The sequence below is a fragment of the Pleurodeles waltl genome, chromosome 1_2 (assembly GCF_031143425.1).
Source record: "Pleurodeles waltl isolate 20211129_DDA chromosome 1_2, aPleWal1.hap1.20221129, whole genome shotgun sequence".
Lineage (NCBI taxonomy): Eukaryota > Metazoa > Chordata > Amphibia > Caudata > Salamandridae > Pleurodeles > Pleurodeles waltl.
The window spans coordinates 551645919-551718007 of NC_090437.1; positions in this window are offsets into that span (position 1 = coordinate 551645919).

A 72089-nucleotide genomic window follows, 5' to 3' on the forward strand; every position below is an offset into this window, starting at 1 on the left:
GAAACACTCATGCCAAATCACAGATCTGAGTTTAATCCATTGTTCTTTTGTTCACCATGCCATCCTAGTTTGGACCCAACCATATTCAAATCAGTCTTGACCCTGTTCCTCATGGGAACAGTCCAACCCGAACTGCCAGGCCAGGTCCTTCCTGGACCGGAAACAAGCAACCTGGGACCAGTTTCAGGGTACCATCCATCATCAGCCAGGCTAGCTTGAATCCAGTGGCACTGTGAGCACAGGACCCACTTCGGAGTTACCATTGTGAAGCTGGACATAGGTCTTGACCTATGTCCAGTGCATGCATAACATGTAGTCCCCGCACTCAGAAAGTCTGCTAAAATGGTCATGGACGACATGGGGGCACCTCTGCTAGTGCAGGGGTGCCCTCACACATAGGTACTGTGCACCTAGCCTTCAGGGTGGAAGGCCTGACACATAGGTGACTTATACGTGACCTGGTGCAGTTTAAATGGCAGTGAAAGGGTGCATGCACCATTTCACAAAGGCTGCAATGGCCATCCTGTAGAAGCCTTTGCATGGGTTCCTTATGAGTAGCAAAAGTAATGCTGTAGCCCATAGGGATCCCCTGGAACCCCAATGCCCTGTGTACCTGGGTGCCATATACTGGGAACTTACAAGGGGGCACCAGTATGTCAATTATGAGTGGAATACCGTGTTAGCAGTATCCAACAACCAAATTTAAAGGGAGAGAGCAGAAGCACTGAGGTCCTAGTTAGCAGGATCCCAGTGACACAGTCAAACACACTGACAAACATGCCAAAAAATAACCATGCTAGAAAAAGTCTACTTTTTCACAGGCAGAGTGCAGTGTATGTTAAAAGTGGGATTTGTACTGCTGTGTGTTACATGACCTAACAGTGAAGCACTGCTAAATTCAGTCTTCATTGTTGCAAGGCCTGTCTCTCTCATAGGTTAACATGGGGGCCGCCTTCAAATAACTTTAAAGTGCAGATTCCTCTTGAGAGCTGATAGAAATATGGGGTTTTGGGTCTCTGAACTCACAGTTTAGAAATACATCTTTTAGTGAAGTTGGTTTTTAGATTGTTAGTTTGAAAATGCCACTTTTAGAAAACAGGCATTTTCTTGCTTAAACCATTCTGTGACTCTGCATGTTAGTGGATTGCCTGTCTCGGTCAGTTTGACAGTTGTGTTGTTTGGGAATCCCCTCTAGACAGTGAGACAAAGGGAGCTGGGGTGTGGCCTTCATATCCTGATAAGACATCTGTGCTAGAGTGGAGACAGGAGTGATCACTTACAACTGAATGGGCTGTGCCTGCCCTCTCACAATGCAGTTTCCAACATCTGGTGTGTGTGTGGGGCCTGGCCTTGGCAAGACAAGATCTTGTGAAATTCAGAGACTTTCCTTTGAAGTAGGACTACTTTATAGACAGAAAAGGGTATAAATATTGGACCCAAAACCCCTGAAAATCAGATCACTTTTGGAACCAAGAGGGGCCTCTGCCAAGGAGAAGAGCTGAAGAGCTGAGGCGAAGTGCTGCCCCTGCCTGTGCTTTGTTGAGCTATTCTGCAGTTGCTGCTTCTGCCTGTGAAAGGGAACAAAGACTGGACTTTGTTGTGCATTCCTGCTGAATCTCCAAGGGCTTGAGTTGCGCTTGCTCCTGATTTGAAGTCTCAGGGCCATCAAAGACCTCTGCTAACATCTGGACTCTCTGCTGAGACTCCTGCCCTGCCAAGTAGTGTCCTATCTAGTCCATGGGCATTTGAAAGGTGAAGTTGGCAGATAAGAGCTGAAAATCCACGCACAGAATGCTGTGCGGAGAAATGTTCGACGCACCATCTGCAACATGGCTGAAATCGATGATCCACCTGCATCGCGGCTGGAGAAACGATGTGCAACACCCACTTGCGGATGCTGATAATGATGCAAATCCCACACAGTGCGGTTTTCTAATACCGTGTAACAGGATTTTCCAGGTTTGTCCTTGGGCATCAAGGTCAACCCGACGCTACGCAGATCTAAGGTGCCACATCCGGAAATCGACAAATCGCTCTCTTGCAAGGGAGAAAAATGGCACATCACCGGCCCGACCAGAGAAGAAACGACTAATGGCCTCCCTTTCAAGGAAGGAATCGAAGCATTGCTGGCTTTTCCTACGCATGCTCGCTCCTGCGGCTTTATTTTTGATGCTAACCAGGTACTTTGTGCAAAATCATCGTTTCCATTGTTTTCTATGGAGTAAGACATAGTGTAAGTTGGATTTTTGTCGTTTGATTTAGGTAAATATTACCTATTTTTCTAAACTTGTGTGGTGTCCATTTTGTAGTGTTTTCAGTGTGTTACTGTGTGTGTTGGTACAAATACCTAACACATTGCTTCTGAGATAAGCCAGACTGTGCCAAGCTACCAAAGGGGTAAGCAGGGGTTATCTAAGTATGTTTCTCCATTTCCCTGACTAGAGTGACAGGTCTTGCTTGGAGAGGGGTGACCTGACTGCCAGCCAAAGACCCCATTTCTAACATTGGTGATTAGCGGTTAGGATAAGAATTGTATTTGTACTTGACATATAGTGATCAAGTGTACACTTCTGTTTTCAGTGCAGACCATTTTTTATTCTACCTCCATATTTGTGATGATCAGTTTATTGACTCTTAAACTTCTCATTAGGAAGTCTTTTCTGCCTTGGATTGTTACACCTTTGATTTGCCATCATGTCTCAATCTGGAGATTCACCAGCTGGAGCTGTTTTCGAATTAGTGAAACTGGAAAGTTACACAGTTGTTCAATTGAAACAGGTCTGTAAGAATATTGCCTGTCCCATTAAGGGCTTCACCAAGAAGGAGGAGCTGCAAAAGGCATTGAGGGTCTGAGTGATTGCCAAGGAGGTTGGGGGGCACACAGAGGATGAGGATGAGGAGGTGCACAGTGTACACAATGGGGTAGTGGGTGGACCTGTTATGCCAGGGGGAGGGTCTCCAGGGTAGGTGGCAGTGTCATCCAAGGGTCTGACTCCTGAGGAGCAGCAGGACAGATAGGCAGAAAGGGCTTACCAGTTGGATTTGGAGAAGATGAGGATGGCCATAGAAGTGAAGAAGATTCTACTGGCTCATGAGCTCAGCTTGAGGAAGCTGGATCAGAGGAGCCAGCCCAGTAGGGATAGTGGCAGCAATATCACAGTGCAGCCTGAGAGAAAGGTACAAATTCCAATTTAGTGAAGGGATATAAAAGGGAGTCTGACATATACTTGTGGTTTGAGTGGAATGAGTCTGCTCTCCAAATGAACCTGGTCCCTGAGGCAAATTAGGGTGTGGGTCTGTGGAAGCACTTTGAGGTAGAGAGGAGGGACACTCTGAAATCCTTAGGGGAGCCTCAGAGACTCACCTACACCGTAACGAATGATGTCCTACTCACAAGATATGGTCAGACGTCTGAGCAGTATGAGGACAAGTTTAGGTCCCACAAAAATAAAGAGTCCCAAACTTGGCTTAAGTGTGTAGATTCCTTTTGTAGGTCACTGGATGGTTGGATAAAGGGCAGTAAGGTAACAACATATGAGGGGCTTCACAATTTAATTGCATAGGAGCACTTGTAGAGTCTTTGTTTTCCAGAGCTGCACCAGCAACTAATTGACAGCCAGCTGACTGACCCCAGGAACCTTGCACAGGAAGAGCACCAGGTTCCAAAAGAGGTATGGAGGACACCACGCCAAGGGTGGGTAGGGTTCCTCCCGGAAGACAAGGGGGTAAGGCTAAACACAGGGAGTTCTCTAAAGAGCCCCAACCAGGTCCCAGGGCAAGGGTTCCCAGCCCCCCAGTGAAAAGAAACAATGGTTCTCCAAAGGGAAACCTGCAGAGGGGGGTCCCCGCAAGTGCTTTTCATGTGACCAAGTGGGTCAAGTGAGGGGGACCCCAAATGTTCCAAGGGTACGCCAGCACCCACTAGTGCTCAGTCACAGGGTTTGGCCAGTGTAGTGCTCGGGAAGGAGTTGGTTCTAGGTTAGTGTGAGCCAGATGAGATTACCCTTGTCTCGCTAGGGGACAGTGAGATGGTCCATAGAACCCTAGTGCCTGAGAACACTAAGAAGTACAGGCAGTAGGTGACCATCAATAGACAGAGGGTGGAGGCTCTGAGAGACACAGGAGCCAGTGTGACTACAGTGAGGAGTCACCTGGTGTCTGAAGAGTAGCTAGATCCCTGTGTATTTCACCAAGTAGTTGCAGTGGACGACTCAGAGCACCTGTGAAGAGTGGTGCAGGTTCCCTATGAATGGGGAGGGTCTCAGGTTCCTTGAAAGTAGCTGTGAGTTGAACCATGCCTGTGGAGTGTTTGCTTGGCAATGACCTGGAGGATTTCCCTTCAAGGGGGAGACACAGGTCACACTTGGAGATGTTGGGTCTGCCTCAGTGGGTATGCATATCTACCCAGTCAATGGCAGCTGGTGGTGGTGGTCAGAAGCCCCTGGAGCCTGAAACAGTTGCCCGGGGTCAGCCAGTAAGAGGAAGGGCAATTGGTCTGGGAAACCTGGCCCAGACGTTCCCATTGTCAGGGAGGAGGCTGAACCTGAGGGTGACCCCTGGAGCCTACAGGGGAACAGGTGGCTGAGCTGGGGGAAGTTCCTGAGGTGTCACAGTGACAACAGAAAAGGGGGCCCACCAGGGAGGCATTCTGTGAGGCACAGAGAGTATGCCCTACTTTGGAGGCTCTGTGGAAGCAGGCTGCAGACCAGATCTAATATATTGGAAGGATGGCCTACTATATAGTGAGCCTAAGGCTGCTGAGCCTGGGTCAGCCCATGTGCTGGTGGTAAAAGCCTTCTTACTGGGTCTGGCTCATGATGTGCCTTTAACTGGACATTTGGGGTGGAACAAGACTTTTGAATGGTTTGTCATCCACCTTCACTGGCACATGATGTGCAGACACCCAGATGTCCATTGTATGTCTTGCCAGACTTTTGTGGCAAGTGGGGGGAAGTACAACGTTCCCCTCCAACCTTTACCAGTGGTTAGTATCGCCTTTGAAAGGATTGGTATTGACATTGTGGGGTCTCTGGATCCCAAGACAGCCATGTGCAACAAGTTTATCCTGGTCTTGATGGCCCATGCCACCCGGAACCCAGACCACTTCCCCTGTAGTGGGACGTGCATTGATGGGGGTTTTACCCACTTGGGGTTCCCTAAGGAAGTGGTATCTGATAGGGGTACCAACTTCATATCCACTTATATGAAGTCTCTGTGGCAGAAGTGTGGAGTAATGTATAAGTTCACCACTCCTTACCACCTTCAAAGCAATGGTCTGGTTGAAAAGTTCAACCTCACCTTGAAGGGCATGATTATGGGCCTATCAGAGCACTTGAGGTGTAAGTGGGACGTCCTCTTACTATGCCCTCTGTTCACCTATGGGGAGGTGCCTCAAAAAGGGCTTGGGTGTAGTCCTTTGAGCTCATCTATGGCCACCCTGTGAGGGGACCTTTGAGTCTGGTGAAGAAGGGCTTAGAGAAAGTCCCCAATAAACCCTCCCAGGATGTATTCAGTTACATGCTGGCTTTTAGAAACCAGACTGCCCACTTCAGAGCTCTCTCACAAGAGAACCTAGAAGTAAGCCAGGAAGACATAAAATGATGGTATGACCAGAATGCCACTTAGGTCGAGCTTCAACCTGGACAAAAAGTATGGGTGATGGCACTAGCAGAGCCTAGGGCACTCCACGACAAGTCGACTGGGCCATTTGAGGTAGTGGAGTGCAAGACCAAAGTCACCTACCTGATAAACTTGCGCACTCCCAGGAACCCCTTGAGGGTCCTGCATGTGAATCGCCTCAAGCGACATTTTGAGCGGACTGAATTTCTATGCTCCTAGCAACAGATGATGAGGTGAAGAAAGAGAGTGAGTCTCTTCTTGACCTCCTGCCTGCTGGAAAGAAGGATGGGTCTGCATAGGGAATGAACCTCTCCCCCTCCCTGACCTCAGAACAACAGAGGGACTGTTGCCAGGTGTTGGGTCAGTTTGCCTCCCTTTTCTCCCTGGCCCCAGGGGTCAGACACTTATGTACACATGATGTGGGCACTGGGGACATTACAGCTGTTAAGCAGAAGGTTTAAAGGGTGACTGGCAAGCTCAGGCCTAGCATCAAAGAGGACTTTTCCAAGATGTTAACCCTAGGGATAAATGTGTTTTCTAGAGTCTTTGGGACAGCCCTGTGGTCTTGGTCCTGAAGGCTGCTGCTCCTGGTGCCATACCAGAACTCCGTTCTGTGTGGACTACTGGGGTCTCAATGTGGTCACTAAGACTGACACGCACCCCATCCCCCAGAGTTGATGAGCTCTTCGATCGGTTAGGAGCTGCCAAATACCTGAGCACCTTTAACTTGACGCCTGGGTATTGGCAGATTGCCTTGACTGAGGGGGCCAAGGAGAGGTCAGCATTTTCTACCAAAGATGGGCACTTCCAGTTTAAAGTAATGCCATTTAGGATGAAAAATGCCACTGCCACCTTTCAGAGGTTTGTCAACCAAGTGTTGACTGGGCTGGAGGATTTCAGTGCATCCTACCTGGATGCCATTGCAGTGTTCATTTCTACCTGGGAGGAACATTTGCAGCATCTCTGCAGAGTGTTGGAGGCCCTGCAAATGGCAGGCCTCACTATTAAGGCCAGTAAGTGCCAAACAGGGCAGGGTTCAGTGGTGTACTTGGGACACCAGGTAAGGAGTGTCCATGTGGCACCCCTACAGCCTAAAATAGACAATATTCTGGCTTGGGAGCCTCCTAAGACCCAGACTGAGGTGAGGGCCTTTTTGGGCCTCACTGGCAACTACAGACGTTTTGTCAATGGGTATGGCACCTTTGTTGCCCCCTTGAATGAGCTGACTTCCAAGAAGCAACCAAGGAAGGTGATCTGGACATAGTCTTGCCAGACAGCTTTTGATGCCCTGAAGGCAGACATCTGCACAGAACCTATTCTGAAGGCACCTGATTTCTCCAAAGAGTTTGTTGTGCTAACTGATGCTTCAGAGCATGGTGTAGGAGCAGTGGTATTGCAGCTAAATAAAAAGGGCCTAGATCAACCTGTAGCCTTCATTAGCAGGAGGTTACTACCCAGGGAAGGTAGATGGAGTGCAATTGAGCATAAAGCTTTTCCTGTGGTCTGGGTGCTGAAGAAGCTAAGACACTACTTGTTTGGGACTCAATTCCGAGTTTCAGACGGACCACAGGCCCCTCAGGGGATGGTCTTTACAGTGGAACATCGCCCTGGTAGAGAACATTTCAGGAGATTACCCATTAAATCAAACTTCCAAAGGGGCAGATGCTTTTTACTGAACTCCCTCCAACAGATGCGTGCTCAGACTTTACAATTATTTGAACCCTGCATCCCCTGGGGGAAAGGAGAATGGGAATAGAAAAAGAGAGACTACCTCCAGATCCAGTTCCAGCATGTGTTTCCCACTTGAAGATAGGATATTCAGTGTGTGCTTCTGTTCCTTGTACCTTTCTTCTTATTGGGATTTCTTTAAAGAAAGGACCTGCAGTCTGATGATAAGAGCATAGATAAGTACATTCCTACAGCACATTCAACTGTTCAGCCATTCACATTCACCCAATTCTATCGTTCTCCTTACCTGGATCATTTGAGAGACTAGGCTCTCTCTAACAGAACAATGTTATCTTAATATCTTCTTTTCTCCAGGAGTCAGAGGTATCCAAGGTTCTCTGGAAAACAGTTCACATTTTCACAAATATGCCATTTACTAATGTCTTTTACAGGAAACAAAATCTCCTTCTCAATGTTCAGTTTTCTCAAACACAGCCTCTAGGAATTAGTCTGAGCACTGAGGTTTGTTTCTACGACTGGCAAGTCTGCAAGGCGAAGAGTTTTTTAAATAAATGTGTACATATACACATTGGCAAGTCTGGAAATCCTACAAACGGATTCCTTAGTGCAGTTGCCTGAAGTTAAGCCAAAACAAATTCTCCTCAGAAAGCTGATAGCCAGTTGTTGGAAGAAGGAAGAAATTCAGCTTTTACAGAAGGGAAATGTAGCCGGTGTGCACACCGTAACAAGAACAAAAATGAACTACTCAAAAGTGGAAGAATTCTCTACGAAACAAAGAACCTCAGGAACACTGCTCATTCTCCTCAGGATGACAGTTGAAGTGCACAGCTCTCAGAGAGAAACAGCTGGAGGGAAGCCTCAGCACAAGACTAAGGTAAAAACACTTGAGCGCTGGCCTCACAAAGATTTGTGGCTGTCAGGAATCCCCAAGGTGCCTCATGTGTTATCTGTCAGCATCCCCATGGATTAGGGTTACATCATATCTCTGTTCTTGATTAAACCTTCATGTTTCTAAGTAAACATAATGTGCTGTGTTAAACAATTGGTATTATCAATCCTTATTTTACCAATGCTTGTTTGCTAATGTGAGCAGGTGTAGACATGTTCTTCTAATTGGGTGTGGTGACTCATCCACATGTCTTTCCTGATTGGCTATAAATAGCAGAGTGAAGCATGCCTCCCTGTTTGGTTTTGTTTTGCTTCCTGATCTCAGCATCTGACTTGGCAGTCAAGCCCCTGCTGTCATCCCTGTATTCAAGTCTTTTGAGGCAATTCTTTTCTTTGTTCCTGTACCAGCTGACACCAGGCATTCCTCCAGCACTCCGGAAAAGACTGCAGCTAAGTCACTAGTATCCTCAAGAGAGTTTCTTCTTTGAACGCCGCGCTTTCCTAGAACAGCTGGTGTATTTCAGCGGCAACAGATGTCAGGGCACTCGTGAATATAAGTTCACTCATACGTGTGTTTCATGGCTTCGGTGTCTTGTTCATGGCCATCATGCATAAGTCGGACCAGGATAATTGGCAATGGTTCAATTTATTCTTGAAATGAAGTATCCATTAAAGTAACAATAACCAGCAACAACAGCCAAAACGTGTTTCGTCATGTGACAAAAATATTCTCGAAGACTTCATCAGGGCTTAAACAGAAACTGAATAGGGCCACGATTCCATAAATGCTAAAATAGCTTCCCTGAAGTCCCAACAGAAATGTACATCCCGTAATACAAAGTCCAAGTCCTGGCGTATATGCCCATATCAGTGTGTGCTGGCGTATTTCAGACCTCGTATTTTGGCAGAGTGCTTATCTTCAAGAGACAAATGCATTTCTGAACATTTTACATTATTATTGTAGTTACTTGCCTAAATGTGCTTCAGGAAATCTTCTTGAGTTCAAGTACTACAAAAAGTGACAGTGCAATTTAAAAAAAGCATTTACGTGACTTTTCTTTCTCTAATAGCGTAACTCTTGGATTTAAATTGTGTCATTCATGCCTGTGTTGCAGGTTTGAGGAATTTGCTTTTTGAAGGGTTTTTTACACACACAGTGAAACCAAACCAAACTGTGCCACCCTAACTGTTTGAACCCAGAGTGGACATTTGTATTTCTTGGATAGTTTTTGTTCCTTTTAGTTTAACCTCTGCTTGCAGGAAAGTTATATGTGATGTAATGAATGCCCTTGTTTGTTTTTCTTGTGCATGATAACTGCAACCACAGTTCTAATTGTAGTGTGCAACAGTGAATCTCTGTGAAGCCAGCCCTAGTGTCTCAGTACTTATTGTTATGGTACTCAGTTTGGGTTTTTCGTAATGCAGTGTTACTAATTGTGCCAACAGTTATTTGCATCCTAGAAAAGTGCTAGAGCATCCCGGTGTTCTTCTACCACTCCTGTGCCCATATCAGAAAGAGAGATTCAGTTTCAAGGAAGTTGAGTGCACTAACTCTACTATCACTCTGTCAACAATGACTTGCCCCGCTGAAGATACAGGGTGCCTGGCTGGACCGGCAAGATGTGGCAGTGTTTTGTCTCTTTCTCTTCCGCTCCTCCTTTCCTTTTGGGACACCTGCAGAGGTTTCTGTGTCCACCAGGAAGTGCCTAGAGGTGTTCCAGGAGGTCGGGGGCATACCATCGCCCCTGCAGACATCCTGCTTTTCAGGTGAGTGGCCCGTCTCCACAGCGGCCACCATTTTGAGTGACAGTTAAACCTGAAGAAGCTAGTTCTAAGAACAGCCTCCGCAAGAGGACACCGCTGCAAACAAAGTGGGTACAAGGAAAAGGGGAATCGTTTTTGCTGAGGGAAGAACATAACAACACTGTCAAAAGTTTTCCTGACAGTACCCACCTCCAAAGAACTCCCTCCCACAGAAGGTTTGTTGGGGGAAATGTTGTGAAATTGCTTTATCAACCTTGGAGCATGCATATTTTGGAAGACTTCCCAGGACCTTTCTTCTGGGCTAAAATGTTTCCAATCAATGACGTAATATAATGTTCCTTTTTTAAACTTTGAGTCTAAAATTATATTCACTTCATATTCTAAATGTAAATCTACTATATGTTCTGGAGGGATGGGTGTCCTAACGTTGGGAGGGCTTTTTTCAAGTAGCGAGACATGGAATACTGGATGAACCTCAATCTGAGGAGGCAAGGTGAGTTGGATTTACAATTTTCTTTATTTTAAAGGGTCCTACATATCTAGGCTGGATTTGTTTGTTCCCTCTTAAATGTAAATGTCGAGTGGATAGCCAGACCTTCTCACCTTTGCAATAACCAGGATTGCCTTTCCTCTTTTTGTCAGCATGCTTCTTGTAAGTGGCCCTCGCCTTGGTCAAATGTTCTCTAGCAGATGGGTAGGTCTTTTGAATTTTCTTACTGAACTCATTCTCAACTGAGGCCGAGCCTCCCGACCTTCCTAAGATAATGTTTGGATGCCTACCAGAGTTCAAATAGAAAGGAGAATAACCTGTGCAGGCATGAATCGCATTGTTGTACCCAAATTATGCTGTCCAAATGAAATCTGGACAATCATTATTTTGGTCCAGAAGATATAAGCGTATGTACTGCTCTATCTCCTGGTTAATTCTTTCTGTCTGTCTGTCCATCCGTTTCTTCATGATAACTAGTAGAATAACATGAGTCTATTCCAAGTTGTTTCATAAAGGCCCTCCAGAATTGGGAAAAAATTGGGGACCTCGATCTGAGGTTACAACCACCGGAATGCCATGAGCTCTCACTATGTGCTGTGAAAATAACTGTGCTAACTGAGAGGCTCTATGTACCTTCTTCAGAGGGATGAAATGACTCATTTTAGAAAACATGTCCACAAAAACTAGGATTGTGTCAAAACCTTGACTTGAAGGTAAATCTACAATCAAATCCATAGTAATGGTGTGCCCGGATATGCTGCAATGGGAAGAGGCTGAAGCTCACCTTAAGGAGTCAGTCGTGTTGTCTTTCCTCAAATGCATTTATCACAGGTTTGAACGTATTGTTTTATTTGAGGGATCAAGGCAGGCCACCAGAAATACCTCTTAATTAATTAGGTAGTCTTCAAAATTCCTTTATGGTCAGCTAAAGGATCATCATGACACGCTTGTAGCGCTAGTTCTTGCAACTTATGAGTTGGCAAATATAAACCATTTTCAACAAAAGGGAAATTTTCTAGAACCTTTCTTCCTTCCTTTTTGTTGGCCCAATCTGAAATTTCTTGGTCAGACCTGGATTCTCGAACCTTTCTTTTTATTTTGGAAAATTGTAAGTTACAAACAAACTTGTCTGCTGGAATAATTGGAATCTTTTCAGCTTCTCCTGCTCCAGGTATATTATTCATCCTCGATAACGCATATGTCCTACCATTGTCAGAACCAGGTCGATAGGTAATGGTAAAATTAAAATCTGCAAAGTACAAGGACCATCTCAATTGCCTTGGAGTTAATGTCTGAGCAGTCTTTAAAAACTGAAGATTTTTATGATCCTGAACACATTGACTACATGATGAGCCCCTAATAAATAATGTCGCCATTCCTGAAAGGCATCCTTCACTGTGAATAGCTCTTTGTCAGCAACTGGATAATTTCTTTCAGGAGGAGTTAATTTCCAGGATCGAAATGCCACTGGGTGAAGTTGACCAGTTTCCTTGTGCCTCTGAGACAAAACATCACCAATTGCTTGCTATGAGGCGTCGGCTTCCACAAAAAATGGCTCCTCAGAGTTAGGATGGAGAAGGATCGGGGCTGTCGTAAAGGCTCTTTTGAGGAACTCAAAAGATTCTTCAGCATCAGTTGACCAATGGAAGGGTACTCCTTCTCTCAAAAGTTTTGTAATTGGGACTACCTTTTTAGAAAACTGTTTTATAAACAGGAGGTAAAAACTTTGCAGCTCCTTCACCGTTTTAGGAGAAGGCCAATCCAGGATTGTTTGAATTTTAGCAGGATCCATGGAACCTCAATTTTCCAATATGACAAATCCCAAGGATTCTACTTCCTTCACCAGAAAGACACACTTTTCCAACTTCCCATATAGGTTGTTTTCCAACAGTTTTTTTAGAACAAGTTTTTGGTAATGCAGTGTTAGTAATTGTGCCAACAGTTATTTGTATCCAAGAAAACTGCTATAGCATCCCGGTGTTCTTCTACCACTCCTGTGCCCATATCAGAAAGAGATATTGAGGGGCATATTTATACTCCGTTTGCGACGATTGTGCGTCAAAAAATGTGACGCACAATCAGCGCAAACGTTGCCCCATATTTAAACCCTGACGCCTGAGCCCGCGGATGACAAAAATCCGCTGTGTGCGTCATTTTCTGGATGCGCCAACCCACCCTGCGTTAATGATATGCAGGGTAGGCGTTCCCGTCCAAAAAACGATGCACACGGCCGTGCGTCGTATTTATGCTTCCGGGCAAAAATGACTCTCGGCCGGCAGGCGGAGCAAAAAAATGACGCAAAGGCCGATGTGCGTCAAAATTTAATGCCTGGGTCAGGGCAGGCGTTAAAATGGGGCAAACACACCTGTATTTAATCAGAACACACAGAACAAACAACAGAGCAGCAGAGCAGCAGAGCAGCAACAGTGAGACATGGAGGTGATTTTAATCCAGCGTGCACATAGACGCAGAGCCCTGCAGCAACAACAGCAGCTACAACAACAGCAGCAGGGACCCCAAAGGCAGCGCAGAATGCAGGAGAGGATATTCCGCCCTAGAACAACCCTGCATGGCCTCAGGGAACACAACATCATCCAGAGGTACCAGTTGAACTGGCAGGCCATTCAGCAGCTGCTGCAAAACATTGAACAGCAGTTGGCCCCCAATTTGGTGACACCCCGCACTATCCCAACAGAAACAAAGCTGCTTGCCGTACTTCACCTGCTGGCAAGTGGCTCGTTTCAAACAACTGGTGCCCTGGTTGGCGGAATATCACAACCATCATTCTCTGCATTTTTGCTAAAAGTACTGGATGCCATCATTCGCCTGACACCCCTCCACTTCTGCTTCCCTGACACACTGCAGAAGCAGCAGGAAACAAAACAGGCATTCTACGCCATCAGTGGCTTCCCACACGTCCTTGGTGCATTCGACTGCACACACGTACGCCTTGTGCCACCTGCTGCAACAGAACACCTCTAACGTAACAGGAAGCACACACATTCAATCAACGTGCAGGCCATAGTCGATCACCAGGGATTGATCAGCAACATCGTGGCTAAATATCCTGGGAGTGTCCATGACTCATTCATCTTCCGTCACAGCACCATCAACCAACACTTCCAGGATGGACGGTATGGCAATGGACTACTTGTTCGTAAGTACAGAAACCTACTTATATACACACTGCACAGCAACCCTCTAGGACACACAACACATACACCACAACAGCAACATCTAGACAGGAACATACTGAGGTCGTGGCATCGCTAGCCATGTTTCTTAACTCACCGTTGAACCTGTCACACATCTGAAATTACTGTACAGCCTAATGTTAAGACGTCAAAGATCACAACGTGTGGAGTGGGTTGCCTAAATGTCACCTTGCAAATTGTAAGTGTCACAATAACCTTTACATTAATACATTGCATAAGTCTAAAGGTATGAGATGTCCAGGGTACTTAGATATGAACGTGTTAACAACACTTTCAATTTTAACTCTGCATGGAACTATCATCTCACCCCCAGTGAAGACACATGGACACCTGTATCACAAGTCACAATGCTAGGGAGGACACACTCTATTGCAATTCCCAAAACATACTGCTGACAAACGGTTAGCTGACAAACACTTGCTCAGCCAAGGAAACAACACAATGCAGATGGTATAGCCTACAAGTATAGGTTGTCACATTAGTACACAAAAGAGTCACAGACAACACAAGACAACAACTGCCATTAAAGGTCTTCACAAGAGTGCCAGCTACATCTACATGATCCTATTCTGTGTTTTTCTTTCAGCTGATCAGGGGTATGGCATCCAGCCGTGGCTAATGACACCATTTGGGAACCCGACTACTGCTGCAGAGCGGGCATACAATGACGCCCATAAGAGGACACGCAGCATTGTCGAGCGGACCTTTGGGATCCTCAAGTCAAGGTTCCGCTGCCTTGACATCACTGGCGGTAGCCTACTATATTCCCCAGAGATGGTCTGTAGGATCATACTCACTTGTGCCATATTGCACAACATTTGTGTAAAAAGGAACATTCCCCTCCTGGAACCAGACCCATACATGCCTGAAGACGACAAAGAGGAGGATACTGGCCTGCAACAGGAGGGGGAACAACCAAACACGGCTGCTGGAGTGCGTAGGCGCCAACAGATTGTAAATAATTTCTTTACATAATTTTTGCTATCACCACTTAATGCACAATTGTAAATAAACACAGATAACAAACACCACATCATGGTTTGGCCTATTAATTTCTGCCCACATTTGGTTTGAAATTGCTGAAGAAGAATGTCGTCTCATTGAGCAATAATGACATAACAATCATCACACAAAAACTATACACCACAAATGTAATGGCCACCATACAATGGTCAAATACACACACCATGTAAATGACAGACATCCTGTACAGTTCACCTTTGAAGGGCAATAGCTGAGGACCACACATATGACTCACATACATGTAGGAAACATGGATCATCGCAGCAGATGGCACACAACTAAAACACCATCACTCAACTAGGTGAAAACAGGCCTCATACATCAGCCAGTTCACATGCTAATGCTTCAGGAACAGGAAAGTAGTACTAGACTCTTGCCAACAGTAATTCCAACTACTTACTATCATTGCAATGACTATCTGTCACTAGAGTTACACATAAGCAGAACATACACAGCACAAGTGCTACACCTATGACAAGCATCCAGCACATCACATCCCATCTACATGTCAGCCCTTTTCTAAAAACAATACACACACTTGCAGCTGCTCACACCCCACCTGTCTGAAGAGGTCCCTGGAATGCCGATTTGTGTACACTCAGATTCCCTCATCAACACACACACACTCACAGGAGTCATCCAGTGTGCCACACCCTTTACTATGCCTACCATTGTCATACTACCATCTCACTGCATGGAACTCAGCTCATATAATACACTGCCTTGGAGTTTATAAGGCCTGGTATCACCTGTAGATTGATTCTTCTGTGAAAGGTACTGTAGGCTATTTATCAGCTAATCCCATCTGACAGGACTAGTGAGACACAGATGGAGGCCACACCTGTGATCCCCTCCATGCACACCACCCAAATGTACATGCCCTGTCCCTGCAGATGCCTCCTACTGCATACATGTTTGAATGTGAGCCATTACATCATTAAGCTTTGACACTAATGTTGCCGTGTAACACTTTATCAGGGTTCATGTGTCACCTTCAAAGCAACACAGGACATACACAGTGTGACATCTCAATTGTCTAATGCTCCCTCTGACCAGTCCTAGTCAGAACACGTGATCATGTGATTACTGAAAGAGCTTGCACCTGATTGACCCAGCATCCTGTCAGCCTGACTGGCACCTGTCCGTGGGTCACTCTACAGATACCTGGGGTCCACCTATGGACCACACATGCTGTCTAATACCTTTTGTACCTCTGACAATAATTTGTCATTAGCCTCATCAATGTATACTCAAATACATAGTAGTGCATCATCTGACTGTTATTTGCATCAGATTTGTGACAGTACCCATGAATAGGCAACTCTTGGCCCTTCCGTTGTCTGACCTTCATTAATGCCTAAACTTAAAAGTGTGACAGTGGACCAGGACCATAGTGTGTGATGGTGTAAATGGCCTCCATCAAAACCAGCAACCTCAGATAATGTCCATGAAAAGTCAACACATATGAGGACCCTGACTGTTCAAAACGCTAAGTATCATTTTTTTTCAAATGCTAAAGATGAGTTGTGTGTTGAATACCAGCCATTTACGTCTGCACAGAGGCTATGATGTTTCATGATACATTACCATCCACAGAGGCCAACAGGAGTACAAATGTGGCAATGACACATGCCTGATCCAGACACCTGAGACATTCTCTCACTCAGCACAAAAAATGTAGCCCATTTGTAAGTCTCATTACACGTGTTCAGTGACAGGGTGGGACCATCCATGTGTAGGTGACCATGTCCTCAATGGCTTCTCTCCATTTTTGCTACAAACAATGCCCACTGGAACAAGATTAGCTGCCACTAACTCATGAGGAGACCTGGAAGTTACAGTGACAACATACACCCAGACAGTTGATAGTGGATCTACATTGGACCACACATATAAACATGTGCCATCCAATCAACCAAATATTTGCAAGCAGCCGATCACAGTAGTGTCCCAGTTGGAACCTAGCAGGAAGAATGAAACATGCCACAAAACCAGGTAATGCATAAAGGGCCACATACATCAACAAACTATTTGTCATCAGCACATGAGGAACGCCGAGATTTAGCAAAAAATATCAATGCAAAATGGTATGTCAGATTGCTCCAAAGAATCAATAGGGCAAACGTCAAATGGGCAAATGGGATTATTGAATGGCAAACAGTGAATCATACCCTATGGGCTTCCATGAGCCTGCTGCTGCAGGTTTAGCATTATTGAATAAATGAAACCCTTGGATAAATTAGCAAATCTGGAAGGGCAAACCCTAGGGTGCTGGGGGCATAAGTCCACCTCTACCGCCCCCCAAATATACATGAAACATACACATGTGAAGTACACACATGCATAAGGCGCATGTGTGGCCTACATGTCAAAAGTAAAACACATATAAGATACACAAATTCATAAATAGGACATGGTTAGCCCCATAAAAAGTGTAAGTGACAATTGCACTACCTGTTTGGCCTATAGATAATTGGATTACCGTGATAAATGTGGACACATTGTTGCTAAGGAATACATCCTGGTATCCCATTCCTCATTTGAAATTAGCCATCAGCAATTACCCAAAATATGTGTACAATTATGGGTAATAACCATTTTGAGCAGTCATTACTATTACACTGTGAATGCCTTCTATACATCCTATAAGGGACATGTGTCATAGCTAACCCCAAATGTGTATCACTTAGCACCGTTTGGTCATGACAAAATTCTTTTCACAATTTGACAAAATCAAGACATATTTGTCAAAATGCGTCATATTTCCACGCATACAGCTTGTGCGTCATAAATTTTGACGCACAGGAGTGCACATAATGCTGAGTCAAAAAATATAATTTTAAAATTATTATATTAATAACCAGCATTACATGGCCACCATATTTTCTATGATGCGTCATATTTCCACGCATACAGCTTGGGCGTCATAATTTTTTGACGTACAGGAGTGCACATAATGTTGAGTCAAAAAATAGCATTTTAAAATTAATATATTAATAACCAGCATTACATGGCTACCATATTTTCTATAATGCGTCATATTTCCACGCATACAGCTTGGGCGTCATAATTTTTTGACGTACAGGAGTGCACATAATGCTGAGTCAAAATTAATTTTCATATCTGGTCATCATATTTGCCAGCGGCTTAAATTTCAACTCTAGAACTGTAAAATAAGCCTCACACAAATATAAGGGAACAATGCCGAAAACATTTTTGACTCTGCATTATGTGCACTCTCATGCGTCAAAAAATATGACGCACAATCTGTATGCGTGAAAATATGACGCATAACGGAAAAATAAAAACGACGGCCATTTTATGCAGGATGTGATGTAATAGCATATCCTGTTTACAGATTCTGTACTGTGGGTGTACTTTCACTTTCACTTTGCAGTCTCAGATTATTCTAGACTGTGTGGCTGTGTGGAAAGTGTTGTCCTGTGTTTTAGTGCTTTTGTGTCCAGTGTACCTTCTCTATTGTGCTTTTGTCATCATTGTCTTGTTGTTGAATACTGTCTGAGTCTGTTTTGTATACTTTTGTCAAGTCCAGTGTTTCTTTTATTGTCTTTGGGAGTCTGTTCTGGGTAGTGTAATTTTGGGGTTAGTTGGGCTCTTCTTCTTAAGTTTTCTTTTTTTTTCACTACTCTACCTTTCCCCATTTCCCCCTTTTCCTTTTTGTCCAACTTTTTCACCTTTGGAAGTGCAGAGATGTCAGGTAGGCCACGGCTTGCCAGGATGGGTGAGGAGGAATTGGGGGGATTTATATGGCTTGTTTGCCATTTCCTCCCACTCATGCTGGAGGCTGGGGGCCGTGTGATACAAGGGTATCACACGGAGGCACGTAAAGTCCGGTGTTGGAAGGTGCGCCATCACTTGGTCCGTGTCTATGGGAGCCTGAGGAATGACCATCAACTCAAGCACCGCTGGGCTGATCTGATATCCAGGGAGCAGGATCTGCTGGACCACCTGGGAATCAGGATTGGTGGACATGTTGGTGAGTACAAATCAATTACATGTGAACAATTGAAAGCTGTGTGGGGACATGTGATGATTGTTAGCCAATCTGCTAGATAAGTAGCTGACTGTGTGTAATGCTAGGGAAACCTACTGGGTAATTGTTGCACAATGTGTAGTAAGACAAATGCTAGCAGTCAGGTAGCTCATGTTTTCTACACATACCGGTTGCCTGTAGCTGTATGTAATGTAGTGTTGCCTTTGTGTTAGACAATCAACACATTAATGGCTCTATTTGAACTCTACAGGTCATAATAGCCAGTGAAAAATGGATGTTGAAACATTATACCTACATATGTAGACGCCATAGCTATACTGACATTTGTAAACCCAATATGATGCTATAAATGAGTGGTGCCTTCACGTCAATTGAAGTTAGCTATGTTGTCCACACATATGTCACATGTGTGTCTGGTTGGTGTGTGTTGAAAATGACCACATAGGCTGTTTGAGTTTGAGGGGTCATGCAGTCCTCAAGTAACCAGCTTTTGGATGTCTCTCTGGGATGCACATGATGAGATGAATGCACCCCGATATTGTTGGGGCATACTAATGGAGGTATATCTTTGACACCACATGACTGTCCTGGCCACTGCATTTGTGTAGTAGGGTGTGTAACTGTAGCAGGAGACTCATCCAATGTAAAAGTTGATTAAGAATTCTTCCATGCAGTATGAGCATGTGTGAAAGTGTTTAATTACGCATGTTATATTCTCACATTGTCTTTGTAACTGCAATTGTTTGTCAGTGCACGGAGTCTGAGTATATTCTTCCTTCCATGCTTTACAGGTGGACCTGCACCGTACACCGTGGGAGAGGTGGCTCATTTTGAGGACCCCGACACCTACAGTGAGTGTGGCATGAGTGCTATTTTTATTGTTTGCTAGTGATGCATGATGGACTACTGTGTGTTCAACAGAATTCAAGGTTTGATGCGCTGCCCATTCATTGGTATTGTTGCATTAGTGGGATTGAAAATATCACTTCAGTTTCAGTAGACCAATGCTTATCCATCTCTCAGATTTAGGGGCTGTAGGTCATTCCAGTCGGCCCCGCTATGGGGAATGGGATGAGTCATGTGGAATACACTGGTTAATGTAAGAGTTGCTCTGGGACTTGGCTTGGACTGAGTCTGCATTTCAGACTGACATTCTCCCAGATAGCTTCTGCAAAAGGCTTGTCTTAAATATGCAGCTTCCCTAATTGAGGATGGACTGAGTACACTGTAGGTTGGATCTTCCGGGGGCATGTACTACCACAAGTTGAACTAGAAATGTATGGGACTACAGTGCAATGGCCTAGGTGTTAATTCTACTCATGATCATGGGTGTTCTTGCTCCTCTGTGTGTGTGGTAAAATATGCCTCACTGGTAGTATGTGATGTTGGCCTAAGTCAGTACATTTTGACATGTGTGGACCTTGGATAGGACAAGGTTTAGCTGACTCCAATTTGTTGCTAGCCCTTCATTGGTGTTGTGTGTGGAGGCAAATACTTGTTGAGATTTCTATACACTCCTGGGTGTGCATTGAATCTGGGATTGTTGGTTGTTCTTCCCACCCCACCCTCAAAGACTGCCATGTGATTGGGAATAGGGTACCTAGGACTGTAGCAACCAGTATGTTACACATACTTGTGACCTTTTGCAACTTTGTTTTGAACCTAGTGTACACATTCAGTTATGGCACATGAGTTCAATATTAGCAAAAAACATTTACAAATGGCATTGATCGAGGGTTGTGATTGTTATCACATAGAGTGACATATGTACTGAAGTCAGTATTTAGAAGAGGTTCAGCCATAATGTCAGCTGCATTACCCATTTTTTGGATGATAATTTTAGGCTGATGTCACCCATCATGTTGAGACATGGATATGCTAGGTGTGAGATGCCCTTTTGTATGCAGGCTTCCCATGTACTTCCTCTGAGACTTTCAATGATCTATGTTGTGAAAATTTGCTGTTACAAATACAGTACAAGTAATGTGCAATTGACCCATTGTGCTATTCCACCCAATGCATTTCCTATGGTAAATAGTTGCCATATCTCTTCACAGCTGCAAACATGAGTGCCGCACAGAGACATCAGTTCGAAAGGCGTGCAATGAGATACCGGCACATCCTGCAGGTGCAGTCGGGGTTCAGAAGGATGGCCTGAAAATACCAAGCGGATCGGGCCTCCGGAGCTTGGTGGGCCTCACCACAGGGTGGCCCTACATTGCCCACAACAGCCACCACCACCACATCCACCAGTTCTCCCCAAGTGGCCCCAGCAACGGCGTGGACAGTTGACCCTGCCTCGTCAGCACAACCTGGACCCAGCAATTACCGAGCGGCAGGACAGTCCAGTGGGCAAACAACTACTCCCACACCGTGCACCTCTGCCAGCACACAGACTGCAACAGCCCCTCCTATTGACCCAGCGGCATTCCTGGCACTAAACTGGAAAATTGACAAATTTATTTCCAGGGTGGACAAGCTAAGCCAGGATGTGGCATACATTAAGAAAAGGGTTCGGTCCATCAGGCGGACCCTACGGAGGGCCAACCTGTAGGACGTTATTGCTTGTTTTACATTTATCCCTCCCCTCTCTCCTCTTTCCTTTTTGTAATGATAGTTGGGTTTTGGGGATTAGTGTTAGGTTAGTGTAGGTTGTTAGCTTAGTTAGTGTTAGGGAGGAGGGTGAGGGGTCCTTATTCTTTATTTTTTTCATTTTTGTGTGGGTGGGTGGGTGGGGGTCAATGTTGGGATTCCTGTTTGTTTATAAAAAAAATATATATATAAAAATAAAAAGAAAAAATTACAAAAAAATATATGATTGTTTAGGATAGTATAGTATGTGTGTAGGTTATTATGTGTTGTCCTGCATGTGTGTTGTCTCATAATGGTGGGTGGGGGGTTGATGTTTAGATCGTTTCGTTATATGTGTAGAGTAAGTTTAGCTTAGGTTAGTTAGGGACAGTTGTGGGTTAGGAGTAGTCAGGTTAGATTAGTGTAGGTATGACTTTTCCCTTAGTTGCCTCTGGTGTGAATACATTTTAATAAACATATAGTTAACCCTTTGCATTATGCGTTAACTGCTACTTGATCATGGGCTTGCCATTAGTGTAGGTGAATGTTTTTCTATGACATTTGTGTCCTCTGCTACACACCACAGAACATGGAGCTTTAACATGGCAGCTACCCGTGTGCTAACTTGGTAAGTATCCACCATTAGGTAGACCCACCATTAGTACTTTACATCGATCACCAAGGATTTGTGTTGATAAGTAGGTATTCTACATCACAAAGTGTGGTTCCAGACTTGGTATTGTGGTAACTTTATTAGGGTGGACTGCAGTGTGATGTTCAGGGAGATCTTTGTAGATGAGGTGTTGTTAACACTCTTGTCTTGTTGCCTTCATTGCTGACATAGATCATGTGTGTAATAATTCTGCATGACTTCCCTTCATGGAAGTATACTCAGAAAGGGTGATTGATGCAGTGTTTAGTTGTGTTTGCTTAGATTATGCTGCATAATTTCATGTTTTAGTGTTGCATGGTGCCTACATTTATCAGCCAACATTAGTTGACTTGAATTGCTATAGATGGAGCATTATTCTGTCCCACACAGCATAATTGTGTGAGGTTTGTCCCTTCATCAGTTATTCTCCTCAGGATGGTCAGGCTATGATGCAATCCTGGCCACTGCACAGATGTATCAGACTACATGATGTCAGGACAGTTGTATTGACAAGCTACATGGTTGTCACACAGGCACTTTAGAGTTATCTACTGCACAGTTGATGTGTCAAATAACACAGAGACATATTAGGTGTGCAAGTGCTATTTATTGAGAGGTGCTGTAGTGCCAAATGTACATTGTCCATGTTTGCTGAGTCCGTTCTGGTGCATTCTTACATGGTGATCCTACAGAAGGGGTGTGGATGATGCTCCTGACATGCTGGGGTGATGTAACAGACAGTGCAGAGGGACAGGATTTGCCGAATAGTAGGAGAGAGACATTCACTGGCAATGCTGACAAGTCATACAGTGGTTAGCAGAACAGTCATTGAGTGTAGTTGTAGTGAGACTGGCATTTGACAAAACGTAGGACCTTGGTCAAAGTAGGCCATGGTGCAGGGACTAGTGCTTCCGGGTACTCTTCCTTGTGAATGTGATCTGTTCCATGTCTTCTTCTTCTGATGTGTGTGTTGCCTGCTTTGTCCTTGTTGTTGTTGGTTGTGAAGGGGCAACACACACCTCAGTGTTAGAAGACGTGGAGTCAGACATCCCGGTGGCTGCTCCCTGTGAAGTTCTTAAGGGCAGTACTGCTGCAAGGAGGGCCTGCTGGTTTTTGAGAACAGCAGCCACATCACGGTGGTAGGCAGCCAGGTCAGCCCTGAGGGAGTCATGATTGCATTTGTGCATGCAGTGGAAAGTTTGGGGTGCGAGGTGTTGTGGCAACTCCCTTACTGCAGTGGTGAATTCCTTTATGGTTTCTTGTAGTCCTTGCAGTATGGATGTTAGGGCTTGCATAGCTGCTGCCTGATCTGCAGATGACAACATGCACGAGCGCACCCCCTCAAGGCTGGCTGCCATATTTTGCATCCCCACCCGCACCTCCTTGGCCAGCTCCCGCTGTACACCAACTACAGTTCTTTCAAAGCTGGTGCCAGTGTCGTCAGAGTCCTCAGCTGTATTGGAGCTGGCAGGTCTTAGAATTGGGGTGGTGGGTGGTTCTTCTGTGATGGCTGCTTGTTCTGTGCTCCTCCTTGTGACTGAAGGTGGGGTCTGGAGGGTTTCAAGGACCTTTTGAATGGTCTCCTGGGAAATGTTTATGGGCTCGTCATCCATGTCATCAGGGAAATCAGGGACAGGCATTTCGGCAGGAGATCCATGTTCCTCTGCAATGAAACAGGGTACAATTAGTGTGTCTGTGTTGTGACAGTTTTGACGTAACATGCAAGCCTTTTGATTACTTTACTTTGTGATCTTGTTCGGTATTGGTATCTGCTGTCCTTCATATGGGCATTGTTATAGGCCTATGGCCCACCTGTGTGTCACATGTATGATATAGAGTTATCAGACTTGTCTGCCTAATCGCCTCTAGGTGTTGCTTTGTACCAATTAGGGAATAGCCATCTTTTAGTCCTACTCGACCCTCTGTGTATATCTATTCTTATGATGAGACCTTTCACTGGCTGTGGGTGTTGTGATTGCCCTGGCAGCACACTTGCCTCTCAGGAACGGCCCCAAAATCTGTTTGTTCACATTGACCTAATTGTAATTGTTATGTGGCATATCCTATGCATGGCAATGTTACGATGTGATATGGATGTAGACATTGTTGATGTTTCCAGCTGATGTTGGGTAATGTGTGTTTAATTGGATTGCCCTGTTTATCGTATCAATGTCCTATTTGGTCCTCTGACTGTGCTGGTGTGTGTCAGTGACCAGTTGCATGTGTCCCCTCCTCAATGTTGTTGTCTGAGCAGTATGACATTAGTGATGTTGCCTTGTTAGCAAGGCACGTGAGGGACCCTGACGTATGCAGCATGTGTGTGTCCTTAGTGCTGTGTGGCTCCTATTGCTATTTACTTTGGCTGATGTATGTGTCAACTATGGGCATTGACATTTGAGTGTACTGATGCCTTTGTCTTATTTCTGGAGATTGTTGCAGATGTCATCCTCACCCCCTAATTTAGGTATGTATGTTCCATGTGGAGGTTACTGCCATTGGCTACTATAGCTGCACAGAGATCAGAGGTGTTAGTGGCAACTGTTGTTGCAGTTACATTGCGGTTGTTGTTTTGGCTACTGGATTGCTGATAGGGACCTAGTTGATGTAGGATCTATTTTGACTGACGAGTGCCAGGATGTAAGTTTGACGTAGTGGCCTTCCCACCTGTCGCGGCTTTCCCTTAGCTCCATTGTTGTCATGACAGGATGCCCCCATGGGACAGTTGTTGGTGCTGTGTTATGTCGTGCCCCAGCTTCTGTCTGTGCTGGCCATGCACCCCTGCCGTGCCCCTTTACCCATGCCACTCCATATATATGCTGACTTACATGCATTGTGTAGTAGGTTGCTGTTAACATTATTGCATTTTAATTCCCCCTGCGACTTACCCTGCATGTGCATTGTCTCGTGGTAGTCTGCGCTGTCCTGTCCTTGAATCCCTGTGACAATCTCCTCAGGGATGACGGCTGCGACCATCTCCTCCATGTGGTCCAGGGCCTCCTGGTGTGCTGGACTCCCACCTCCAGTCTGGAGTGCTGCCTTCCTGTTCCTGGCCATTTTTTCTTTTGTCCTACGTTTGCAGTCATGCCAGCGTTTCTTACACTCGGTGACTGTCCTGCGTACTTCAGCCACACTGTTGATCTTGTCAACAATTTGTTGCCATATGGCCTCTCAACCTGCTGATTGGCAACTTAGAGGTGATGAACAGTTGGTGCTGGTGTTCCGTCACCTCTTTAACCAGGATTTCCTGCTCCGCCGCACTGAAGCGACACTTTCTTTTTTTTCTACATATGTCTTGGTTCCTGTATGGATCATCCTGGCTGGTTCCTGATCTGCTGTCATCTTCCTGGGGTCTGTTGTGGCATCTGGGATCCATTTTGACTCTCCTCTGCTGAAAGGGCAGTGTTCGCGGGTAAATTTGATGCTATTGCGTCAAAAAAAATGGCGATTTCCGGGTTGCGCTGTCGTAAATCGACCCACAGTCATTTACGTCGCGTTAACGTTGTTTTCCTTTCCGACTTGACGCCGCTGTGTGCGTCCCAAAAAAAATGACTCCCACCTGTTGGTTGCGCCGCCGTGCGTCAAAGTATAAATTTGATGCCCGCACGGTACATCGAAATGGCGTTAGCCGGCGGTAATTTTTTTGACGCAAAACTGCGCCGGCAGTGCACTAACTCCACTATCACTCTGTCAACAACAACTTGCAATGCTGAAGATACAGGGTGCCTGGCTGGACCGGCAAGACATGGCAGTGTTTTGTCTCTTTCTCTTCCACTCCTCCTTTCCTTTTGGGACACCTGCCGGGGTTTCTGTGTCCACCAGGAAGTGCCTAGAGGTGTTCCAGGAGGTCGGGGGCATACCATCGCCACTGCAGACATCCTGCTTTTCAGGTGAGTGGCCCCGTCTCCACAGCGGGCACCATCTTGAGTGACAGTTAAGCCTGAAGAAGCTAGTCGTAAGAACAGCCTCCGCAAGAGGACACCGCTGCAAACAAAGTGGGTAGAAGGAAAAGGGGAATCGTTTTTGCTGAGGGAAGAACTTAACAACACTGTCAAAAGTTTTCCTGACAGTACCCACCTCCAAAGAACTCCCTCCCACTGAAGGTTTGTTGGGGAAAATGTTGTGAAATTGCTTTATCAACCTTGGAGCATGCATATTTTGGAAGGCTTCCCAGGACCTTTCTTCTGGGCCAAAATGTTTCCAATCAATGATGTAATATAATGTTCCTTTCTTAAACTTTGAGTCTAAAATTGTATTCACTTCATAATCTAAATGTAAATCTACTATATGTTCTGGAGGGATGGGTGTCCTAACGTTGGGAGGGCTTTTTTCAAGTAGCGAGACATGGAATACCGGATGAACCTCAATCTGAGGAGGCAAGGTGAGTTTGACTGTTACTGGATTTACAATTTTCTTGATTTTAAAATGGTCCTAAATATCTAGGCTGGAATTGTTTGTTCCCTCTTAAATGTAAATGATCTACATGGTCTAGCAAATTCTGGCAGAAGATTAAAATATCATCAATGTAGACCACTACAAATTGATCTAAAAACTCTCTCAGAACATCGTTCTTCCGCCTTAGTGATGAGAACTCCCATCAGGTTGGGTAGTTTCACACCACTTTCATCTGGGGGAAACACGTGTTAGACTTGTCATTCTTTATTTGTTCTCCCCTAACTTTTTGCCTATGCTTCCCAGGTTGTTGATGTGCGCTGGGCTCTGTTTTGGCTGTTTTTGATACTCTGGGCACTTTACCACTGCTAAGCAGTGCTAATGTGAAAGTGCTCCTGTGTAAAATGTATGTATAAATTGGCTTAACCATGATTGGTATTTTTGATTTACTGGTAAGTCCCTAGTAAAGTGCTCCAGAGGTGCTCAGGGCCTGTAAATCAAATGCTGCTAGTGGGCCTGCAGCACTGGTTGTGCCTCCCACACTAGTAGCCCTGTAAACATGGCTCAGACCTGCCACTTCAGTGTCTGTGTGTGCAGTTTTAAACTGCCAATTTGACTTGGCAAATGTGCCCACTTGCCGGGCCTAACCCTTCCTTTTTTATACATTTAAGGCACCCTTAAGTTAGGCCCTAAGAAGCACCATGGGCAGGGTGCAGTTTATGTTAGAGGTGGGACATGAACTGCTGTGTGTTACAAGTCCTAACAGTGAAGTACTGTTGTATTCAGTCTTCTTTGTTTCAAGGCCTATCTCTCTCAGAGGTTAACATGCGGGCCACCTTAAATAACTTTAAAGTGCAGATTCCCCTTGAGAGCAAATAGAAATATGGAGTGTAGGCTCGCTGAACTCAAAATTTAAAAAATACATATTTTAGTGAAGTTGGTTTTTAGATTGTTAGTTTGAAAATGCCACTTTTAGAAAGTAGGCATTTTCTTGCTTAAACCACTCTGTTACTCTGCCTGTTTGTGGATTGCCTGTCTGGGTCAGCTTGACAGTTGGGCTGTTTGTGAATCCTCTCTAAACAGTGAGACAAAGGGAGCTGGGGGTGTAGCCTGCATATCCTGATGAGCCAACTGAGCTAGAGTGGAGGGACGAGTGGTCACTTACACCTGAATGGGCTGTGCCTGCCCTCTCACAATGCAGTCTCCAACCCACTGGTGTGTGTCTGGGGCCTGCCCTGGGCAAGGCAGGGTCTTGTGAACAACAGACACTTTCCTTTGATGTAGGCCTACTTCAAAGGCAGAAAGGGGTATAAGTATTGGACCCAAAACCCCTGAAAATCAGATCACTTCTGGAACCAAGAGGAACCTCTGCCAAGGAGAAGAGCTGAAGAGAAGTGCTGTCCCTGCCTGTGACTATGCTTTGTTGGGCTATCCTGCAGTTACTGCTTCTTCCTATGAAAGGGAACAAAGACTGGACTTCTTTGTACATTCCTGCTTGTGAAGAATCTCCAAGAGTTGAGCTTGTCTCCTGTTTTGAAGGGTCAGGGCCATGAAAGACTTCCTCTGCTAACATCTGGACTCTGCTTAGACTCCTGCCCTGCCAAGTGGTGTCCTATCCAGTCCCTGGGCACTTGAAAGATGAAGTTGGCACACAAGAGCTGAAAATACAGGCACAGAACGCTGTGCAGTGAAAGTTTTGAAGCACCATCCGCAACACAGCTGATAAATGACGTGCCAACGGCTTTGTGGCTAAAATTGATGCTCCACCTGCATTGCAGCTGGGAGATCGACACATCATGGCTGGAAAAATGACACGCAACACCCGCTGACGCAAACCCCCCTCAGTGCGGTTTTCTATTACAGTACGACCGGATTTTCCACGCATCGTCCTTGGGCATCAAAGTCAACCCGACTCTGTGCGGATCCAAGGTGTTCCATCCGGAAATCGACAAATTGCTCTCTTGCGAGGGAGAAAAATGATGCCTTGCCGACCGGAGGAGAGATTATGCATGGCCTCCCTTGTGAGGAAGGAATCAACCAATTACTGCCTTTTCCAAAGCACACTCGCCCGTGCGGATATATTTTTGACATTAACCGGGTACTTTGTGCAAAATCACAGTTTCCATTGTTTTCTATTGAGTTTTCTTATTCTATTGAAAATTCACAATTTAACTTGGGTATGTTGGATTTTTGTTGTTTTGGTGTTATTTCATTCAGATAAATATTAACTATTTTTCTAAACTGGTGTGGTGTCCATTTTGTAGTGTTTCCACTATTACTGTGTCTGTTAGTACAAGTACTTTACACATTGCTTCTGAGATAAGCCTGACTGCTTGTGCCAAGCTTCCAAGGGGGTAAGCAGGGGTTATCCAAGTGTGTTCTCTATTGCCATGACTAGAGTCAGGGTCCTTGCTTTGACTTGGGGTAACCTGATTGCCAATTCAAAGACCCCAATTCTAACAAAGGGAAACCCCCTTTGTGACAGATGCTCTCCTACCAGGAGCAGATGCAGGATTAATTACACTGTATATTCAGCTAGTCATATTTTTCTTTAAGCTTGGTTCTTTGTATTTATACTCAGTATATAGTCATTTCATTAAGGTTAGTCAAATAATTTTGCAAAGGGATTCTTACAGACCTGCCACTCTCAATGGGCCAGATGTACTAATAAGTGGTGCAGTGCGGTGCTGCGCCAAAATTGGCAGTGCCGCGCCACTTTACAAATGCAGGGATGCACCATATTCACTAGAATATGGCACACCCTGTGTTTCCCTCTGTGCTGGCGCTAAATTGAGCTGCCTATCGCCAACGCAGATATCCTTGCTCCATGGATGTCTGCGTTGAGGGGTTTGATTGTTTATGTGCGGGAATTCGGCACTTCCTGCACATAAACAATCACTAATGCCGATTTTGGCACTTCTGTGTCAAATGCTCCAAAGCGTCATTTTGAAATGATTGTTTATGTGCAGGAAGGGACACCTTCCCGCACATTAACAATGAATTCTGGCATTTTACTCTTTCTATGCATGCTGCAGAATGCAATATACATAGAAAACGCAAACAACGAGGAGGAATACAAACATTTCTCCTCGTTTCGCCTTGGTAACATCATCCCTGGGGTGGCATTCGATTTTTGTGCTGCCTCAAGTTTACGAAAACTCATAGATCTGAGGCAGCGTCAAAATGCAATGGGTGTTGCTGTTACATTCCCACAGCAACACCCATTGCACGCCCCTTTCACACAAAGGACTGCGTGTGAAGGGGTTGTATTTACAAGGTGGCGTTAAGCCAGAAAAAGTGGCTTAGTGCCACCTTCTAAATACAGTGCAGGTCATTGCACCACTGGAGCGTCATGAAAAGTGAGGCTCCAGTGGCGCTAGTGGCTCTTAAGTATGCACCTAAATCTTTACAAGATTAGATGCATGGTCGTCAACAAGGCTAGCACATGACTGTCCATGGTTGCCCATAGATAAACAAGAATGTCTCATCTGTGTGATCTATTGCTGATCTGAAACTGTTGTGCTGTCATATGTCTTTCTGTGGAGACTTTCTTATAACATTTATGTGGTCAGTAACTTACCGCGCTGACCCGTTACTGTTTTCTGGTGCACTTTAGCACCTAGGTGTTAAAATATTAGGCTACTTTTTAGCTGACTAAATTTATAACTAAAATTTAGGGTTTTACCATTTTAAATTTCCTTTCCATCTAATTTTTTCTTTAAAGTTTATTTAGCCTTCAGATGTTTAACATTTTGGCCTAGATTTACTAAGATTGTGGACCGGGCTTGTGTCACTTTTAAATCTTTTTTGGTATTTACAAATCCAGACAATGCCTGCAAAGCATGGCTTTGTATAACTTTGTAAAAAGAATACAAGGAAACCTTCCATCAGGGAGGCGTTACATGGGTGGAGCAAGTCTTTTTACTCAAACCCAGTTTTATTAAAAGTCAGTAAATATGGGCTAGGCCAAAATGGTGAACCTACCTGAGACTGGCGTTACAAGCTTCCCTCTTTCCATGCGTGCTGTGCTCTGCAGAAACACATACAAAGAGGAATAAGCCTCTAAGACTAGTTTTTTGTGCAGGAAGGTACGCCTTCCTGCACAAATACGAATCTGCTGACAGAATTTGTACCCTTGCCTAGTGACACAAAGGTACCTGAGTTTACACTAGGATGAAAGAAATGCACCAGCGCAACAATAGACCAGAACTGTGCCATATCTTAGTAGATCTGACACATTTCTGCTCTTTTCCTTTGATGCAACACAGGGCAGCTGGGCAAAGTTTAGTAAATCTGACCCTCAATGTCCTAACTTTCCTGACAAATTACCTCCCAGAATGCTGCTGTTTCTTTGGTCTCGCCACACTTTATCCACCGATTTTTCCAACTACCCATAAAACCTTAAGCTCATAACTGAAATGGTCCATAAGCACTATTGGCCGATACCTGTAGCCGCACTACACTATACCGATATAAAGTAACAGTACCTGTACCAATGCTACTATGTGCAATATACTTTTAGCAGCATGTGTTCCCTAATAGTAATGAGGGCAGTTTGCCAAGCTTAACACTAGCGAGTGCAGCTTGCCTTTAGTACCACCTGTACACCAGTCACCATACACCAGATAGATGAACCTTTAATCTGAGGGAAAATAAGTGGTGGTCTATCACCCATGAAAAGCTAAAGATCCTGGCAGCTTACAAGAAGGGGTTTAACCTGTGCCTAGTTACCAATCTCAAGAAGTCTAATTCTCCCAAAATTAACAGGGATTTTCCCATTTTTAGTATCTAACAAATATGGCGAGGTACCATCCACCCAAGTCTAAGCCCTAACAGGTATTCTATTCCTCATCTGACCCGAACAATCTCTGCATGAAGGGTAGTGGATACCAGTTCAGTTTCTGTTTTCAATGCTCTATCACTCCTTTAGGGAAAATGTTTTTTTCCTAAAACACCATGGTTGTTGCAAAACATTTTTAGAAAACATAGTAAACCTTCTGGATCTGCCCATGTTACTCTCTTAATAGTATTTTTTATACATGTAAATGTCCTATATTTGTTTACTACACAATTGGGCATGCACAAGTGTGACTTCTCTCTTATGGGCTTGGGGTGCTAGTGGCTTGCTGACTGCATCCTCTCCTGTTTGAAAATTTTCCCATGGCCTTTGCTGGGAACTTCCTTCACATGTCCCTGAAGTGCAAAGTTTTCACCACTCCTGCTGTTGACCAGTTTAGGGACCTTTTGGAGACTAGTATTATCCACAAGCCTGATCTTCTATATGTACATGCTGCCAGGTTCAGCTTATGCTTGGCTGATGACTGCACATTGGATGGTGTTGCCTTAGTGAGAGAAAAAAGGGAACACTAAGACCCTTGACTTTATTTCTGCATATATAACAACTATCTTGCTCGTGCATGTCTAAAAACTTCCTGCCGATCCTCCTGACTTCACCTCTAGCCAGGTAACTTCCGCACAACACTGGCCGCCCGCCATGGCTTGCCAACTATACTTTGCTAATGGATTTCTGGTCCCTCACCCCCACTTACAGGCAGCACTACACTCTAGTCTTCTACTTAAACCCATCCCACTCTTGCCATCGGCTGATCTTCTCCATGGCCAACAGCTTAAATTGTGATGCCTACATCTGTTGCATCGTACCCCACTGTGTGTCGACTTGGACTGTCTAGAGAAGTTTAAGAAGTTAGTCCCACAGTTGTCAGCATTATAGACAGCTCCTGCTCTTCCATTGCCTTTATAGCAATCTCTTTTGTTCTGACCTTTCCTGGACCACACCACAGTGACAGACTGATACTTGATGCTTGCTCCAGATGCCTGTCCATGCACATACTGCCAACACCCACATAGTCAATCTTGGTTAGTTTTACCTTACACTACATCTTCCTTGGCATCCTTCTGCCATTCCCACCGCCCAACTACCAGATCCCCCAGCTCCTTACTCACATATATTACTTATAGAGATCCCTTATATTTTAGAAGCTGTATTTCAAAACTGTCTGCACAACACTCCATCTCCACCCCCTTCTCATTTCCAGGTCCAGTGTGGCTGCTAAACCACGTACTGTAGTTACACTCAATGGGGCAAACTATATCAGAGGAAGAACACCCTGTCCTATTGCATCTCAAAGCTTTAATTAAGGCAACACAAGAAGGACTGGGTAAGGAAAGTACCACTCAATCCATTAGCCACAATCCCCTACTCTATTGCTTCAGTGCCCAATACCAGAAAATATGTGGCGATAATTACATACATAAATTCCTCCCACGCACAGTGCTTTGATACTGGCAAAATGATGAGGGGCTCTTTATTTTCATGAGTGCCACTTGCCACCAAAGTGCTATGTGTGGAGTCTGGCTATGCTTCCAACAGAAACAAAGCACAGTTCTTCTTTCATCTTAACAGGGTTCTCACCAAGCTTAATACAAAATATATTATTAGAGGAGAGGACTGGAACCTACCACAGGATGCGATCCTAGACTGCACTGGCCCGCTTGAGATATAAAACATCAGAGACTAGGCTATCATCTGAGATGTACTAAACAAACATGGTCTCTTGGCTATATGGCATCTGCTACACCCACCAGAGAAGGAATTCCCACACTTCTCTGCTGTACACGGAACTCAGTCATGAACGGACTACTTCTTAACTTCCCAGATGACCACCCCAACTGTTTTAGACTGCAGTATATTGGAAGTATCTCTCATAGATCATGCTCCAGTGAGCACAAGAGTGGAATGGAACATCAGTAAGCCAATGAGGAAGCCATGGTGTCTCAATATTGCATGTTATTGATTAACACAGGGAAAGGAACTACTGAAAACTTATAAATGTACCTATGTACAGACAATGAGGGCTCAGTGCTATCAGCACAGATACTGTGGGTAGCAGCTGAGGCCACCTTCAGAGGTCAGTTGATGAGGGACTCTGCACAGGCAAACAAACTGAAAATATGAGAAAAATACATAATGGTATTGGACATTAGGGTCTTGTGACGTGCTGGATTGCGATCGCCCGCACACATCCCTGACTTGTGCTGACTCTGCCCCTGGTGCTCGTAGTCTGACCCGCCTCCCGCCCCGTGATTGGTGGAATGGTCATGAATGGCGGGCCGCTGAGAGGTCAACACTGCCACTGGCAGTACTCACGGAAGTCGGCGGTTCGGTAGACACACACGAACGACCACGGGAGGAGGAGGAAGAAACTCGACCACGAGAGGAGAAGGAAAACGCTCATCAGAAGGACGAAGGAGAAGGAGAGTGGTGGCACCTCGAGACTCGGGAAGACAACCGGAGGCATCGGACGGGTTCAGCTGAGACAGGCAACCGGGAGGATGGAACGCTACCACCCGCCACGCTTCTGGAGAAGCGTGGCAACTCCAGGTGCGTGGGATCACATACCTGGGAGAAAACAAGAGAGAGAGAGAGAGAGTGTGAGAGAACGGTATGTAAAAAGAGGGGGGGGGGAGAAAAACAGACGGGGATAGCGGAAAAAAAGGAACAAAACGGGCACTGAAACGGACACACCACCAATTAAGCTCTATAAAGCACTTTTAGTAGACAATTGCACATTAAAGGCACTGCGCACAAAACGTCATAGGCACCAAAGAAAAGGAAAAGAGGCACTGAGCACTATAATAAGGCCAAGCGGACCATTCCAGGACAGCACATAGAAAAGACAGAAAACAGAAGAGAAACAGATAGAAAAAAGACCCTGTTAAGAAAGAGAAAGACAGGAAGAAAACAGAATAAAAGACCAAAAACCAAAGGCGACCTGACCACTTACCAAATTTCCTCAGTTCTCTCCACATGTACTTCCCGGGGACACCTGTACACCAAGAAAACAAAGAGAAAGACGAGTGAAGAAGATACCACAACAGAAACAGCCATTCCACCCACCGCCCAAGAAGAAAACCTTAAACATACCTGTACCTTAACTCACCAATTACCACCTTAATCCAATAAAACACTGGTACACTGGAACAGCGGGTTTGAGTATTCCTTCCACGCGGGCCGCGGTCACAAGTGGTGTCAGAAGTGGGATTTTAAAGAAACCCCACCATGGAAGAAAAGCAACCATGGCCGACGTAATTGCTCAATTAGCTGAAGGGCAACGCCATCTACAGTTGATATGGGAAAAACAAATGAAAGAAGCTAAAGAGGAACGTGAGGCATTACAAACTGCTCCTAAAAGTCAGGCCACGATTATGGCCAACAACCAGCTGGTGCATGAAACCGCATTGGGAAAACTTACCGACACCATCGCCCATACCAAAGTACACCCTAACGTACCGAGCAGTGTGTTGCAGCGTTATCAGGAGCAGGGGGATCCCGACTCTTTCTTCACAAACTTTGAGAGGGTAGCCAGTACAGATAATTGGCCTGAGGATAAATGGGGCCAGTATATCGCCCCTCTTCTCACTGGTCACCTGCAGTCTACTTACCAAGCAATTAATCCGAGTGGGACACTTCCTTATAGAGAAATCAAGAAAACAATTTTAGAAAGAGTGGGCTTAGATGGTGAAAGCTACCGCACCAGATTCCGACAAACGAAATGGCAGCACCAGGAGAACCCCCGCACTTTATACTACAGAGTCCAACACACAGCTGGCAGATGGTTACATTCCTCAGAAAAATCCAGGGAAGAAATGTTTGATGTTATAGTCTTAGAGCAATACCTGGATGCCTTACCATCTTCTACTCGCAACTGGGTACGACAACATCTCGGTCTCACTAATGAAACGGCTGTGGATCTAGCCTGTGCTTATCATAGGGGTCCGGACTTCAGTGCTACCGGGAGACGAGCTCCTCCCCCTCCTATCCGACCGGGTATCTCTAGAACTGTCACACATCGACCAGTGGCGATCCATGGCCCTGACCGCGCTCAACCTACAGGCCTGGTCGCTTCCGGATACCCCGGCACCAGTCCACAATGTTATAACTGCTCCAAATGGGGCCATATTGCCAGGTATTGTCCTCAAAGAAAAGACGTAGAAGAACCCATGGAGATAGGTCTGACAAAAGGGAGAGTGTTCTGGACTGGAGGAGAAAAACCCAAATATACCCTCCCCATCATTGTCAATGGTAAAGAAAGAATAGCTCTAATTGATTCAGGTTGTAGCCAGAGTGTGATAAGGGGGGATCTAGTACTACCAGGCCAGGAAGATATGGAAACTTGAGTCCTCATCGCCTGTGTACACGGTGATCGACGATACTACCCCCTTGCCACTATATGGTTGAAGTGGAGGGACCAAACCAAGAATCTACAGGTCGGGGTACTCTCTAAATTAGATGAAGACATTATACTAGGGACCGACTATGAGAGTTTTCCTTTTTTATTAGAGACAGCTGGACAAGAGCACCTGTTTAGGGACTAGTGGAAAGAGGCGCCCAGTGAGGTGGTTATAGAGGATCCCAAACTCGTACAAAATACTCTCAGTAGGATACAAAAAAGGGAGCAAAGGCGTTCTTATGGGCAGAATAACTCCTCCCCAGATATACTTATAACCGCCGGAAAAGTTTGCACGGTTACAGGTGACTTCCGACGGAGTCAAAATGATGACCCTACGTTGAAACACGCATGGCAACAGGCAGCATCCGGGGCAGCACAAGGGGTAGGTCCCAGATTCCTGATACATAATAATCTATTATGTAGGAAACCCACCAACACAAAGGGGAATGACCTACGATTAGTGGTACCCAGAAGCCACCGCCAACAGGTGTTACAGTTAGCACATGGGGATAACGGGGAAGGACACCTGGGAAGGGAGAAAACGGAGGAAGCCGTGCTTAGACGGTTCTATTGGCCTGGGGTTTATGGAGAGATTCGCAGACATTGCTCCGAGTGTACCAAATGCCAGCTATACAATCCCTCTAATACAAGACCCGTTCCCTTACAACCACTTCCAGTTATCGATATTCCCTTTACCAGAGTTGGAATGGATATCATTGGTCCTCTCACCCCCTTCTACCCGAGGGAGACAATGGGGGTTATTCCAACTTTGGAGGAGGTGTTAATCCATCCCAAAAGTGACGGAAAAGTGACAGATATACCACCAGCCGTATTACGAGTTCCATAGGATATAATGGACTTGTAATACGGCTGGTGGTAAATCCGTCACTTTTCCGTCACTTTTGGGACAGATTAACACCTCCTCCAAAGTTGGAATAACCCCCAATATGTTTTAGTGTTAGTGGATTATGCCACGCGGTATCCGGAAGTCATTGCCCTCCATAGTATGCATACTAAAGCCTTTGCCCAGGCAATGATAGAGTTTTTTTCGAGGGTGGGATTCTTGAATCAAATATTGACGGATCAAGGGACTCCTTTAATGTCCAGACTGATGACTGAAGTTTGTTGATTGCTAGGGGTGAAACAAATCCGTACTTCAGTATAGCACCCTCAAACAGACGGACTAGTGGAAAGATACAACAAGACCATTAAGTCTCTCTTACGGAAAAGTGTATCTGAGGCTTAGGATTGGGAGAAGAAACTTCCTCTGGTTCTATACGCTATCCGTACCCACATGCAATCCTCTTTAGGTCATAGCCCCTTTGAAATGTTGTTTGGCCGCCAGCCTCGTACGTTGCTAGATATGTTATCAGAACAGTGGGAGGACACCGAAGAAGAGATAAAAGATCTGTTAACCTATACCCGAGATTTGCGAGAAAACCTCCATACAGTATGGGAAGAAGCCCACACTGCTTTGCGTGAAGCCCAGCACAAACAAAAGCAAATATATGACACCCACAGTATGGTTCGGACATTAGCTGTAGGAGATAAAGCATTGGTCTTACTCCCTAGCACTGAAAACAAATTATTGGCTCGATGGCAGGGTCCCTTTGAAGTAATCGCCCAAATAAATCCCACCACTTATAGGTTAGCCATGCCCCAAAGTGGCGGAAGAGAACAGATATACCATATCAACCTTTTTAAGAAATGGGTAGAACCCACTGGTGGACAAGCCATCCATTATGTCACCTCTGATGTAAATGAAGACATCCCTTATCCGTTAATTTCTCATCAAGATATATCCAACCCCGGAAAACCCTGGATCAATCCCAACCTTACAAGGTCATACCTGAGCCAGTTAAACCACCTGGTGACCGAAACCAAGATGTGTTTACTAAATATCCAGGAAGAACCACCTTAGTCCAGCATCCCATTCGCCTCAAAGAAAATACGGTATCCCGACAGAGAACTCACCGTTTTGCCGAAGCCAAACAGAAAATTATAGAAAAAGAAGTCCAAGCCATGTTAGCAGCCGGTATCATAGAGCCCTGAACCAGCCCATGGTGCTCGCCGGTCGTACTGGTTCCCAAGCCCGACGGCAGCACCCGATTTCGTGTTGACTATAGGGGGGTCAATAATTTAACATATTTTGATGCCTATCCCATGCCTAGAATTGACGAGCTGGTTGAAAGATTGGATCAAGCCAGATATCTAACCACGTTAGATCTCACGAAGGGCTATTGGCAGATACCCTTGAGGGGGGAAGATAAAGAAAAAACAGCCTTTGCCACCCCTTCGGGCTTGTACCACTTCACTGTCCTGCTGTTTGGGCTACACGGGGCCCCTGCCACCTTCCAAAGACTCATGGATACAATCTTACGACCGTACAGGCAGTATGCGGCGGCCTATCTTGATGACATCGTTATCTATAGCAAAAAGTGGGCGGAACATATGTCACACCTAGAGGCCGTTTTAGGTGCCCTTAGGAAAGCTCAGTTAACTGCCAATCCAGAAAAATGTCGGCTGGGACAAACCAGTATTAAATATCTAGGCTACATTGTAGGGGGCGGTAAGATTAGGCCCCAAGTAGAAAAACTAGAAGCTATTTCCCAGATGTTATATCCAAAGAAAAAAATATATATCAGGGCGTTCTTGGGGCTTGTTGGCTATTGTAGACGCTATATACCCCATTTTTCCAAGATAGCTGAACCCCTGTCTAACTTGTTGTGGAAGACGTGTCCCATTGCTCTTGGTCCTCCTTCAGTCTCCCAGTTACGTAGTTTTGACAAACTCAAGACCGCTCTCACTTCTGCACCAGTCCTCTGTTGTCCTGATTTTGATAAACACTTTGTATTACTGACCGACGTCTCTGAGGTGGGCCTTGGGGCTGTGCTGTTGCAACCGCAGGATGATGGCTCCCTTCACCCCCTTTTGTACATCAGCAGGAAGCTTCTTCCCCGTGAACAGCATTATCCGGCTATTGAGAAGGAGTGTTTGGCCATTAAGTGGGCTATTGAATCACTTAGGTACTATCTGTCTGGCAGAACATTTACCCTGGTTACGATCATGCTCCTCTCACCTGGCTAGCCCACAATAAGGACACCAGTTCCCGTGTTCTACGCGGTTCCTTTCCTTACAACCTTTTTCATTTCAGATCCAGCATCTCCCGGGTAGCCAAATGGTGACTGTGGATTTTCTGTCCCGGTATCCTGCCTCTTAGCGTCTCGACAGGCCACGCTCTAGGGGGAGTGTTTGTGACGGGCTGGATTGCGATCGCCCGCACACATACCTGACTTGTGCTGACTCTGCCCCTGGTGCTCGTAGTCTGACCCGCCTCCTGTCCCGTGATTGGTGGAATGGTCATGAATGGCGGGCCGCTGAGAGGTCAACACTGCCACTGGCAGCACTCGCGGAAGTTGGCGGTTCAGTAGACACACATGAACGACCACGGGAGGAGGAGAAAGAAACTCGACCACAAGAGGAGAAGGAAAACGCTCATCAGAAGGACGAAGGAGAAGGAGAGTGGTGGCGCCTCGAGACTTGGGAAGTCAACCAGAGGCATCTGACGGGTTCAGCTGAGACAGGCCACCGGGAGGACGGAATGCTACCACCCACCACGCTTCAGGAGAAGCGTGGCAACTCCAGGTGCGTGGGATCACATACCTGGGAGAAAACGAGAGATAGAGAGAGAGTGTGAGAGAACTGTATGTAAAAAGAGTGGGGGCGGGAGAAAAACAGAAGGGGATAACAGAAAAAAAGGAACAAAACGGGCACTGAAAGGAGGAGGGGGGAATAGACACACCACCAATTAAGCACTATAAAGCACTTTTAGTAGACAATTGCACATTAAAGGCACTGTGCACAAAAAGGCACAGGCACCAAAGAAAAGGAAAAGAGGCACTGAGCACTATAATAAGGCCAAGCAGACCATTCCAGGACAGCGCATAGAAAAGACAGAAAGCAGAAGAGAAACAGATAGAAAAAAAACTCTGTTAAGAAAGAGAAAGACAGGAAGAAAACAGAATAAAAGACCAAAAACCAAAGGCGACCTGACCACTTACCAAATTTCCTCTGTTCTCTCCACATGTACTTCACGGGGACACCTGTACGCCAAGAAAACAAAGAGCAAGATGAGTGAAGAAGATACCACAACAGAAACAGCCATTGCACCCACCGCCCAAGAAGAAAACCTTAAACATACCTGTACCTTAACTCATCAATTACCACCTTAATCCAATAAAACACTGGTCCACCGGAACAGCGCATTCGAGTATTCCTTCCACGCGGGCCCCGGTCACAGGTCTGTACGCAGGCATTTCATACTTATTCCTCGCCCACAAACAGGTTGGGTCTAGAAAAGGCTAAAATGGCCCTTAATAATTTGTACACCTCCAAAGCAGAATACATGCTCTATGGACTCAAAGCCCAATACTAAAAGCAGGATGAGAAAGCACAAAGGCTCAGCAAGCCCAGAGAAAGAGGCAGCAGTGGCCATACCAGCAATCAAAGATGAATCAAAGCATCAACTTAGGGACACACACACCTTTTGTCAATGCATTCAGCAGATATTATGCTACCATGTACAGCACAGGGTCAGGTAATGATGCTGACCATGAATATTCTTTCTCTAATCTGAACTTACCCTGCACTACTGATGGTGGTAGGGCTCTGTTTGAGGGGAAAATCATTAAAGGCGAGATAGCACAAACAATATCCAAACTCCCATTCAATAAAGCATCCAGGGAGGATGGCCGTCAGGGTGATTTTTATGTATGGATGTAACAAGATGCAGTCAGTCTTCTTTCTTACGCCTTTCAAAAGGCAACCCATACATGTACTCTGTCGTCCCTCTCTAGTAGAGCCATGAAAGCTATGCAACCAAACCCAGAAAAGTGCCCACTCTTCTATGGCAGCTACTGCCTGATGTCACTTCTAAACAAAAAAAATAAAAATATTTGCATGTAGCTTTGGCATTCACTTAAAGAAAGTAATTCGCAACTTGGTCTACTTGTCTAAGGTGGCATTTGTGACACGTCCAACATCTTGAAACCATCTTCAGACCTTGGCACAACAATTTTGGGTATCTTAAGACTCCACAAAGCCTACATTAGCCCTGTTGCTTTATGCTGAGAAGGTATTTGACTGGCTAGAGTGGGGTTACATGGTTCATATGCTAGAATGTATTGACTTAGGGGACAGCTTTTGGCAAAGTATGCTGGCTGTAAACTGCTGTTACTGCACAGGTCTACTGCAGACCCTTCCTTTCTGAACCCTTTCTAGTGAACAGGGACACCTGACAGTGTTCCACTTTACCACTGTTTCTATTTCTGTTGGCAATGGAGCACTTAGCCACCACATATTAGAGAAACACCGCAGATAATGACTGCCCCATGCCTGATTGGAGTATCCAAACCTCTACAATGTGCTAACAACATCCTTCTGACTCTCAATGACTTGAATACATTTCTCTCATACTTGGGCCCTCATCACGACCCTGTCAGTGAGTGATAAAGTGGCGGTAATACTGACAACAGGCTGGCGGTAAGTGCCACCAAATTATGACCATGGCGGTGATAACTCCCATTTACAGCCAAAGTACCACACCAACTGCCAGGGCGGAAACAACACTCACCATGGTGGTAGCTGACAACAGCCAGGTGGAAGACAAAGTGCTGCTCACCATACTAAGACACATGAGTCTGCCACCTTTTCTGGGGCGGGACCAATGCCATCAAAAGCCTGGCAGAAACAGAGCTCAGAAGAGAAAGGAGTCACCATCGGAGACACAGGGAAGAACAACGGTGCTGTGGAACCCGAACTGCAAATCTTCCCGATGATCTTCTACGTTATGCTCCTTGTGGTACACCAACGCTGACGAGGAGTCGCTGTTGCTGGTGTATGCTCCTGTCCCCGTCGTGGAGCTCCCCTCGCCCTCTGTCCCACTGGAGCCTTCAGACTCCGTTACTTCACCTTCCATGTGGGATGCAGCTCCCTCCTGCTCCGGTGCCACTGCTCCTCTGCCAGATGATGCTAATGCACGCAAGAACAGGGTGACAAAACAAAAAGGGGGGGAATACAGAAGAGACACATGGTAAAAGCATGCAACACACAGGGAGCATCCCTATGCACTAAGCCATGCACTAACAGTGCAGGGAAAAAGCACATGCCCAAGGGGGACTCTGTCTAGACCCATTTAATCACAGCTAGAACCTATGGGAGCCTGACTAGGTGTAGAGGGCAAATACCACCTTTGGGGTTGGAGTGGGAATGTGCCTGAAAATCAATGGATCTAACTTTGCGCGCCTGCCCTGGCCTAGGGGAACCCACAGCCCACTGCCCCCACCCAGACATCTCGTCAAGCGCGCAGAGTCAGCTGAATGAGAGTGTACTCACCCCCTTGTGGCTTCTGTGATGCCCTCAAGCGCCCATCAAACTCCGGATATGCCACCGCCGGGATCTGGTACATCAGGGTGGTCATGGTGCAACGGGCACCTCTCACACGTTGGGAGGCTATCCCCAGCAAGGCCTCTGCCGTCTTCTAGCTCCAGCGGCGCAGGTCCTCCCATCTTTTCCGGCAGTGGGTGCTCCATCTATGGTAGACCCCCAGGGTCCGCACTCCCTTGTCGATGGCACGCCATATACCCTTCTTCTGGTGGGCGCTAACCTAGAGGAAAGGTGAAGTTATCATGGATGTTACTCTCCCGTACAGTTCTTCTCACACATTGGCCACAAACCTCCCACCCTGGCCCAGACATACATACACACACCATCCTCACATGCTGGACTGTCCCCCCCTCCCTCCTCCATTCACAACACTCCATACAATTATGTGCCATCCACCATGCTCACAGTGTACTCACCTGTTTGTCTGGAGGACCTTACAGTTGCGTGTACTGGGGAGGACCCCATCCACCAGTTTCTCCAACTCCTCCGAAGTGAAGGCAGGGGCCCTTTCCCCAGATACTGTAGCCATTGTCGCTTCCAGACACAGGTCACAGCAGCACTTGTAGTGTAGGTCCTCTCCTGTTGAAGGTCAGGTATCAAGTGAGGGAACTGATAGAAAATGGCGGTCACGTCCGCGGCGGTGCGTACCGTGACCACCAGTGTACATCGACATTGGCTCCTGGAACCCATAGGGCCCAATGATAACCAATGCTGAATTGCTCTGTGGTCTTCGACCGCCTACCCCGACGGTATACCACGCCAGCGCAGTTACCTCATTTCCCCTTGTCCCACCTTACAGGTCAGGCAGCCGCCATTTCAGGGGGCCACATGGCAGGTCAAATAACTGCGTCACACCTATTTAGCCCAGGAATATGGACAGACAAAGCACACAGAGAAAATGTACAGTTTTTGCTAAACATCCTTGTGATACCTAAGTGTTGTGTGACCCTCTTCTCACCGTTCTCCTCCATAGGGCACGTCCGCTGGGGCAGCTGATGAAATGGCAGCATCCTCCGGTGTACAGACCCCTGGTGGACCTGTCGACAATGGAGGACAGACACATAATTGTCATTTACAGACTTAATCGTGTAACAATCCAGGAACTGTGCACTCAGTTGGAGCCTGACCTGATGTCAGCTATCCGACATCCCATAGGAATACCCCCTCTAGTGCAGGTCCTGTCAGTACTCCATTTCCTGGCCAGTGGGTCTTTTCAAACAACAGTAGCCATGGCATCAGGCATGTCTCAGCCAATGTTCTCTAACGTGTTGTCCAGAGTGTTGTGTGCCCTGCTGGAACACATGCACAGCTACACCGTTTTCTCTCAAGTGGAGGATTTGCCCACAGTGAAAGGTGACTTCTATGCCCTGGGACATATCCCCAACATCATTGGTGCCATTGATGGTACACATGTGGCATTTGTCCTCCCCCGCAGGAATGAACAGGTGTACAGAAACCGGAAAAGCTACCATTCTATGAATGTGCAGATGGTGTGTTTGGCAGACCAGTACATCTCCCATGTGAATGCCAAGTATCCTGGCTCAGTGCATGACGCTTACATTTTGAGGAATAGCAGCATCCCTTATTTGATGGGGCAACTCCAGAGGCACGGTGTATGGCTAATAGGTGAGCCTAAAGAACCCACAAAGTTTAATTTGCTGGCTGAGTATGGGAGATTCACTAATGTTTGGAGTATGTCTAACAGTTGTCCCTCGATATTTGCAGGAGAATAAGGTTACCCCAACCTGTCATGGCTACTGACCCCTGTGATGAATCCCAGGACAACGGCAAAGGAACGCTACAATGAGGCACATGGGCAAACTAGGTGGATAATAGAGTGCACCTTCGGCCTCCTGAAGGCCAGATTCCGGTGCCTCCATCTGACAGGTGGATCCTTATACTACTCACCGAAGAAGGTGTGCCAGATCATCGTGCCTGCTGTATGTTGCACAACCTGGCTTTGCGACGGCAGGTGCCTTTTCTGCAGGAGGATGGGCCTGATGGTGGTCTTGTGGCAGCTTTGGAGCCTGTGGACAGTGAAGAAGAGTAGGCAGAAGAAGAAGATGTAGACAATCGAAACAACATCATCATGCAATACTTCCAGTGAGACACAGGTAAGAAGATGGAACTGCTTCCCACATCTCATACTATTGTAGGACCTAGCCTAAGTCTGCCTTTTTACCTCTGTGGATGGACCCTGACTTGTCACTTTGGCTTTCCATTTCACAGATCTGGGTCCCAATGTGTGCCCTCTGCTATGTTTAGTCCTGGCCTACAGCTGTGTAACATTGGTATGTGAACAAGTACATTGACATTGCTATATTCCAGAGATTTAGCAATAACACATTTGTGAAAGCACAGACTAACTCCAGAATCTTTGGTGATTCAAGGGTGTTTATTTTTGAGCTCATAAGTGGAGGGGGTTGTGAAATGGGCTGGGTTGATAGTGGAGGAGTGTCCATGGCAGAGTCCAGTCTCTTGGTCTCACAGGTGCATTGTCCAATGGGGCATAGGAAGTGGAGCAATGTCAGTTTAAGGTGGACAGGGTAACAGAGTGGGATAGAAGGGTGACATTCAGGAGGGTCTTATTTCCTGGCGGGGGTCTTGGCAATGTTCTCTGTCTTGTTCCTGGATCTCGGGGTGGTTCTCCTTCTGCAGGGGGTGGGGTGCTGGTAGGTTGTTGGTCCTGTGGTGGTGCCTCCTGTCCACTGGCACCTGCGGAGGTGAAGGGCTGTTCATCATCCAGGCTAGTATCAGGGGCCCATTGGTGTGCTACTGTGTCCCTCATGGTGTTGACATGGTCTGCCAGCACCCATGCAATGGTGACCAGGGTGGTGTTAATGAACTTCAAGTCCTCCCTGATCCCCAGGTAGTGTTCCTCCTGCAGCCGCTGGGTCTCCTGAAACTTGGCCAGTACTGTGCCCATGGTCTCCTGGGAATGGTGGTGAGCTCCCATGATGTTGGAGAGTGCCTCATGGAGTGTCGGCTCCCTGGGCCTGTCCTCCTCCGGTTGCACAGCAGACCTCCCAGTTTCCCTGTTATCCTGTGCCTTTGTCCCCTGAACCGTGTGCCCACTGCCACTGAGCCCAGGTCGCTGATTTTCTTGGGTTGGTGGGTTTGCCTGGGTTCCCTGTAGTGGTGGACACACTGCTGATTGACGTGTCCTGGGGACAGAGGGATGGACCCGCTGGGTGGGTGCTGTGGTGGTCTTTCCTGAGCGGGAGGTTCAGTTGTTGTTTTGGACTGTGTCAGGGGAACCGACTGTCCTGAGGTCTCTGATGGGGCGGGCTGGTCATCTTGATCGAGGTGTGGAGAGCTGCTGTCATCACTGTTGGCCTCTTCTATGGGGGGACTGGATATGTCTGGCACCTCCTGTCCGGTGACGTTGGGTATGGGTCCTGTGGGGTGTAAATGTATAGTTTTAGTATCTGTGTGTGTCATCTTGTGCATTGGGTGAGGTACCCTCTACACCTGTGCTTGCATCATTGTGTTTGCCCTTTTGTGATAGTTGGTTCGGGGTCTGTGTGGGTATCTCTACTGGACATGCTTTGGTGACAGTGGTCCATGCATAGGTGTTGCATGCAGGGCCTTGGTATTGAGATGTGTGGGTTGTGATAGTGGGACATATGTGAGATGATGGAGTGGTGGGAGTGAGGGTATGGGTAGGGGTTTGTGATGGCATGCAGGTGAGATGTGGGGGATATGGTAGTAAAGATTTGACTTGCCAGAGTCCAGTCCTCCTGCTACTCGTGAGAGGCCCTCAGGATGCAGTATTGCCAAGACTTTCTCCTCCCATGTTGTTAGTTGTGGGGGAGGAGGTGGGGGTCCACGGCCAGTCCTCTGTACAGCAATCTGGTGTCTTGAAACCACAGAACGCACCTTCCCCCGTAGGTCATTCCACCTCTTCCTGATGTCATCCTGTGTTCTTGGATGCTGTCCCACTGCGTTGAACCTGCTGAAGATTCTCCACCATAGCTCCATCTTCCTCGCAATGGAGGTGTGCTGCACCTGTGGTCCGAAAAGCTGTGGCTCTACCCGGATGATTTCCTCCACCATGACCCGGAGCTCATCCTCTGAAAACCTGGGGTGTCTTTGAGGTGCCATGATGTGGTGTGGGTGATGTGTGAGGTGCTGTCTGTTGTGATGTGTGGGGGGATGTATTGGTGTGTGTTGTTTGAGGTGCGTGGATGTTGTATAAGTGATGGTGTTGTGTGTCTGTGGATGCTGGTGTTGTGTTTGCTAATCTCTCTCTCTGGCCTTCTTCCAATTTTTACATTGTAAGGGGTTGTAGGTAATGTGAGTGTGTGTTTTATAGTGGTATGAGTGTGTGGGTGTGATGTGCGTATGTGTATCAGGTGTGTGTATTTCGAATTGTCCAATGTAGTTGTGTTTTGTAAGTGTGTGTGTGTTTTGTGAGTGCGGCGGTGTGTACCGCCAATGGATTACCGTGGTTGAATGACCGCCGTGTTGATTCGTGGGTCGTGATAGTGTGGGCGTATTCCTGGTGGCATGGCGGTGTGGGTTTTGGTATTGCCAGTTTATCACTGACCTTTGGTGTGGTGGACTTGTGTGTGTGTCTGTATTGTGGCGGATTCCGAGATGTGGGTTGTAATACCTTTAGCGGAATTCCGCCGCCGTAATGGTATGTTGACGGTCTTCAGCACGGCGGAAAGCGGGATTTACCACCAGGGTTGTAATGAGGGCCTGAGAGTCTTACTCCATAGGAAACAATAGAAATGTTGATTTTACACAAAGTACCTGGTTTGCCTCAAAAATAAAAGCTGCATGGGTGAGCATGTGTTGGAGAAGTCAGCAATGCGTCAATTTCTTACATGTAAGTGAGGCTGTGCTTCATTTGCGACTCCGGTCGGGTCAGTGATGCGTTGTTTTTCTCTCCTGCTAGAGAGCGATGAATTGATTTCCAAATGGGCACCTCGGATCAGCGCAGGCTTGTGTTGATTTTTGATGCCCAACAATGATGCGTGAGAAATCCGGTCGCACGGTGTCAGGAAACTGCACTGAGTGGGGCTTACATCAGCAGCCACAAGCGGGTGTTGCGTCGTTTCTCCAGCCGCAATGCATCGACCTCCCAGTCGTAATGCAGGTGGAGTATCGATTTTGGCCACAAAGTGGGTGGCGCGTTGTTTTTCAGCCGCATTGCAGGTGGTGTATCACAAATTTCCCTGCACGGCAGTGTGTGCATGGATTTCTGTCTTTTTCCACCAGCTTCACATTTCAAGGGCCCATGGACTGGATGGGACACCACTTGGCAGGGCAGGAGTCTCAGCAGAGAGTCCAGGTGCTGGCGGAGGAAGTCTTTGATGGCTCTGAGACTTCAAAACAGGAGGCGTGCTCAATCCAAGCCCTTGGAGATTCTTCACAAGCAGAAATATACCACAAAGTCCAGTCTTTGTCCTCTCTCAAGCTGAAGCAGCAACTACAGGCCAACCCAGCAAGCACAGTCACAGGCAAAGGGGCAATACTCCTCCTCCAACTCTTCATCTCTTTTCCTTAGCAGAGGTTGCGCTTTATTCCAGAAGTAATCTAAAACTCTGGGGTTTTGGGTCCACTACTTATACCCCTTTCTGCCTTTGAATTATTCAAACTTCAAAGGAAAGTCTCTGTTTTTCACAAGATCCTGCCTTGACCAGGCCAGGCCCCAGGCACATACCAGCAGGTTGGAGACTGCATTGATTGAGGGCAGGTACACCCATTCAGGTGTAAGTGACCACTCCTCCCTCCACTCTAGCTCAGATGACCCATCAGGATATGCAGGCTACTCCTCAGCACCCTTTGTCTCACTGTCTATAGGGGCTTCACAAACAGCCTAACTGTCAGTCTGACCCAGACAGGGAATCCACAAAAAAGCAGAGTCACAGAATGGATTAAGCAGGAAAATGCCCACTTTCTAAAAGCTGCATTTTCAAACTGACAGTTTAAAAACCAACTTTACCAAAATATGTATTTATAAAGTGTGAGTTTAGAGACATTAAACTCCATATTTCCTTCTGCTACTCAAGGGAATCTACACTTAAAGTTTGTTTAAAGGCAGCCTCCATTTTAACCTATAAGAGAGATAGGACTTGCAACAGTGAAAACTGAATGCGATAGTATTTCACTGCCAGGACATGTAAAACACATCAGTACATGTTCCACCTTTAACATATACTGCACCCTGCCCATGGGCTACCGAGGGCTTATCTTAGGAGCATCTTACCTGTATAAAAAGGGAAGGTTTGGGCTCGGCAAGTGGGTACACTTGCCGGGTTGAGTTGGCAGTTAAAACCACAGACACTGCAGTGGCAGGTCTGAGCCATATTTACAGGGCTACTAATGTGGGTGGCCCAACCAGTGCTGGAGGCCCACTAGTAGCATTTGATTTACAGGCCCTAGGCACCTCTAGTGTACTTTAATAGGGACTTACTAGTAAATCAAATATGCCCATCATGGAAAAGCTAATTACACATACAATTTACACAGGAGCACTTGCACTTTAGCAGTGGTAAAGTGCGCAGAGTACCAAAAACATCAAAAACAGAGTCCAGAACACAGTCAAAACATGGGAAGCAGAGGCAAAAAAGACAGGGGAGACCACGCCAAGGATGTCAGGTCTAACAGGAACATTTTCAGGTGGACTAATTTGGTCCCTGTATCTGGCCTGCACTCCATCACAGTTGGCCTGAACTTGTGTCATTCCCCCGGCCTAGCAAGACTAAATGACCGTGAGTGGCACTTTGTGCTTTTATGTGCTATATGTACCTAAAACTTTAAAATTTAATATCTCCAGGTCTACTGGTTGGATGTTCGTCAATCTGGTATCAATGTATTTATAAACATTTACTTTATTTTTTAAACTAGTTTTAGATTTTTTTGTGTTGTGTTTTCACTTTATTATAGGTTGTGTGATGAAAAAATACTTTACACACTGCCTGTAAGTTAAGCCAGAATGCTTTATGCCAAGCTGCCAGAGGGTTGAGCACATGTTAGTTTAGTGACTTTTAAGTTTCACCCTGAAAAGGATTGTGGGTGTTGCCTGGGGGCTTCCACCCCCCTCCACCAGTGACCCAAATTCTTACAATCATTATGGCACACCATAGTGAAAAACCTACCCCATGGCCTGGAAGGACTTGTACAGATGCTGCCTTGATGAGTGGTGAACCACTGCCAGGATCAGTGATGCCTGTCATGCTGTTTAATTCCATCATCCCCAGTGAGGAGCGAGGTTCACATATGTGGTCCCACACTGCTGATGAAAAAGTCAGTGTTGTAACCTGAACTAGCTAGTGCACATTATGGTGCTACTCTAAACTACACATCGACTGACAAGGTAAAATGGGACCTGATACTGAAAGGTTGAAAGATTATGGCCCTCATTATGACATTGGTGGTAAATCCCATTTACCGCCATGCTGACTGCCGCCAACATACCACTGCCGCAGCAGATATCCCTTCACCATATTATGACACACATACACCAATCTGTCTGTATTCAACCACATACACGTTTCCACCAGCCCAAAGGTCAGTGATAAACTGGCGGTATCAAATCCCACACTGTTACGCCAACAGAACTACGCCCATCACATTATGACCCACGAATCACCACGGCAGACATTCAATGGTGGTAAACCATTGGCGTACATACTGCTGCGCTCAAAATACACACACAAACAAAACAACTCCACATTGGACAATTCAAACAACACACACCTGACACCCATACACACACCACACCCACACACCACCATAAAACACACACCCACCTTACCCATAACCCTTTACGACTACAAAGTATTGGCACGAGACAGACACCACGACCACAGACAAAACGAGAGCCACACTACTTACACCTATACACCACCCACGCACCCCACATTACACACCCAACACATCACCCTACACACCCTCACCTACACAACTCACACAACACCCATGGCACCAGAAAGACACCCCCGATTCTCAGAGGAGGAGCTAAGGGTCATGGTGGAGGAAATCATCAGGGTAGAGCCACAGCTTTTTGGAGCACAGGTGCAGCAGATATCAATAGCTAGGAAGATGGAACTATGGTGGAGAATTGTGGACAGGGTCAACGCCGCGGGACAGCAACCAAGAACCAGGGATGACATCAGGAAGAGGTGGAACGACCTACGGGGGAAGGTACGTTCCATTGCAGCAAGACACCAACTCACTGTACAGAGGACTGGCGGTGGACCCCCACATCCTTTCCCACAACTAACAACATGGGAGGAACAAGTCTTGGCAATCATGCATCATGAGGGCCTTGCTGGAGTAGGAAGAGGACTGGACTCTGGTAAGTCAACTTTTTACTACTAGTACCCCCCTACCTGCATGCCATCACATACCCCCACCCTCACCCTCACTCCCATCGCAACACCAATTCCCACACACCCCACTATCAAATTTCACTCATCCCAATGTCAAGCCCTGCATGCTCAACCAATGCATGGACAACACTCACAGCCCTGCATGGTGTTGTGTTTGCTAATCTCTCTCTCTGGCCTTCTTCCAATTTTTACATTGTAAGGGGTTGTAGGTAATGTGAGTGTGTGTTTTATAGTGGTATGAGTGTGTGGGTGTGATGTGTGTATGTGTATCAGGTGTGTGTATTTCAAATTGTCCAATGTAGTTGTGTTTTGTAAGTGTGTGTGTGTGTTGTGAGTGCGGCGGTGTGTACCGCCAATGGATTACCGTGGTTGAATGTCCGCCTTGTTGATTCGTGGGTCGTGATAGTGTGGGCGTATTCCTGTTGGCATGGCGGTGTGGGTTTTGGTATCGCCAGTTTATCACTGACCTTTGGTGTGGTGGACTTGTGTGTGAGTCTGTATTGTGGCGGATTCTGAGATGTGGGTTGTAATACCTTTAGCGGAATTCCGCCGCCGTAATGGTATGTTGACGGTCTTCAGCACGGCGGAAAGCGGGATTTACCACCAGGGTTGTAATGAGGGCCTAAGTGTCTTACTCCATAGGAAACAACAGAAATGTTGATTTTACACAAAGTACCTGGTTTGCCTCATAAATAAAAGCCGCATGGGTGAGCATGTGTTGGAAAAGTCAGCAATGCGTCAATTTCTTACATGTAAGTGAGGCTGTGCTTCATTTGCGACTCCGGTCGGGTCAGTGATGCGTTGTTTTTCTCTCCTGCTAGAGAGCGATGCATTGATTTCCAAATGGGCACCTCGGATCAGCGCAGGCTTGTGTTGATTTTTGATGCCCAACAATGATGCGTGAGAAATCCGGTCGCACGGTGTCAGGAAACTGCACTGAGTGGGGCTTACATCAGCAGCCACAAGCGGGTGTTGCGTCGTTTCTCCAGCCGCAATGCATCGACCTCCCAGTCGTAATGCAGGTGGAGTATCGATTTTGGCCACAAAGTGGGTGGCGCGTTGTTTTTCAGCCGCATTGCAGGTGGTGTATCACAAATTTCCCTGCACGGCAGTGTGTGCATGGATTTCTGTCTTTTTCCACCAGCTTCACATTTCAAGGGCCCATGGACTGGATGGGACACCACTTGGCAGGGTAGGAGTCTCAGCAGAGAGTCCAGGTGCTGGCAGAGGAAGCCTTTGATGCCTCTGAGACTTCAAAACAGGAGGCGTGCTCAATCCAAGCCCTTGGAGATTCTTCACAAGCAGAAATATACCACAAAGTCCAGTCTTTGTCCTCTCTCAAGCTGAAGCAGCAACTACAGGCCAACCCAGCAAGCACAGTCACAGGCAAAGGGGCAATACTCCTCCTCCAACTCTTCATCTCTTTTCCTTAGCAGAGGTTGCTCTTTATTCCAGAAGTAATCTAAAACTCTGGGGTTTTGGGTCCACTACTTATACCCCTTTCTGCCTTTGAATTATTCAAACTTCAAAGGAAAGTCTCTGTTTTTCACAAGATCCTGCCTTGACCAGGCCAGGCCCCAGACACATACCAGCAGGTTGGAGACTGCATTGATTGAGGGCAATATTACAATGAAATGTGAAGTAACACTGTCTTACCTGTGTTTCATTGGAAGTACTGTCCGATGACTGCTGTTTTGTTGTCCTCATCTTCATCCTCTGCCTCCTCATCCTCACAGTCCACAGGGTCCACCGCAGCCACACAGCCATCTCCAGCCTCCTCCTTCTGCAGAAAAGGGACATGTCATTTCAGGGTAAGGTTGTGCAGCATGCAGCATGCCACTATTATTTGGCAGACCTTCTTGGGTGAGTAGCACAGGGATCCACCTGGTAGATGGAGGCACCTGAACCTGGCCTTCAGGAGGCCAAAGGTATGTTCTATAATCCTTCTGCTTTGCCCATGTACCTCATTGTAACATTCTTCTGCCCTTGTCCTGACATTCCTCACAGGGGTCAGCAGCCAAGATAGGTTGGGGTAACCAGAGTCACCTGCAAATATTGAGGGGCAACATTTAGCCAAAACTATCCCATATTGCTCACACCATACACCAACATATACTGAATGGAGACCAGGGCTCACCTATTAGCCACACCCTGTGCCTCTGTAGTTGACCCATCACATTTGGAATGTTGCAATTCCACAGGACAAAGGCATCATGCACAGAACCAGAATACATGGCATTGAGTGGGAGGTGTACTGGTCCACCAAGCACACCATCTGTACATTCATAAAGTGGAAACTCTTACGATTTCTGTACACCTGTTCATTTTGATGGGGGGAACAAATGCAATATGTGTACCATCAATCACCCCTATAATGTGGGGGATAAGTCCCATTGCATAGAACTCGGCCTTCTCTGTGGCCAAATCTTCTACCTGGGGAAATACAATGTAGCTGCACATGTGTTTAATCAGGGCAGCCAACACTCTTGTCAGCACAATTGAGAACATTGACTGTGACATTCCTGCTGCCAAGTCCACTGTCACTTGGAAATAACCAATTGCCAGGAAATGGAGCACAGATAGAACTTGCACAAGCGGGGGGATCACAGTGGGGTAATGGATATCAGCTAGGTCAGGCTCCAATTGGGCACACAGCTCTGTGATTGTGGTCCTGTCCAGTCTATAGGTGAGGATAATGTGCCTGCCCTCCACTGTTGCCAAATTCACCAGGGGTCTGTACACGGGGGTATGTCTCTATCTCCTATTCATACACAGTGGTAGCAGTCTATGGGGCAAACTAGTGAGGAGCCGGTCACAAACTGAACAATCGGGCTAAAACAGAACATTGCATGCTGTTAATTTGTAATGGGTCAGTGTGAATTGTCCAGTATGTCCAAATTTAGACAGGAATGCAGCAATTATCAAGGGCTTGCCCCCCCCACCCCTGAAATGGCATCTTCCTGGTCTGTGTGGAGGGAAAGGTAGAAGTGAGGTAATTCCACTGATGTTGGGTGACGTTGCAGGAGGCGGTTGGGAACCGCCGTGCAACTCCTCATTGGGCAACATTGAGCCCTATGAGTTACAGTGGCCAATGTTGATCTACGCTGGCAGTGACAGTATGCACCGCCACTGACTTGACCGCCATCTTCTGTCTGATTACTCACTTGCTACCTGACCTTCAACAGGAGAGAACATAGAGGATGAGAGCTGCTAACAATGAACACAGGAGTCTTGGGAATCCAATATGGTGCGGGGAAAAGGACCGACAAAATATAGTTGGCAGTTCTAGTTCTATTGCCAAAAGAGGAAATGAGTACACAGTATACAGGAAGCGACATGGGAAAAAATAGGGAGAGGGGGAAAAAAAGGAGAAGGACAACTAGCCCGATTTGCGGAGGTATTGATTGAGACCACATCCATTTTTAAATATAAAGTAGAAACACAGGGCCTGTTTGTGATTTTATTTTGAAAGGAGGACAAAAACATTGTTCCGCTGTAAAGGAGAGAGTTTGGATTAAATAAGGGGGCTTTTGTGTACGTGAAGTTCTCGTTTGACAGGTGGGAAATGAAACCATCTGCTGTTGAGTACATTTTAATGTGGGACTTTGGCAGTTTATGCATTACGCAGGAGAGATACATAACAAATAGAACCCCCTCCAATTTGGAATGCCAGGTGCATCCGCTGTTTTACAATTCAGGGGAGTGTGGAGTGTGAGCGATATAATTGATTAAGCACCCTGCATTAAACAACTTGGACCTATATTTAAAATGTGTATGTAACATGGCCTTATGTAAGAATGGGACTGGAATAGCATAGAGTTAAGAGTTGGAATTGCTGGAAAGTTGCATCCCCCAAAAAGTATTCTAGAAGATGGCTGTTTAGGACTGAAGGTGGAGAAAATGTTTGCATTTAGGAACTTGGTAGCGTCCCTATTGAGGAACTGTGATAGTATATTTATGTTTGTTATGTGAGGAAAGCACTTTCATTCCCATTTTTTATCTATAGACTGGAGACTTAAAGTCAGAGTGTTAATACTCGGTTCCCTTTTAAAATGAATTGAAGAATTAAGGGAATACACGGTACGCTGTGTGGGCTATATTGGGTGATTGTTCATGACAAAATAGTTCATTTTAATCACTTTATTGTGTTTTTTTATTTTTATATACACTATCTATTGGGTGTTAAAAATGGGCACTGCATGGAGAGGTGATTTTACGAATATTGGATTAAGAAAGAAAAAGACAATGTGGGACTACAGAATAACTGAGTTCCATGGTTGTGACTAGTGCTTATCCAATTGCTTATCCTAATGCTTATCCCATTGCTTTGTCCACATAGAAGTGATCTGTGTCTCGGACTAGAGCGAAACAAAGGACGTTTCAGGATGAAAATAGAAATCTGACGATATTTGGTGAGGCCGTGTTTGTATGATGTAATTTGTGCAGGTGAGATTTTATGATGGTGATATGAGTATGTGTTTTTAATGAGATGAGTGATTGAATAAAACAGGATGTTCCCATGTGATGTTTTGACACAGGAAAAGGGTGAATTGATGTTTTTGCTTATATAATATGGGGAGGTTTGATTAAGGGATTTTCATGTGAAAAGAGGGTTTGAGAACCATGGGGATTGTAGGAAATTTGGGTAGTCATCTACATGTATATTTGTCTGTTTATCTTTTAGTTATGCACTGTCATGCAAGAAATGTGATGGGAGGATATTGCATTGTTATGAAGAAGGTGGTGGAAAGATTTAGGGAGACCACCAAACTGCATCAACTCATGTTGAATTGCTGGACCAATTGGAACTGCCTAAAATAGATTTGGAAATTGGATATACAAATCAATTGGACAGTATATACCAAACTTTGGACAGCATAAGACGATAGACTGGGGAATTTGTCTTGTGTTTTATCTCCCATTTTATGTGGTGTTAATTGATTGGTTTTAGAACTATTTTTAGTATTTGTGTTTTATGAGGCATTCTATTTGTGTATTTTATATGTGATTAATTATGAAATAATATTTTTGATACTTCCTTTATCAAGACTTATCTTTGGTGGGTGTGTTTGTTTGTGTAGTGTGCTGAGTGGAGGATAGGTTCTGTGTTCCCCTCAGGGGTTATTCACTTTTTATCACTGTGAGACTGTGCCCTGTCCCCTTGGGGTGATAGGCTGAGTGGGGCCCTCTCTCCCTCTCTTTTATCGGAGTGTGCCCCTCCCCATGCCTTGGTGGCTAACAATATCACTGATAGTGCAATGCATAGTGCTTAGGGCTGTTTCCTGTGTGTGAGGGTGCTGTGTACGCCAACGGTGGTGTTGGTGCAGCCATTGACCAATTGTATCCTTTGTCTCTTCCACCCCCTTCTTTTTTTGTCACCCTGTACTTATGTGCATTAGCATCATCTGACGGAGGAGCTGAGGCACCGGCGATGGAGGGAGCTGCATCCCACATGACCCAGGAGCAAGAGTTGACCGATGCCAAAGGCGCCAGTGGGACTGAGGGGGAGGGGAGCACCACGGCGGAAACTGGAGGGGACAGTTCAGACACAGATACCACCTCCCATGGAAGCTCCTTGGTCGTGGCAGACACCTCTGTGACCACCCCAGCTACAGGTAAACGCGCCACCCCGTACTAGCACCGCCCTTCCAGCAGCCCCTCATCGAGTTGCCCGTGCCCGCTCACCCATGAGGTTGGGCATCTCCTTCACCCCAGGCACCTCAGACCCTGCCCCAGTAAGCCCTGCTGCCCTGAGTGAGGACGCTATTGACCTCCTGAGATCCATCTCTGTAGGGCAGTCAACCATTGTGAATGCCATCCAGGGGCTGACAGCTCATATACAACAGGCTAATGCATTCCTGGAGGGCATTCATACTGGAGTGGCGGCCAAACAGAGATCAATCCAGGCTCTGGCCTCCTCTCTGATGGCAACCATTGTCCCTGTTTCCACCCTTCCCCCTCCAACCTACTCTTCCCAATCCCATACTCCTCAACCCCAACCTATCCCAAGCACACAGGCAGATGAGCGTGCACACAAGACAACACACAAGAGTGGTTCAGGCAAACACAAGCACCACACTTTATCCCACAGGCAGTCACACAAACACCATCCAGATGCAGACATACCAACATCCACAATTTCCACTGTGTCCCCCTCCTCCTCCTCCTCCTCCCTCCCAGTTCTGTCTACAATCACACCTGCATGCACTACACCATAATCCGCTACCACAGCTAGCAGAACCCACACCTCACTGGCAGGCTGGTGTCCTGTACCACTGTGTCTGTCCCCGCATCCTAAGGTACACAAACACAAGCACTCAGACACCCAACAGCCATACACCTCACAACAGCATACAGTCAATGGACCTGCACCCAAAAGCACTAGACAGACACCCCCTACAACCACTCCCTCTTCCTCCACTCCTATAACTTCTCCCTCTTCCCACCCCAAAGTCCCTAAAAAGCTTTTCCTTGCCCAACTTGGAATCTTTCCTACCCCTACCCCTCACGTCATGCATGTCTGGCCAGGGTGGCAAAAACCCAGCCAAGCACCTGAGCCACCCAGTCCACGGGCCTAGTTGTTACCATACCCACTCGTGGTGGGAAAGGATCCAAGGCACATGTCCTGAGGGTTAAGGAGCCTGCACCAGGCAGCCTCAAGGAAAAGGAGCCTGCCCCAGCTGCTGCCAGGAAGACTAAGGAGCCTGCCCCAGCTGCTGCCAGGAAGACTAAGGAGCCTTCCCCAGCTGCCAAAAAGAGCAAGGAGCCAGCACCATCAGGCAGAAAGGGCAAGGGGCATGGGGCAGGAACTGTGACAGGGCCCCCACCACCTTCCATGGTTGTGCTTCCGTCCCAGACTGCAGGGGAAGGGCAGGAGCCTCCCCCCACCAACAGCACCACCACCCCTAGTGGGCAGCCGTCCAAGGCTGCAGGGGATGGGCAGGAGCATCTCCCCAACAGCAGCACAAGCACCACCACCTCCAGTGTGCAGCTGTCACTGCCGGCGGACGGTATGTAATCCTGCCTCCATGGGCTGCTGTGCGTGCTGCCCCCTGCAAAGCCAGTGTTTATGACACCCACCTGAGAGACAGTGACCTTGTACTCCCCAGGATCAAGAGCACAGGGCACAATGCCCCCTCCAGAACCAGTGGGTAAGACACACACTACCCCAGAACCCCCACGATCAAGATTACAGGGCACAATGCCCCCTCCAGAGCATGTGGGCAAATCACCCAATTGAGAGACTGTGGCCTTGCACTCCCCAGGATCAAGTACAGGGCATGTTGCCCCCTCCAGAGCATGTGGGCAAATCACCCACTGGAGAGACTGTGGTCTTGCACTCACCAGGACCAAGCACAGGGCATGTTGCCCCCTTCAGAGTATGTGGGCAAATCACCCAATTAAGAAACTGTGACCTTGCACTCTGCAGGACCAAGCACAGGGCATGTTGCCCCCTCCAGAGCATGTGGGCAAATGCCACACTTGAGAGACTGTGGCCTTGCACTCCCCAGGACCAAGCACAGGGCACGATGCCCCCTCCAGAGCATGTAGGCAAATCACCCACTTGACAGACTGTGGCTTTGCACTCCCCAGGACCAAGCACAGGGCATGTTGCCCCCTCCAGAGCATGTGGGCAAATCACCCACTTGTGGCCTTGCACTCTCCAGGACAATACACAGGACATGTTACCCCCTCCTGAACCAGTGGTCTTGTTTCATCTCCCGGCTAAGGTTGCTCCCCCCATCCAGCTGAGGTGCCTGCCTATTTACCAACTGATTCCCCTGCAGTGTTCTCTCTGTGTTGATGCAGGTGACAAGAGGGGCCTTGGACATTGGCCTGTGACCATGTGACCTACACAAACTGAGAATTGGGCAGTGTCCCTTGAACTATACATTTGTAAATATCTGTTACATTGGCTAAATTATTATTTATACTGTGTTGATCTTATTACACTCACTTAAGTAAATTTGTTTTGTCCTTGTATTATTCAGCCGATTTACAGGGAATAACTTGTTTTCTTGTGCATCTAGTTGTGTGTATGGGGTGTGTATGTCGGGTATGTGTGGTGAGTGTGTGTGTCACTGTTGTTTTCCTCCCTCCCTCCCTTGTGTGCTAGGCGGCTGTACTCACCGTCATCGTCTTCGCCGTTGTTGGTGTTCGTGGTGGAGCAGCACATAGATGACCATGTAGAAGACTTGCAGCTTGGGCTCCATGGTGGCGTGGTTGTTCCCTGTGTCTCCAATGGTGAGTCCTTTCACTTCTGTGCTGTGTTTCTGCCAGGCTTTTGATGTTGTTGGTACAGCCCCGGAAAGGGTGGTAGATTGGCATGTCATAATACGGAGGGCGGAACATTGACTTCTGCCTGGCTGTAGGCGGCTACCGCCGTGGTGGCTGTTGTTTCCGCCCTGGCGGTCGGTGTGGTAAAGTGGCTGTCTATTGGAGATCTATCCGCCATGGTCATCATTTGGCAATAATTACTGCAAGCCTGTTGGCGGTTATACTGCCACTTTTATACCAACTGCCAGAGTTGTAATGAGGGCCTGAATTCTTTTAATCAGGAAATAAATGAAATAACTAGCAGGTTACCCCAAATGGTGATCACATACGTAACTCACACCTTGTCAAATCATTGCCTATGACGGATTATCAATGATAAGTCACTGAGGATATGAGGGTTCCCTACCATTTCACTGTAGATAGTGTAGCATTTGATCAAAGCTCATAGGTGGGATAGTAGAAACCTGTAGCTGAACCAAAATTAATGTATGTTGCATTCTTTTTTCTTTTTTTTCACTAAGAACAAGCACAGGGATTGACAGTGTCTTATTGTGAATGTTGTTGACTATTTAAGGTCTGAGTCTCATGCCCAACTCTGCTCTCCTGTCCTTGGTTAGCTGCTCATGAAGTGCCAATGTAAGGTTTTACTAATCAACATTAAATTGGAACACCATGCATTTATATTATAGAATTCTGTTGACCGGTGTCTCTCAGATTTAGCCTGCCAGCACACAGTTTTTGTTGCTGCTTAGGAGGTGCCACAGTCTTGGATCTCCAACTACCTGCAGCTCCCACATTTGCAGGATAAGTCATATCACTGCACATCAACTCACACTGACAGGGACAATTATAAACGTGTGCACACAAACAAGTTCTTCATTTTCTGCAGTCATTTCAGGCACCTTTGTCCTTCAAGGCTTTGCATTGATTGTTGTAAGAAATGGGGTACCCTAGTTGGCCGTGGTTTGCACTCTGTCCAAATAGGGACCCTAACTCTAGTCATGGTAAGGAAGTCACAAAGCTAAGATGACCTCTGCTCACCTCCTTTGGTTGCTTGGCAGTTAGGCTTATCTCAGAAGCAATGTGAAAAGTATTTGTACAGTAACATAGTAAAAACACCACAAAGGTTCTCCACACCAGTTTAGAAAAATAGCCAATATTTATCTGAGTAAAACAAGACAAAACAACAAAAATCTAAAATATACAAGTAAAGATACACATTACACATTTTCAAAGATTAAGGGGGTCATTACAACCCTTTTGACGGAAGCACCGCCAACAGGCTGGTGGTGTTTCCTGGGGAATTACAACTGCGGTGGAAGCGCTGCGGTCGCACCGCCGGTTTCCCGCCACTTTAGTCCGGCGGTTGAAATCCCCCAGGGCAGCGCTGCATGCAGCGCTGCCCAGGGGATTACGAGTCTCCCTCCTGCCAGCCTTTTCATGGCGGTTTGGACCGCCATGAAAAGGCTGGCAGAAAGGGGAGTCGCGGAGCCCCTGGGGGCCCCTGCCACGGCCCCATGCAGCTTTTTACTGTCTGCATAGCAGACAGTGAAAAGCGCGATGGGTGCAACTGCACCCGTCGCACAGCCGCAACACCGCCGGCTCCATTTGGAGCCAACTCTCGTGTTGCGGTCGAGATCCCTGCTGGGCGGAAACCAGGTTTCCGCCCACCGGCCCAGCGGGGATCTCCAAATAGGCCCACGGGAGTGCAGGAGTGCGGCCGCTCGGCGGTTTCAAGCAAGCGGGCAGCAGTTGCCACCCGCCAAGGTTGAATTGAGGGCCTTAATATAGTATAGCTCTTAGAAACACAATAGCTCTCAAAATGGCTTGATGGTTTCGCTTCCAACACTCTGGTGACACCCGTAGGCTGTATAGACCCAGTTACAGTACCCTGGAAAACAATGAGGAAACAAAGACATTGCACGGAGCTGGGGATGTGAGGCGTAGCTGGAACCAATGTGGTGTTGGTTCCTTACTGCCACCAGGAAGGTGAGGCATCAGTTCCGTAGTGTTAAGTAGGGGAGGTGAGGTGTCAGTTGCTTATGGTAGCAGAGGAGGTGGATGCAGCAATGGCGGCGAACAGTCGGTTCCCCACGACAGGGCGGGGTTGATTAATCCAGCTGATCAAGACACGAAGTGTAAACTTGGTGGTGTCACAAGCACACCACGGGGCAATGGGTGCTGCAGCAGAGTCAGAGTTGGGTGACATGAACATCGGTGTCATGCCACTTTGGTCTTATGCTGTGGTGGGACTTTTGAGGTGCTGCAGTCGCATCAGGCCTGGGTTATAGGTTGCAGTTGTTGCACTCTGTGGGGGCCATGGCTCCGGAGCAGTTAAGAGCATGGAGTTGGAGAGCGGCACTAGTTCTGAAGTTGTTCTGGAAGTAGATCCCCTAATTTCTTTTGTCTTGCACCAGAACTCACTCCCAAGGGCCAAAGAACTGGATTTAGCACCACTTGGCAACTTAGCACACCCAGCAAGGGAGCCCAGGTGCTGGCAGGTGAAGTCCTTATTGTCCCTGAGACTTCTTAAGAGCAGGCAAGCTCAGTCCAAGCCCTTGGAGAACCTTTGGAAGTAGGATGTAGAAGGCCAAGCCCAGTCCTTTCACTCCAGGACAGAAGCGCCAAGCAGCAGGCCAGCACAACAAAGCAACAGGCAGAGTGATAGTCTCTCCTACAATATCCAGCTCTTATTCCTGGCAGAATGTCCTCAGTCCAGAAGGATTCTAACTATGTGGTGTCAGAGGACCATTACTTATACTACTTTCTGACTTCAGTGATAGTTTTTTGTATTGTACAAGACCCCAATGTTCGGTGTCCTAGCCCCAGACACACTCCAGGGGACTGGAGAATGCTTTGTGTGAGGACAGGCAGAGCCCTATTCAGGTGCAAGTGTCAGCTCCTCCCACAACTGTAGCTCAGAAACACCAATCAGCCTGGTGACGGGCCATTAGGGCATGCAGGGCAAACCTCAGTTACCTTTATGTGACTGTCTAGATAAAATGCGCAAACAGCCCAACTGCCATCCTGACCCAGAAATTTATTCAGCTACCAGGCAGAGGTACTAAATGTTAACCAAGAAAATGACTACTGTCTAATAGTGGCATTTTCAAACTCACAGTTCAAAAACCTTTTTTACCAAAAGATGTATTTTTAAATTGGGAGTTCAGAGACCCCATACTCCACATCTCTATCTATTCCCAATGGGAAACTACACTTAAACATTATTTCAGGACAATCCCCATATTATGCTATGGGAGAGATAAGTTTGCCATACTGAAAGGCAAAATTTGCAGTACTTCACTATTTTGACATGTAACATACACCAGCACATGTTCTACCTTTTAAATACACTACACATGCCCCTGGGGCTACCTTGGGCCTACTTTAGGGGTTACTTCTATGTAGTAAAAGGGAAGGTTTGGCCCTGGCAAGTGGGTGCATTTGCCAGTTCCAAATGGAAGTTTATAACTGCACACACAGACACTGCAATGGCAGGCCTGAGACTTGTTTGCAGAGATACTCATGTGGGTAGAATAATCAGTGCTGCAGGACCAACAGTAGCATTTGATTTATAGGCCATGAGCACACATAGTCTAGTTTACTAGGGACATACTAGTAACTCAGATATGCCATATACGGACAAACCAATATGCACTACAATCTACACAGGGAGCACTTGCACTTTAGCACTGGTTAGCAGTGGTAAAGTGCCCACAATCCTAAAACCAGTAAAACTAAATGCCGCACACAGTCAAAAACAGGAGGTCAGATGCAAGAAGTTTGGGGATAATCCTGAAAAAATGGCCATTTCTTACAATAGCCCTAACGTTTGGGTCCACCATGCTGCGTTGTTCTTCATGGCCTAATCCCACTCATGCTTGATCAAGCACTAGACAGCTCACTACTTTAATAATCTGGTTACCTCTCTAAGCAAGTCATTTTAGTAACGCCTATTATCATCTTCAAGCACTCAAAATGGGCATTATTCTGCTCAAAGGATTCCACTTGGGAAATCTAATGTCCTGACCCTCCTGCTGGAAATTAATTGTCAACATCTGTTATAACAGGAATGTCTCCTGCATTGCAATACATACAAGTCCCCTGGCCTGAGGCCAGCTGCAGTTTATCAAGTATTCTGAATTTTTAGCCAGCACGCACATCAATTCCTTCATATGGACTGAGGCTTCGGCCTTGTGACTGACTGACAAAATGCAGAGTCTGGTTGTGGTGTGTTGAGGGGTACACCAAGCACACTCTTTAGTTGAATCATGGCTACTGTCCACATCTGGAACATATACTTTGAGTAATGGTGACAACATATCGTTTTTCTTATTGATAATAGTAAACAGACCTTTTTCTGTTTTAATATGAATGTGGTGCCTAGAGGCGCCACTTGAGTAAAGCTTTGCTTCAACGTAACGTATAAACCCTGTGCTGGCAGGCCTGTGATAGTGTCATGTGTGTGCTCTAGAAGATGATGGCAGCCAGCTGCACAGTTTTCACATTCCATAGTGCTTATGTTTTGGATGCTGTATTTTGGATACAACATTGAAACTGCCTGTTGTGAGAGACATCACCTTCAACAAAGGCTGTGTAGGTTTATGAGGGTCCTGAAATTCAGATTAACAACACAACTATTTCCATTTAGCAGTCCAGCATGTATGCTAATTCTCTTCTATAGTACATGACTTTGCTGAAGCACTTACAGCAGATAAAAAACATCATTTAGAAGCCAAATGCAGAAATATAACTAGAGAAGGATAGAATTCTCTATTAAAAGAAATCAACCCTTTTTCTATCTTAAAGCCATTACATTTGATTAAATAACAATTGGAAAAAATCTATGCACCGGCTCAAAGAAATGTGCAGGAAAGTAAACATCACAGAAATTCCACCAGGAACCTTCACTTTAATTCATGCATCATAAGAAGATAAAAACACTATGGCTCTCATTACAACACTGGCGCACAGCGTTATTTTGGAGAAAGGTACTGCCAACGGGCTGGCGGTACCTTTCCCCAAAATATGGCATTGGTCAAGCCAAACCGCCAATGTCCCATTCCGTCCACCAGGGCGGTAACAGCCGCCGGGCTAGAGACTTTGGTCTCCAGCCAAGAGGCTACCACAATCCCACCCTCAGGATTATGACCCCGCCTACCGCCATGGTTTTCGTTGCATCTTACTGCCACGAAAACCATGGCAGTAGGCACTATCAGTTCCAGGGAATTCCATCATTGTTACTGATAGGGGTCTCCCCCGCCCCCTCTCCCTTCAGACCCCTGACATACACATACCTACACGTGCAGACATACACACTCATACACACACACATACCCATATCCACCCACACATGCATACATTCATACACACATACCGCAACACACACTAACATACATAAAAGCACACACGCATTCACACGACACAACAGACACGTACACTCACACCCATTCATGCACACACGCATTCCACACACCCGCATGCATGGATACAAAAACAATCACACATGCCCCCCACACACACGCAACACCCCTCTCCCCTGTTGGAGAACCTGACTTACCTGCTTGCAGGGGGTCCTCCAGCAGAAGACGTGGCTCTGCTGTCAGCAGCAGTGTCTGCCAGCAGAACACCGCCAGACGGTATCATGTGTCATGGTCTGGCAGAATTCCGGCTACGGTCATAATATGTGGACTGTAGGTAGCCACGGCGACGGTCTTTTGGAGGCCGTCATCGTGGCGGTAGGCGGGATTTACCACCAATGTTCTAATGAGGGCCTATGTCTAAATTTTGTAATTGTAAGGTTTTAGTAATGAGGAACAAAATTTCGAATGAGTCTCCAGCTGTTGATTAAATGGTGCTGTACCTACTCTTTGTTTTCTAAGTGTCAACGTGAAACAGAAGTGGATGACCATGTGCCTCATCTACACCAATTCCCTCGTTCAATCTTGTGGAAATCTGAGAAATTCTAAAGAACTGGCCTGTGTGATTTGCAGAAGTTGTCTCACACTACACACCAACCAAGAATATCAAATTGTGCAACATTATGTCAGTTAAATAATCAGGGCTCAGTCAACAGGAATGTGGCATCAATTCCTTGTGAGAACTGGACACAAACACCACTGTTAGACTTTTCATCCTTGGCGTGGTCTCCCCTAACTTTTTGCCTCTGTTTCCCAGGTTGTTGATGTGTGCTGGACTGTTTTTTTTTTTTTTACTCTGGGAACTTTACCACTGCTATCCAGTTCTAAAGTGTAAGTGCTCCTGTATAAAATATGTACGTAATTGACTTATCCATGATTGGCTCATTTGAGTTACTAGTAAGTCCCTAGTAAAGTGCAATAGAGGTGCACAGGGTCTGTAAATCAAATGCTACTAGTGGGCCTGCAGCACTGGTTGTGCCACCCCCATAAGTAGTTCTGTAATCATGTCTCAGACCTGCCACTGCAGTGTCTGTGTGTGCAGTTTTAACTGTAAATTCGACTTGGCAATTGTATCCACTTGCCAGGTCTAAACCTTCCCCTTTCTTACATGTAAAACACCCCTAAGGTAGGCCCTAGGTAGCCCCAAAGGGCAGGGTGCAGTGCATGGTTAAGGTAGGGCATATAATAATGTGTTTTTTATGTCCTGACAGTGAAATATTGCTAAATTCATTTTTTTCACTGTTGCAAGGCCCGCCCCTCTCATAGGTTAACATGGGGGCTACCTTTAAATCTGATTTAAAATGTAGATTCCCTGTGGGAGCTGATGGATATATGGAGTTTGGTGTCTCTGAGCTCATAATTTAATTATACATCTTTTAGTAAAGTTGATTTTAAGATTGTGTGTTTGAAAATGCCACTTTTAGAAAGTGAGCATTTTCTTGCTTAAACCATTTCTGTGACTCTGCCTGTTTGTGGATTCCCTGTCTGGGTCAGTTTGACAGTTGCACCTCTCTCTAGACAGTGACACAAAGGGAGCTGGGGTGTAGTCTGAATTTCCTGATAAGCCATCTGTGCTAGGAGGGAGGAGAGGAGTGGTCACTCACACCTGAAAGGTCTGTGCCCGCCCTCACACAATGCTGTCTCCAACCCCCTGGTGTGTGTCTGGGGCCTGGGCAAGGCAAGATTTCCAATGAAGAGAGACTTTCTTTTGAAGTAGGCCTACTTCAAAGGACAAAATGGGTAAAAGAAGAGCACCCAAAACCACAGACTTTAGATCACTTCTGGAAACCAAGAGGAACCTCTGCCTGGAGAAGAGCTGAAGAGCTGAGGAAGAAGATCTGCCCTGCCTGTGACTGCGCTTTGTGGAGCTATCCTGCAGTTGCTGCTTCTGCCTGTGCTAGAGGACAAAGTCTGGACCTTCTGTTGCCTTCCTTCTTGTGAAGAACTCTCCAAAGGCTTGATTAGAGCTTGCCTCCTGTTGTTTGAAGTCTCATGGACAGCAAAGACTTCTTTCTGCCAGCACCTGGAGTCTCTGGAGACTCCTACTTTGCCAAATGGTGCCCATCCAGTTCCTGGGACACTGAAAGGAGAAGCTGGCAGCCTAAGAGTGAGAAATCGACGCACCGACTGCCGTGCGGGGAAAAGATCAACACAACTCCGTTCTGCGGCTGAAAAAATGGCGTGCCGGCTGAAAATCGACGCTCGCCTGAAACGCAACCGGAAGATCGACGCCCGGAGCTGGGGAAACGACACGCAGCATCGCTGACTAAGGCTGGTGAGATCGCAAACCTCACTGGGTGGTTTGCGGACCATCGTGCGGCTGAATTTCTGACGCAAACACCGCTGGGCGTGTAAAAATTACCCAAGGCCTGCCCGGACCCGAGAGTGTTGACCAGATTGACTGATCGCTCTCCTGCGGAGAGAAGAAACAACGCACGCCCACCCAACTAAAGGAGAAATGACACAAGGTCTTGGTCGTGAGTGTAATTGACACAAACTCGCCCGTGTGGGGTTGTTTTTAACGCACCCAAGGTACATTTTCATGCTAACAGCATTAGTGTTGTGTTTAAAATTACATGAAGACTTTTTTTGCATTTTTAGTGATAACTTGGCTTGTGTATTGTGGATTTTTGTCGTTTTGATCTTGTTTTGTTTAGATAAATATTTTCAGTTTTTCTAAACCCGTGTTGTGTCATTTTGTAGTGTTTTGCATTGAGTTATTGTGTGTGTTGGTACAAATAGTTTACACCTAGCACTCTGAAGTTAAGCCTAATGCTCGTGCCAAGCTATCAAGGGGGTAAGCAGGGGTTAGCTGATGGTGATTCTCTTTTACCCTGGCTAGAGTGAGGGTTCTTGCTTGGACCGGGGGTAACTTGACTTCCAACCAAAGACCCCATTTCTAACAGGTCACAATAAAAAACTGACAATAAGTTTGTGGAAACAAGTGAATGCAGACATGCATTTTTGTTTAAGAATCTATGGGACAAGACCCCGCTGCGCCTGATGTATATTACATCTGTGGTAAAAACGCTTATTACAAGTTACCGAAAGGTTGGTATGGCACATGTTGTTTAGGAGTGATTTTTCTGAAAATCTTCCATGTAGACAATATTAACCATCCAGCAAGGATTGAAAGATTAAAAGTGAGATTTAAAAGAGGAGCAAGTGGTTCAGAGATTAAAGGAGATCTTTTTGAAGCTTTTATTCCATCAATGGGTGTGTTCTTGAATGACATAAAAATAATGAAGGTATCAATGATTGTAAGATGTCAACTGAATTTTGATGTGCAATGCTCCTAATGGACACAAAAATAGTTGTGACAAGGTCTAAAATTTTGCACAATCGCCTTGCATTAGACATCCTTTCCGCAAAGGAAGGCTGAGTCTGTCAAGTTTTGAAAGTCAAAGCACTGCTTTGCACTGCACTGCTGTACTACACTCCCAACAACAGTTAGAGATATCGAATTAATGTCACAAGTCAGAAGAACGACTTAAATGACCTGAAGCAGACAAATGTTTGGGAGACAATAGGTGAAGGATTCTCAAAGGTAGTATCTTGGTTTGGGGATCTACGAAATAGATTTGTAAGAATGATCCTGGAACCTTCATTGATTGTGACAGGGTGCACAATTCGTGCACTGGATTTTCCAAGGCTTACAATTTTTGAAAACGATAAAGAATACATAATTGACAGGGAAAAGATGGAAATAGAGAATATGAGAAACAGGTATTATCAGTCAATTAAGATAATTCACAATTATCACAGCCTAGATCTATGCATTATCAAACTACAAGGTTTTGATTTGTTTAATTGTAAATAAAAATGTTATTTTGTGATAGCATAGATTGCCATCAGAGGAGGGACTGAGAGAGATCAACATTTATTAATATATTAATGGCATAGGAGTTAGCATATAGTGACTAATTAACCTTCATTTAAAAGGCATAAGAGAAAGAAATGTAGAAATGTAAGTTGTGTATGTTTGAATTATGATGGACCATTGGGTCCGCCATTCGAATTTGACATCACACTTAACATGAAAGATATTTTGCCTTTATATTAAATGAAGTACTAAATGAGTTAATGCTAAGGGTGTTTTTTATTAAGATAAATATCTAAATTGAAGTATTAAATGAACATGAATTAATCGTACTTACATTGATTTAATGGATTTTATTAACATGAGTTACATGTGTGCGGAATTAAAAACACACATTTTGATTTGTCCTAACCTTGCCATGAATAATATTTGCAATTAAATAATTTGTTTTGCATATTTGAATTGAATTGTAAGGTGTGCATTAGGTTTATTCATGAATTAATTGTATTAATGTGCATTAAGATTTTTTTTATTAGGTCTGAAATATTAATCTTGCAGCGGTAGAGAAAAGTGATTTGTTTATTGCGTTTCCTCTGACCTGAATCATTTCCCTAGGTTGTTGATTTTATGTTGAATGTCCTATTGTATTGAAGGCAAATAACATGTTTCAGTATTTACTATGTAACAATATTTCTTCTAACTGTTGAACAAGACAGGAAATTTGTAGTAATTATGTAACAAATTGCTTAGTTCACTTTGTGTAGCGTGAGAGAGGATCTTGAAGTTGCAAACAACTAGGAAAAGTAATATTTTGTTGGAACTGTGTGAAATCATTGAAATGACAATGCACTTTTGCTGAGAAAATCCAGAATAGTTGCAAACTTGATGGTGCCATCTACAACCACTGGACGCTGAATCTTCTACGTAGAAATGAGCTCACTTGAAGGTCCAATGAATGGGTCATGGATTTTTCTAATTAGTGAGGAATTTTGGAAACTGGGAGTTAGTTTGTTTGAGTCTACTTCAGCCTTGAGTCTGTCCAGAACTCTGGCAGAATCCTTCTACTCCTGTCTTAAATCTGCTGCTGTCATTTTCTATCTTCTCCAATTCCCATGATGAGTTTCCTCTTAGTCTTAATTGCCCTGTTCATTTATGCTGTTCAGTACTAATATGTCCAACAAATTTTGAACTGCAGACTTGTCCTATGTGCAGCCCGTGTTCTGTACTGTCCTAATGCTACTGTAAACTGATATTGGGAGAAAGTGACCATTCTTGCTGACAAAGTATTTCTGTCTGCTGTCCCATGAGAAGAGGTATAACTAAATGTGGTTTCTTGTTTCATTTTCAGCTCAGAGAATTACACCAGCATATGTTTATAGAAAGTAACCCTAGCTAGATGTTTTTTTTTCAAATTATTTTTGTCTCTTCTTTTGCTTTTGCCTGCATGTGTTAGCCAATTCCCACACATGCCAGTCTGACTTCGTGTTAGAACAAGGATGGCCCATCTCAGAGAATTGATTGATAAAAAGTGTATTTTGATAGTTAATTGATGTCACCATCATCTGCTTTGAGATGTGATAGTCAAGGGCATATTGTGTTGTTGCCAATCTGTGTTATTCTCTTGGAATGTTTAACAGTATTGATGTTTATTTGGCTGAATCTCTTTAGACATTTTGGTTAGTCTGTGATGTTCATAAATGTTTATAATTTAGTTTTGCACACCATGTACGTGACTTTGATTTTGGGATTGAAATAAAGCCTTGATACTTTATTCAATTTGGAGTTTTATTTATTGTTAAACTTTTCATAGTATTTATAATTGTTTATGATATAATGTCATGGATTTGTCATTGAATGAATGTGACTGCTACACTCTTCGCCTAGTCCAAAGATCTAGTCGACCTCTAGTGGTAAAGTTGAGGTATGTTGTCTTACCAGTCTAAACTCAAGGTGGGAAGAAAACCTCCACGAGCACGCCAGAATCCACCTGTATCTACAGAGTACCCCATCAAGAACACCAATCTCAAGAGACCCACCAAAAAGCCAGTTGGTGTACCACAGAACTGACAATCATGAAATGCAACTGCAAGTGACTAGAAAGGACATGGCACATTAGCAAGGAGCCCACCGACTGAGCCACTTTCAAGTTGTCCCTCAACCAACACCACCAACTAGTGAGATAGACAAAAAGGAACACCTTAGTCAACAGCACCGAAAACAGCTCTAACCACAGGAAGGAAAGCTTCAACATCATGAAACAGTTCTCTAACCACTGAAACACCATCACCCCTTCTTAGGAATTCTGCAACTCTCAAGGTGGACTTCTTACATGATAAGATCCCCATTATGTACAAAAACCTCAAACCAAAACCCACAGTTGCCTACACCCTCAGCCTCCTCATTCCTATGGATACCATCCCTAATGCAGTATCTGTCCACCTGTTCACTGCCTGGGACCAGCTCACCACACAGAACACAAAAGCATCATGAACTCTGTCTACACAGGAGAACCTACTGACCCCTGTCCCCACCACATTTTCAACCTCAGAAGCAAGATAATCAACACCAGGCTCAACACTATCTTCAACTCATCCATAACCACAACCCCCCTCCCTGAAAGATAGAAACACCAAGACTTCACACCCTTCCCCAAGTAACCTTCCGCTTACCTCAACAATCTCCAGAACTATGGCTCCATATTGCTGCTCCCCTTTCCCACTGAAGTACTCAAAAAAGACATTAACTGCCAGCTCATGCAATACCTGGAAATCAACAACCTCCTGGACCCCTCCCAATCTAGATTCCACATGAACCAAAGCACTGAAACTACCCTAATCACTGACAGTGATGACATCAGAAGCTTCCTGAAAGAAGAAATGGCAGGCCTGATACTCCTCGATCTCTCAGCAGCATTCAATACTGTATGCCATCACACCCTTATCAAGAAGCTACATCACATTGGAGTCCAAGGAAATACCCTTAAGTGGATTGCCACCTTCCTTACCAGAATAACCCAGAGAATCTCTCTACCTCCTTTCACCTTAGGACCCAAAGACATCATCTGCTCATCCCTCAGCCCCACACTGTTCAACATCTATATGAACCCCTTGGCCAACATTGTCAGACCCCAAGCAATGAACATCATATCCATTCAATTCAATTAATCTTTGAAAAGCGCAACTACTCACATCAGGGTCTCAAGGCGCTTTGGGGGTTCGGACCTCTGTGAATCAGTCGAAGAGCCAGTTCTTAAGGTCCTTCCTGAATGGAGGTAATGATGGTGACTGCCTGAGGTGATGAGGCAGGGTGTTCCAGCTCGTTGCTGTGAGATAGGCGAAGGATCTTCCTCCAACTGACATCTTTCATATGCTGGGTACAGTGGCTGGTGCCTTTTGAGTAGCGCAGAGAGGTCTGGCAGGGTAGCAGAAAGTGATGCAGTGGTTTCTGTAGGTGGGTCCTATGTCTTGGAGAGCCTTGTATGTGTGGATGAGGAGTTTGAAATTAATCATTTTCACAACGGCAAGGCAGTGGAGGTCTTTCAGGTGTTTTGTGATGTGTTTGAGGCGGGGCTGCTCAAGATGAGTCTGGCGGAGTAATTCTGTGCTGTAGTTTCTTCAGGGTGGTGCCGGTGTAGACGGCATTGCCATAGTCGAGCCTGCTGGAGGCCAGGGTGTGGTTATGGTCTTGCGGCAGTCATTTGGTAACCATTTGAAGATTTTTCAGAGAAGTCAGAGTGTGTAAACAGGAGGATGCGACATAACTGAATTGGTGGGTCATAGTGAGAGATGAATCCCGGATGAAGCTGAGGCTACGTGTGGGGTTTGTTGCGGTGGGGGGTGCTGAGTGTCACAGGCCACCATGAGTCATCCCAGGTGGATGTGGAGGATCCCAGGATGAGGATCTCAGTCTTGTCTGAGTTGAGCTTGAGGCAGCTCTCCTTCATCCAGGCTGCTATGGCTTCCATCCCATTGCAGCAATTCATCTTGGCAGGTGTAGGGTTTTCAGTCACTGAGAAGATCAGCTGGGTGTAATCAGCATAGGAGATGATGTTCAGTCTGTGGCTTCTGACGATGGAAGCAAGTGAAGCCTTGTAGATGTTGAAGAGTGTGTGGTTCATAAAGAAGCCCTGGGGCACTATGCAGCTGATCTCTGTAGGTTCCGACATGGAGGGTTGGAGTCTGACTCTCTGTGTTGTGCCGGACAGAAAGGAGCATATC